The sequence below is a fragment of the Carettochelys insculpta genome, chromosome 6, assembly GCF_033958435.1.
Source record: "Carettochelys insculpta isolate YL-2023 chromosome 6, ASM3395843v1, whole genome shotgun sequence".
Taxonomy (NCBI): domain Eukaryota; kingdom Metazoa; phylum Chordata; order Testudines; family Carettochelyidae; genus Carettochelys; species Carettochelys insculpta.
Window position 1 is genome coordinate 119300116 of NC_134142.1, and position 69794 is coordinate 119369909.

At 51.7% G+C, this 69794-nt stretch overlaps 2 protein-coding genes and 3 non-coding genes across 6 annotated transcripts; 3 read left to right on the forward strand and 2 right to left on the reverse strand.

Moving 5' to 3' along the window:
• Positions 1 to 241: 241 nt before the first annotated feature.
• OSBP (oxysterol binding protein) lies at positions 242 to 24127 on the forward strand. 2 transcript variants are annotated; one of them, XM_074998056.1, is made up of 14 exons: positions 242 to 616; positions 11713 to 11921; positions 14711 to 14961; positions 15428 to 15626; positions 16586 to 16688; positions 16968 to 17022; positions 17438 to 17569; positions 17775 to 18020; positions 18216 to 18336; positions 20263 to 20366; positions 20684 to 20779; positions 21538 to 21710; positions 22204 to 22424; positions 22509 to 24127. In XM_074998056.1, the coding sequence occupies exons 1-14, from the start codon at positions 309 to 311 to the stop codon at positions 22649 to 22651; spliced, it is 2361 nt and encodes a 786-aa protein (XP_074854157.1). In that variant the 5' UTR covers positions 242 to 308; the 3' UTR covers positions 22652 to 24127. The 2 variants fall into 2 exon arrangements, with proteins under 2 accessions (XP_074854157.1, XP_074854156.1); XM_074998055.1 differs by having other exon boundaries at positions 22204 to 24127.
• Positions 24128 to 27073: 2946 nt separating this feature from the next.
• Positions 27074 to 27146, forward strand: TRNAV-UAC (transfer RNA valine (anticodon UAC)). Its single transcript has one exon. It is a non-coding gene; the product is annotated as a tRNA-Val (tRNA).
• A 1586-nt stretch (positions 27147 to 28732) lies between these two features.
• Positions 28733 to 28815, reverse strand: TRNAL-UAA (transfer RNA leucine (anticodon UAA)). The gene has a single exon. It is a non-coding gene; the product is annotated as a tRNA-Leu (tRNA).
• Positions 28816 to 40634: 11819 nt separating this feature from the next.
• LOC142014033 (mas-related G-protein coupled receptor member H-like) lies at positions 40635 to 41600 on the forward strand. Its single transcript, XM_074996036.1, has one exon. The coding sequence runs from the start codon at positions 40635 to 40637 to the stop codon at positions 41598 to 41600; it is 966 nt and encodes a 321-aa protein (XP_074852137.1).
• A 27996-nt stretch (positions 41601 to 69596) lies between these two features.
• Positions 69597 to 69669, reverse strand: TRNAV-UAC (transfer RNA valine (anticodon UAC)). Its single transcript has one exon. It is a non-coding gene; the product is annotated as a tRNA-Val (tRNA).
• Positions 69670 to 69794: the final 125 nt, after the last annotated feature.

The following is a 69794-nucleotide window of genomic DNA, read 5'->3' on the forward strand; positions in this document are numbered from 1 at the left end:
CTAGACAGTAACAAACGGTCAAACCAGCCAATGGGAAGACCTAAAAACTAGGCCAATGGAATGGCAAAGACGTCGGACTTTAGCCAATAGCCTGCCACAACCCGCCCAGCAGAGGCAGCTGAGTCAATAGCAGTGTATGGGCGGGGCGACGATGGGCGGGACTCCTGCCTCCGGAGAGGGGTGGTGCCGCCGCCAATGGGCAGCGCGCGGGGGGTGGGGCGGGTGACGGCGCCGCGCACGGAGGGAGGAGGGGGCAGGGCGCTTGGGCTCCAGGCGGCGGCACGACGAGCTCTCGGACGCGGCGCGAGATGTCGGAGTTGCGGGCGGCGGGGCCCGGGCCAGGCCCAGCGGCAGCGCCCGGACCTTCGGCCCCAGCCGCGGGTGGCGGCGGCTCCGGGCCCAACCCAGCTACTCCGCTCCCCTCGCCGGCGCCGAGTGGCGGTGGGCCCGGGTGCCCCGTCGGAGCGGGCCCGGGCGGGGTGACAGCTGCTTCCGGGTCAGGGAGCTCCACTTCCGGGTCGGCCCGTGAGGGCTGGCTCTTCAAATGGACCAATTATATTAAAGGCTACCAGCGGCGCTGGTTCGTGCTGAGCAACGGGCTGCTGAGCTACTACAGGTGAGACCCCGCCCCCTGCCCCCCGCCCCCCGAGCTACTGCAGGTGAGACCCCGCCCCCTGCCCCCTCCCCTCGAGCTACTACAGGTGAGACCCCGGCCCTGCCACCTGCCCCCCCCCGTGCTACTACAGGTGAGGTAAGTTTCACCTCCCTCCCCCCCCCCCCCCCGCTTCCCCTCATCTTAGCTACTATGGGGAGGCCCTGCCCCCCCCCCCCACTCCTCCTCTGCTGTGCTACTGCAGGGGAGCCCCTCTCAACTGCATCATCACAGGGGTGCTGTGGCCACTCTTCCTGTGGTGCTGCCCAGGTAAGGCCCTGCACCTGGGTGCCTACCTTGGGAGCCCTTCTGGCCTGGGGGGGCCCCCCTGCCCACTGAGACCTTGACCTATCCCCTCCCATAACAGTAGGGCCCTTAGCCACTCCAAGGGACTCTGGTTCCCACCTCTGAGCAAGAACTCCACTCCTCCCCAAAGCTGTGATCATGGCACCCACCCTGCCAGGGGCTGCTTCCCATGGGGACCCCAGCCTGCAGCTGTCAGAGATCCCAGTCCTGCTCTCATACTTACATTCCTCTGGGACTAGGATGTCCCAGCGAAGAGGTCTCTTTTCCCCACCCACAGCAATGGTCTTATTAGGTCCTGTCCCTCTTGCTCTCTAACCTCCTCTCTGTCTAGAGCTCATTGTTGGGAGGCATTCCCCTTCATAGTCTTCCAAAGCAGCACTGGGCTGCTAAGCTCCTGTCCTTACACCAATAATTGTATGTTAGCTCAGATGGTGATTACATCTTTATAGAGGGAAGCTCTCCTCTATGCCCCCTCCCCTGCCCGAACACCCCCAAGGAAGGATGTTCATGTAGCTAAAGGACTTTTGCCTGGGTCATTCAGTGCCTTGCCTCTGTGACCTTGAGGAAGCCAGGTGTTCTGGTCTTCATCTGTAAAGTGCATATTGTGTTACTCTGCCTCAAGAGACTGTTAAAATGGTTAATCAATTAAACAATAGTACTTAACCTGTTAACTTGTTTTAGTTAGGGCTTGCCAGCTGGCCCCGCCTTGGTAGTGGCATCCTGCTACCAGTTCCACCCGTCTTTCTGTGGTTGGAGCTGGTCTGGTCCAGTACGGCTGGCTGCCCCCATAATTCACCGGCAAGGGCTGGTTAAATGGTAGACATACCAGTATGCCTTATGCTTGCCAGAATGCTTAACAGTTAACCATTTAATATTCTTAGTGTGGTGAAGATGGGCCAGATAAGTACTTAGATCAACAGGTTCCTTCAGGTGGCAGAGTCTGTCTCCACAGGTAACAAAGATTTGAAACCTGTGGCCCCTAGGGAGGGAGAACAACACCCCCGCCCCCACCGAGTTGTGTCCTCCCCATTTTTGCAATGAATTTCTCAGTTACAGGTATTGGTGCCTTCCCGTACATAGAGAGTTTTCCAGGAGCAATGGGTTTTATGGTTGCTGTAAATACCGGGGATTTTTACAGAAAGATTTGTGTAGAGAACGATGATAGCAGAGTTAGTGGGAGTTCAGAGAAGGGTGATGAAAACAATCAAGAGCTTGGATAACTCTCTCAGGAAAGGAGATTGAAAAGTTTGGGGTCGTTACTTCAGAGCACAGCGGGCAAAAATAATGCAGCCCCCTGGGCTGAATCTAGCCTGCCAAACTGCTGGATCTGGCAGCCTGGCGGGAGCTTCAGGTAGGCTCTCTGCCTTCCATGCCCCTACGTGCCACTCAAAGCGGACGGCTGTGGGGACCATGTGCTCTGTGGGTTGCAAGCCCCTGGAGAAGGAGCTTCGCCTGCTGCCCTGGCCCCCAGCTTAATCTCACCGCTTCTTTTGGCCAGAAAACAGCCAATGGGAGCTGCCTGGGCCGTGCTCAGCACCTGTAGCTAGCTGCTTTGAGTGGCATGTAGAGGTGCAGAAAGCAGGGAGCCTAACCAAGGCTCTTGCTGAGCCATGGGATGGTGGCACTTAGGGAAGCGCCTCGTGGCCAGAGCCTGCACCTGGTACCTCAGCCCCTTGCTTCTCCCCCCAGCCCTCTGCGCCCACTTTTGCACCCCATCCCAGGTCACAACCCTCTCCCAGACTTTACACGCCTCTTCCAGATCAGGATCCTGTCCTACACCCACATCCCCTCCCAGACCCTGCACCACAGTACTTATCCCAAGCTCCCTTCTGTACCCAGCCTCCATCCCAGACCCTGCACCTCTCCGTTAATAGCAGGGAAGAGTGTGGTCCTTGACCACTTACCAAATTCTTGGAGTGTCCCCCGCCCCATCAAAAATTATTGCTCACTCCTGCTTCAGAGAGAAGAGGAACAAGAGGGGTCATGGTAAAAGTCTATAAAATAATGATTGGGAGCGTCTCTTCTTCCTTCCTCTTAGCGCTAGAGCAAGGGACATTCCAAGGTGAGACTTTGCACACGAGTTGGTGGTAGCCTGTGGAACTCACTGCCAAGTGAGGTTCAGAAGTTAACGAGTCACACAGGGACTAGGCAACCATATGGATTTTAAGAACATGCATATTAATGATGTTGGAAGATATATTAAATTCCAGCATTAATCTGTATTAGGAGAGATCTGTTATGCCTCTCCTGCCACTGCAGGGTTCTTGCATCTTCTTGTATACTGGCCACTGTGTGAGACAGAGTACTGAGCTAGGTGGGCCTTGGGCCTGAACCAGTATGGCAGTTTCTGTCCTTAGCCATCAGAGCAGGGGGCTTTTTTAGTTCTTCAGTTACTGGGGATTACATTATCTGGAGCCCCTTATCCTGTGTAAATGGAGCCTCATTCAGGAGAGACCATTCCATCCCTGTATCTTGGCAGCTAACACTGGCACTGGAAAACTTGACTGAGGGGGAGATCCTACTCCCATCCCCTTTTGTCCAAGGCAAAGCGCTTCTCGGTAATAGAGATGCCAGAACCCAGCTGCTGAGCATCTGTGACGGGAATCAACTGTCCAGACCAATGGGCCCATTAACTACTACAAGTACAGGAGTAAGAACGGTCCCAAGCAGAGCAGCAAACTCCTCACCAGCAATAGGTATCTGGGCTTGAGAACTACTAGCCTCTCCGAGAGGCAAACCCTTCCAGATCCCCACCCACCACACTGAGCTATTGGTCTGTTGAAGGTGGTGGGGGGCCACCAGGGCTCCTTATTCCCCTAGTCCCTTGAACTTCTATCTTCCCCCATCCACACCCATCACAACGGTCGCTGAACTATTCTAGCGGCAAGCAGAGTATTGTGGCCTACTAGTGAGAGCTCACGACTAGGACTTGGGAGATGTAAGTTCTCTTCCCAGGTCGGCGCATTTTTTTTTGGGTCACCTTGGGCAGGTCACTACCCCCATCTGTAAAACACAGGTAGTGATACTGACCAGTTCTGTAAAGCACTATGAAATCTACTGATGAAATGGCCAGATAAGAGCTAGGAACAATAACTGGCCCAGTCCTGTCCCAGGAGAAAACCCCCTAAAGATCAGTGGGCTTCTCGGCTGCTAATGGTACTGCAGCACAGACTGTCTGTCTTCTTGGCATTCCTAGGTACAGAGACCCCTGCCCAAACTCCTGCTGGAGAGGATTCTTCCATCCCCTTCAGGAGTCTGATCCTTTCCCCCACCCCCTTGCCTTCCCAGCCAAGGCCACTGAGATACTAGTAAAGATACAGAGCCTGCCCCACTCCTCACTCTGACCAGACTTGCTGGACAAAAGGTTCCTGAGTTACTACAGGGATTTGGGTTCCTCTTTGTTAAGAGTCATCCCAGCTTCTCACTGAGTTACTGTGCGGGGCCAGAATTTCCCTTCACTCAGTGGCTTACTCCAGCCTATCCCTTCATTGGAGCAATCCTGCTGTAGATGAGGGGTGAACCGTCAGCCACTTACCCATCTAAACTCCGCCCCCCATGCCGTAATAACCCTTAGGTACGGAGACCACCTCTTCCTGAGGTTACCTCTGAAGCCCAGCAGGGTGACCAGAGCCCCAAGAATTGAGCAGAGCAGTGGGATGGTGATTCTTTGTTCTTTGAGTTGGTGGCTGGTGCTGATCAGGAAGCTGCTGGAGCAGGCAGCCCACTCTGAGTGTGGGTGCTCACCCAGCTCCACTCTGCAGTTTGCCTGGGAGAGCAGTGAGAGCACACGGCATTGATGCTCCCTTGTTTAGTTGAGGTTTGGGGCATCCTGAGCTGCTAGAGGAAACCCCCCTGCTGCCAGCCCATAATTTCCCTTCCCCAAACTGGAAGATAGCACCTCATTTCATTACCTAAATTGGGTGTCTCACACAGTGAGCTCGTGACCTATAAGTAGCACTGGCAGCTGCTAACCCTAAGCCCCTTGCTGTCTGTTGTACCCTGGTCAACGTGTCCTAGGTTCACACCCTCATCAGAATCACAGGTTACGTGCAATCCGGCCTTGCAGGGTGGGCGTTCCATAAAACACCTGCTGGGTTCTTTCCCCCCTTCAGGGACCGATCGGCGCTTTTAAGCAAAAATGTTTCTTGTCCCAAGTATGTGAGTCGGTAAATGAGATGTAAACTCAGGGCATGTGTGATCACTGCAGCCCTGCAGTGCCTTGTGCTGAGACAGAAATCGAAAGCAACTTCTCTTCTGCCTAGTTTGGGTGAGGGGGGCCCCAGGAGCCTTGTCTGCACAGCCAGAGGGGCCATGTGCAGCGCCTGCCCTCCTCACTTTTGGATAGCACAGCTGTTTTGGGGCTCAGAGGCAGCTGCAGCCTGCGCCTGGTGTAACAATGTGCTATCAGGTATTAAGGTTGTAAAGGGCCAATGTGTTGTGGGCAGGGTCAGTGCTCCGGCCCCTCCAAGGCGCTGGGTGGGAATGAGGACTGCTCTTTCACCAGGGTGAGCAAGCTAGAGCCTTCTCTAAAAATCCACAGAACCATTTCTCCAGCCCATCTTCCCTGAAGGGTTTCAGAGGTGTTTAGCCTGCATTTAGGCATCTCTTCACCCAGCTCTCTGAGTTGGAAATAGCCAACATGCGCACGTTGGGGTGGAGAGTGTGATAAGATTTTAATCACCAGGGCCTTCGCCTACATTAGCACCTTGTGTGGCCTGGTATCCACCACCATATTGGGACAGTGAGTCACTGCCGTCTCCCAGGGCATTTCTTCCTGGATTGCACACACTGCTGCTTAGAGTGCCTCAGGGTTGGCTGGACGTCTCCCATACAACCTGGCTTTGCTTGCCTGGCTTTGGATAGCCAGGAAGTAGTTTTGTTGCCCCCCACATGCTAAATATCCGCAGGTAGAGCACAACCATTTGCATACCCCTCCCGTGGCTGACATCTGGGTCCCAGAGCCTGCACGAGGGTTATAAATTTTACCAGAGGCCTGGACTGAAGATTAGAGTGAGGGGATGGTTCCTCTTGTCAAGACCAGCTCCACCCCTTATGCTTTATGGGGGCCTCTTCATATCTGCCTCTGGCAAGTAGATGGGTCAGGCTTGAAGCCCCACCCGTTCCCTTCTGGTCACTAGTAAGGAGAAGGTTGTTTTTCTTCCATCATCTGGTGCCTGAGCTCTGTTTTCTGCCCCTACTTTGGCCACAGGTGTGGGTGAGGCTGTGGCTACGCTGCTATTGCTATGGCAGCTACCCTGCTGGTGGGTGGATGTGGGGTTGGAGGAGTGTTGCACCTGCAACTACCCGCTGGAGCATTGTACCAGTGTGTGGGTGGGTTCCTTTGAGGTAGGTAATTTGCATCCCCAAGAGGCGGCAGGTAGGTCGGTGGAAGAATTCGTCTGAGCTTAGCTGCATGTACCTTGGTGATTTGGTTGACCAAACTCCAGCACTTGCCATGAAACCTTTCACAGCCCTGAGCAACATGGCTAGATCAGTCTAGTTCTTAGGTGTAGACCAGCCTGCAGCTTTACTCCCATGTGCCTCCGGATCCTCCTGATCTTGCCACAAGATCTGCTTCTGCTCATAACTTTCCCCAGCGGCTGCATACGGGAGACGAGTAGTTCAACCTGACGCTCGAGATGCAGGTTCAAATTCTGACTCTGCCACAGCCTCCCTCTGTGACCGGGTGCAAGTCACTTAGTCTGTCTGTGTTCCCGTTTTACAGTGGGGGGGGACACAGTGGCACTGGTCAGCTTCTCTGGGGTTGGATGTTAAACTGAGGTGCACAGATGGTGATGTAAGTGATAGTAACCAAGAACCATTCCTGAGACCCTGGCTGTGGTCCAGAGGGCTCTGAATGGCATCTGTGAAACTGAACAGCATCTTGTTCATGTCTGTCTGATGCTGAGAAAAGCCAGGAGCAGAGAGACTGCACACCCAGGAAGACAGCCCCTGCATTTCATCACGTTGGGAGGATTTTATTCCCATTCTTAGGAGCTAGAAGTATTTAATACATAAATCACTGTCTCCTGCAGACAGAAGCTTTCATTTACCCTCCCCACCCTGGACACTAGGCCTGTGGCATGTCTGAAAAGTCACAGGCAGATGGCTCAGGAGTTATGTCTCATCCAAGCATTGTGAATCGGAACTGGCTCAAGTGACACGACAGAGGAAGGGCAGCCTGGCTGAGCCTGGGGAGGGGTGGCTGCTTGTTAGCTGGTCTCCTGTCGCTTGCCCTGTATTATTCATGGAGTAACTAGAACCTGGAGGGTAACAATAGCTTGCCACCCAAGCTTCGGTTACACAGCTCGGGCTGTGGGAGGGGAGAATGCCCAGTTCCTTCCCCCAGGCTCCTTCTCTAGTGCTCTTGAGAAAAGATTTCCCAAGCTTAGAGAATACTTGGGAAAAGTGACAGCCCCTGAGATAAAGCAGCTCACCCCCAAGTTGTACTCTTCCCTTCCCCCGGCAAGATGACCTGTGTTGGCGTCCTGGTGTGGGTGTGCACCAGCCCTTGGCTGCCTAGGTGTTGCTGGGCTGTACAGGCAGGGAGATGGTGCTGCATTGAGCCACTGTCCTACAGTAGGAACTTCGAACTCCTCCGGAGCTGGGGTGGGGGAGGGAAAGACTGACTGAATAGATAGATTGGCTGGTGACGAGCTCACGCGATCGTCAGGGCAGGGAGGCTGTGTACTTGCCAGAAGTGGATGTCCCTGTGCTGGCCCAGCTTAGCTGTGTGTGTGTTTGGCTGGGGGACGGGGGAGGGGGGAGGCCTTGACCAGACATGCTAATTCTGCCCTGGTAGTTTACAGGACTTTCTCTTCTAATCGCTGTTGCCCAGTCAGTGAGATCAAAGGACGGGATGTAAGCGGGACATGTCCCCTGGCCAGCTCTGGAATTTCCTGCTGGGTGTTCTGTGCGTACGCATGTGCTCCGCTCCGTGCATTACTGGGCATGCTGACAGCAGCGTGACGTGGCTCATCAGGGAATTCACTAGTCCCCTTGGTTAATATTTCCTCTGGGTTGGAAGGCTGTTGGCATGAGCTCTCTGAAGCCTGGTCCACATGGAGCTTAACACCCCCAAAAGCTTGCCAGTCTCTGGCCAAGCCTCAGTAGCGAGCACAAAATCCCCAGCCATCTGGCCTGCCTAGTGTGCAGCAGGCTGGCTGGACTCAATTACAGGCAGTACTATGAAGTTCAAGATGTTGCCCTATTAATAGAAATGCCGGTAGAGATCACATGAGCATAGAACAGCTTCCCCACACGGACCCTTAAAAGGGGATCGTCCTGACCCATTAATAGTACAAACTGGGAGCCACTGCCCCCTGCAGCATCGCACGTGGTAGTGAAAGCTGGCAGGGGAAAAACCTGACTTGCCCAGTCCTCTTGGCAAAGAGCTCAAATCAGAAAAAGACACCAGTATATGGAGACCAGGCACTCCACAGCCACCCCTCTGGGTGATTCTGGGGAGATGGTGCTAAGGTCTTAAAAGCCCCACCTCCTCCTCCTGGGCCAGAGATTTCTATAGGAAAGAGTATGGGGGTGCTGGGAGAACAGGTGGACTCTGATATGATGCCATGCTATGGGAACAGATATATTGGGGTCGCTGATCAGTGGTCCAGCTAGCCCTCTCTCCTGTCTGCCATCAATGGCTAGCACTGGATGCGTCAGATGGGATAAACTGAACGGGGCAGTTATCAAATGATCTGTTCTCTGTCATCCGGTCCCAGCTGTTAGCAATCGGAGGGTTTGGGCACTCAGCCCATAGGCTTGAATCCCTGGCTGTTTTGTTCAGTAGCCATTGATGGATCTACCCTCCAGGAATGTGTCTCATTTTTCTTTGAAGTGAGTTGTACTGTTAGCCTGTGCAGGATGTTGCCACGGGAGGTTGTGTAGATGGACTGAGCCTTTTGTGAAGTACTTCCTTAGGTCTGTTTTAAACCTGCTGCCTGTTAATTTCCTTGGTGGTTGTGTTATGTTGAGGTGATAAATGACACTTCCTTATTCTCTTTCTGTACACCAGTCATAATTTTATAGACCTCTATCATATCTCTAGTGCCTTTTCTAAACTGAGCAGCCCTGGTCTTTTCAGTCTCTCCTCATATTCAAACTCTTCTAGACTCTAATAAGTTTCGGTCGCCTTCTTGGTACTTTTTCCCAGTTGTACTATGCCTTTCTTCAGATGGGGTGATCAGAATTTTATGCAGTATTCAAGAATTGGCTGTAGCATGGATCTTTGTTGTGGCATTATATTTTCTGTCTTATTGTCTGCCCTTTCCTAACGACTCTTCATGATGTTCATTTGTGGTAGTGCACATTGAGCAGATGTTTTCACAGAACAGATTCCAGGATCTCTTTCTGAAGTGAACAGCGAATCTAGGTCCCATCATGTTTATATGCATAGTTGAGATTGTGTTCCAATGAACATTACTTTATGCTGACTAATAATGAATTTCATCTGCCATTTTGTGACCTGCTGTCTCAGTTTTGTGAGATCCCTTTACAACTCTTAGCAGTCAACTTTCCTATTTAGGCACCTTGAATAACTTATCCTTCTGCAAATTTCTGCCTTGTTGGTGTTCAACCCTTTGCCCCAGATCACTTTATGAATGTGTTGAACAGTACCGGTCCCTGTACAGATCCTTGAAAGAAGCTGCTGTTTACCCCTCTCCACTGTGAAAACTAACCATTTATTCCCTGTCTTGTACCTAGTTATTGATCGTGGAGGGACCTCCCCTCATATCCTGTAACAGCCCTCGTGGGAGAGATCTTGTCAATGGTTTTCTGAAAGCCAAAGAACTGTCTGTAGATCATCTTTATCCACATTTGTTGACCCCCTAACAAAGAATTGTAATAGACTGGTGGGGTGTGATTTTTCTCTACAGAAGCCATGTTGAGTCTTCCTCAATATACTGTGCACATCTATGTGTCTGAGAATTTTGTTCTTTATAGTTTAAACATATTTATCTGGCACTGGAGTTAGGCTTACTGACATGTCACTGCTAGCATCACCTCTGGAGCCTTTATAAAAATCAGTGTTCAGTTAGCTCTCCTCCAGTCATCTGGCACACAGGCTGATTTAAGTGATAGCTTACGTACCACAGTTAAATAGTTATAGAATTCCATATTCGAGCTCCTTCAGACCTTGTGTGAACCCCAGCCAGGTACTGGTGACTACTTATTTCTGTTTAGTTTACCAATTTGTTCCAAAACTGCTGTGTTAATAGAGGAAATCGGGAATGGTTCCTCCGATTTGTCGTTTAAAAAGAATTATTGGAGTGTAGAAATCTCCCTCACATACTGTGCAGTGAAGAGTGATACACAGAATTTGTTTAGCTTCTCTGCAACGGCCTTGTCATCTTAGAATGCTCCATTAGCATCTCAGTCATCCAGCAGTGCCACAGGTTGTTGGATGAGATTCCTGCTTCTGATGTACTTTTTTAAAAAAAAAAAAAAAAAAAGTTAGTGTTGGTTTTGGTGTCTCTTACCACTTGCTTTTCCAGTTCTTTGTTTAGGTGGCCTAATTCTACTTTTACACTGGCTAAGAGTTTTCTTTCTCTTCTCCTCAGTCTGATTTTACTTCCGGTTTTTAAAAAGATGTCTTTCTCTCTCTCTCAAACTACCTCTTGTACTATTTTTTTTTCTCCTCTTACTGTTTCTACTGTTGGGGTTATGTGTACAGTTTGAGCTTCTATTAGGGTGTTTTTAGTTTCCATGCAGCTTGCAGGTTTTCACTCTTGTAACTGTTCCTTTTAATTTCTGTTGAACTTCCTTATTCTCATGTTCTCCTTTTTTGAAGTTATCTGCTGCTGCAGGTTGTTTCTTTGGTGTTTTGCCCCTTATGAGGATGTTAAATTTAATACCCTGGTTGCTTTGCTGAGTGCTTTGGCTGTGTTCACCTCTGGAATCAACTCCCGTGCTCTGTTTAGGACTAAATCAAGAATTGCTTCTCCTGTTGTGGGTTCAAGAACTCCAAGAAGCAGTCCTTTGTGGCGTCTAGCTTTTTTATCTCTACCTTGCACCCTGAATTGACAGTAGCCCATCCAAATGGGAATAGTTCAACCCCCCCTTGTTGCTGGGGTTTCTATTTTTGCAGCTCCTTTAGCTTCCCTGAAGATTCCACAATCACCACTGCTATCCTGGTCACAAGGATCGGAAGTTTATTTTTACTGCTATGCCTGTATTAGCCAAGCAGGGAATTTCTATTCAGACAAATTCAGTGGTGCAGTTTGTTTCATTTAGCATGTTTACTAAAGGTTGAACCATTCTAATCCAGAACACTCATCTGGTAACATCTGTAATCCAGCATGATTTTAGCTAACCAGCTGACCATTACCATGCGTGTGGCCAAATTTCCCATGATCCTATACAGTTGGTTTCCTGCCACCCATCCTGGCTCTTGGTGTTCTGCGCTGTTATGTAGCTGTAATTTATCCCTAAATGACTTCTAAGAGCCCAGCAGGCAGTGGAAGTGTTGGTAATGCACTGCTAGGCGATACTGACCTCCCTTGACCCAGCAGATGTTCTCATCCAGCACCCGTCAGGTCCTGAAGGTGTTGGATAAGAGATTCAAGCTGCATACTTCAGCTTTCTTTCACACGTAGTGCCTCTCCCGCAGCAGCATGACCTATCAGCTTTCTACCAGCCCTTCATTTAAAAACTCCCCTGTGACCTGGTTCTGTGCTGCCCCTCTCAGCCTTGAGTCGCATTACCTATTCTTTGTGGCTGTTCCACAACCTTTTCCACCATCACTGCAGATCGAAAGCAGAGATGCGTCACACCTGTCGTGGGACAATTAACCTAGCCACAGCCAACATCACCGTGGAGGACTCCTGCAACTTCATCATCTCCAATGGCGGGGCACAGACCTACCATTTGAAGGCCAGCTCAGAGGTGGAGCGGCAGCGCTGGGTTACGGCTCTCGAGCTGGCCAAAGCCAAGGCTGTCAAGATGCTGGCTGAGTCGGGTAAGGGGGCCAGGCCCGGTTCCTCTGAGGGAGCTCCATGGAAGGAGGGGGAGGGGCCCAGTGGTGCAGTGCAGAGGATGTAAGGGTAACTCGGGATGAGTGAATAGGCAGATTGAATTCCTTTCCTCTGGAGGGAGGAGGTGCTCTCCTAGGTGGGGCTTGGGGTCCTGTGATGGAGCTGGGTGTCTTGCGGGGAGATCTAAGCCCTCTCCTGATTGTATCTCCCCACTTCTGGGGCTCCCTGCTCAGCACTCTCTTGGGAGCCGCAGGAGATGAGAACCTTGCATCGGAAAGGAGCACCAAGCACGTCAATCCCAGACACCAATCACCCTTCCATGCCAGGGACGTGGTGTTGGCCCTGGGGGTCAGTACAGTCGTACTCGTCTTCCAGTTGGGATTCTTGGTGCCCCGTCCTTGGGGCAAGGACCATGTGTTTCCAGCCTCCCCCAACACTGAGCCCTGATTCCCAGCCACTGCTCAGTGCCCGCTGAACCATATATTTGATGCCCCTTGGCAAGGAGGGGTCTGGGGGCTTGTTGCTTTCCAGCTCGCTTTTGCATAAGGGGCAGATGGACTCTGCTTTACCCAGGAGGCTGTCCCATCACTGGTAGAGCTGTAGCTCCAAAATTACACCCTGTCTCTCTGTATCATAGCTCTGCCTGGCTCCCTATCCCATGTCTAAGCTGCTGAGTTCAGCAACAAGAGGCTTTTAAGGCCATTTTCTTTTTCCTGTGGACTGATGTATTTAACACCAGTGAATTTTGTTTCCTATGGGGGAAAGGGGATCTGGCTGTGCCTCAGCCACTGCCTTGCTCTGCCCGGGGCTGTAGCATGAATGTGAAAAAAGATCTGCTTGTGCTTCACACAAGCTCTCTTTGCTCTCAGGCAGCTAGCTGCAGCTTGCAGTGCTCAGGAGGGTGCCAGGAGTGGGTGTCTGGCGGTCCCTGGAGACTGAACGTGGAGTTTGATGGTCTGAGTTCTTGGCCTCTCTGCTTAGAAATAGAAGTTAGTGGCAGGTTGTGGGTTTTCTAGCTTTACTGTAGGGAGTGATCTTGAGCTGTGTCTTTCAGCGAGCATTACTTCAGGTACAATGCGAATGTGTCTCCGTGGGCTCTGAAACTCTCTCACGGTGCCAGCTGTTATTGAATGCAAAAATGCCAGGTCCCCCCCACCGACTGCGACCGGATCAGCAGCTGTCACTTTTATACCATGTAATACAGAACAGCTGATGGGGGAGCTCTGGATAATGAAACAGCATTTACATGTTCAAGACAAGGGGGAAAATAGCTCATTTTTTCTAGGCCTTTTCCCGATTAGCTGCTGTGGGCCTGGCAGGTTGTTAGCTATACCTCGGTGGGTCAGTATGTGCAGTGGAGCGTTGCTCCTGAGGCGTGTCTTTGGGAGCAACCCTCAGCCGATTATTCACAGTAGCTCTGCCTTCGCCTGCTTGGGACTTCTGGATGTTTTTTTTTTTCAAGGCACTGTGACCCACTGAAAGCCTAGCACTCACAGCTTAGACTCTGACGATGTTAAGATGTGATGATGTCGCCACTATTTCTGAAGTGGGAATGCCAAGATTTGGGGCTCGGTATTCCTGAAACCTCTCTGCCCTCTGTGTTCTAATATATGCCCTAATGCTGGCTCGCTTGTTTTTGAACCCCTGCCATATATGGCAGGAATCCCAGCCTCATGGTCAGATCAGATCTTTCCCTGAAGGTCTCTTGGCTTGATTGATTCTGATAGTATCTTCATGTGGATGTCTCGGAGATGCTTATGCAGCAAACAGCCCTGCCCATTACTGTCCTCCTGGGTTTTGGATAATCATTTGAGTCTGTTTTGAAATAGAGGGAAGCAGGGAGTAAGAATACCCTCCCTTCTTGACTCCAGTCCATGCCCCTTCTCAGCTGCCTGGGAAGTAAGGTGAGCTTTACGCTAGGAGCTCTGGGCTAGCAAACGTGCACTTAGACCAAGGAAGACAGCTCCCCAGCCCTTGTCTGGTAAAGCTCCTCCCCTGACAGGGTGGGTGGGAAAGGCAGCGCTTTATCTGCTCCATGGGTAGAACTAGGAGCTGACACCCATCATGAGCACAGAGAAGCAGTGGGGTAATTGTTGCAAAGGGACTGGGCTGCTTCACTGAGCATTAACTGGAGTTGCACAGTGTGGCTTTTGCAGCTTGCATTGCAGGAATCCAGCCTTCAGCATGGGGTGCTAGCCATGGCTCTGTGTCCTGCGGTGACTCAGCCTGGCGTTCTGCGCCCACCAGTGGCGACCAGTGTTTTCTGTAAGCTGAGAAATGGGGGATTGCAGAGGGCCCACAGCTAGGTCTTGTGTTCCTGTGGGTGGTGTACATTTGCACATGCCCTGGTGCGCACACAAATTTATTCTGCACGTGGCTGGAGAAGATGAGAGAGAACATAGGTGGTGGCTGGCGCACAGATGGAGCCTTGGCTAACAGAGTTGGCTCTTAGCCCAGGCAGGGGAGGCTCAGGCCCCAGCGTCAGTCCCCATAGCCAAGCCCCCAACCAGGGACGCAGTGGTACAATTCCAACCCAAGCAGCCATTGGATGGCAGCTGCTGCTCATCATTACTCACCTCCTGCTGGATTGGATGGGATGAAGCATCATTTTCCCTGTGCTGTTCAGTCTGCTGATGTCACTCCCTACCCTGCATGGAGGGGATGAGGGGACACTAAGTGGGAAGCCCTGACCCATGGCTGGGGAGGGTTTGGTGACTCTCGCAGGTGCTCAGTGCTGGATGTGACGTGGCTGGTCCTTGCCCCCCCCCCGCAGATGAGTCGGGCGACGAAGAGTCCGTGTCACAGACGGACAAGACGGAGCTGCAGAACACGCTCCGCACCCTGTCCAGCAAAGTGGAGGACCTGAGCACATGCAATGACCTCATTGCCAAGCACGGCACAGCGCTGCAGCGCTCCCTCAGCGAGCTGGAGACTCTCAAGCTGCCAGCCGAGAGCAATGAGAAGATCAAGCAGGTCAACGAGCGCGCTACGCTCTTCCGCATCACCTCCAACGCCATGATCAACGTGAGTGTGGCCTGCAGTGGTGGCGGAGCTGCAGGGATGATCAGATTGCAGCATTGCATGCCCAGCGTAGGTTGTTCAGAGCTAGCACCTGTCATCTGTGAGCAGAGGTGGAAAAAGTACCCCAAAAGTTACCTGAGTAAAAGTACAGCTGCTTTGAGAGGAGCGTACTTCAGTACGAGTTGCCACCAGCCCTCTGGCACAAGGGCTCACGAGCAAGATGTTGCCTTGGCTGGCCAGAGACTTACAGCCTGGATGGCGGCTGGAGTGGGGCTGGGACACTGCCAGTGGCTTGAAAATTCCCATCGCTCTTATATGCCCATAAGAGGGCAGCATTGCCCCTAGTGGGAATAAGAGGCCTCTGGAGCCTAGGGACACGTGCTGAACAGCCCCTGCCGAGCCTCCTGTAACGCTGCTGGTGCTGGGTGGCGCAGAGAGCTGTGGCAGTGACCTGTGCTCTTCATCACAGGCCTGTCGAGACTTCCTGATGCTGGCGCAGACGCACAGCAAGAAGTGGCAGAAGTCCCTTCAGTACGAGCGAGACCAGCGCATCCGTCTGGAGGAGACCCTGGAGCAGCTGGCCAAGCAGCACAATCACCTGGAGAGAGCCTTCCGAGGGGCCACCGTGCTGCAAGCCAGCGCCCCCGGCAGCGGGGGCTCTGCGAAAGGTCAGGGGGCATGGCTCCTTTTCCGAGGCTGCGCTGCAGCAGTCTGCCCTTGGTTTTGCTGGGAGGTGCAGGAACTGAACAGACTGGGGGCGCTCCCTCTGCTTTCTCCCCCGGTGGGAAAAGCTGGTACTGGAGTACAGCGAACCCTCATTACGCAGGGATTGTGTTCCTGCAACCCCCGTGTAACTCCAATATTTGCGTAAGTCGAAGAGGGATGGGACCCAGGCTTTCCTGGCTCCCCTGGGCTTGCAGGAGCCGGGAAACTGATCAGCCCACTGGTTCCAGTCTCCCTGCCGCCTGCAGAACTGGGAAACTGACCAGCTCATGACCGGTCAGTTTCCTGGGTCCTGCCAGCGTAGGGGAGCCAAGAACCAGGCTGCCGCTTGGTTCCAAGCATCCCCACCCCTTGTGGAGAACTGGGAAGCTGACCATCCATGAGCTGGTCAGCGTCCCAGGTCCCACAAGCAGCGAGGAGAGGGGAGCCAGGCACCAGCCTCATCTGAGGCTGCTGCTGGGAGCTGGGTCCACCCCCGCCCCCACCTTGTATAAATGTGACACACACACATTTGAAACGTGCATATCTCGGGGAATTACGGTAGATGGGAGCTTCTGCCACAGCCAGTGGGGGCCCCGTCCCTGCTCCCTACAGTGCCCCCTGCTGGGTGGGGTTAGGGCTGAAGTACCAAGGAGCTCCCCACCACAAACAGTGCTGCTGCCCACTCCCCCCAGTGCCCCCTGCTGGGAGAGGCCAGGGTTGGAGTAGCCAGGAGCTCCGCACTGCAAACAGTGCTGGTGCCCCCTGCTGGATGAGGCTGAGCTGGAGTAGCTGGGAGCTCCCCCTGAAGCTAACGCTGCTGCCTCACTGCCCCTAGTGCCCCCTGCTGGGTTTAGCTGCAAACTCCAGGCAGATGGAAACCTGAGGACTCTGGTGTCTAGCTTGCCACCATTCCCTCTTTCAGGCGAGTGCTGCCCAGGGAAAGGCGACCTGAGCGATGAAGATGACGACAACGAGTTCTTCGATGCACCAGAGATCATCACCATGCCCGAGAGCATGGGCCACAAGTGAGTGAGTCTCGGGCGGAGTCCCAGGCACCGTTCTCCTGGCTCCTCTGCCTAGCAGGGAGAATGCCCCTTCCCTCCAGGGATGTCTGTGGCTGCGCATGTCGCTGCCGTGCCTCTTGAGCAGTGTGCTCTAAATTCCTGTGATGAAGAGGAGTAGCTATTGCGAGGCTCAGGCCATGTCACATCCTGTGCCGTTTCTCTGCTCTCCAGCACACGTCTGCTTGCTTGGGGCAGGGAGGGGTGGAACATGCTGATGTCTGTTGTCTGTACTTCCTGCAGACGCACTGGCAGTAACATCAGTGGCACCAGCAGCGACCTCAGCCTTGACGACCAGGTAGTTCTATACTGGGGACAGGCCCCCTCTTGTCGCTCTTGGAAGTCCCCAGGCAGAGAAACTTCCTTGGGGGCCATGGGCAGATGTCCCACGAACACTTCTTGGGCTCGGTGACGTGTGCAGCTCCATGAGCTTGTAGGGTGCTGTAGGCAAGTGTGAAGTCGGTTTGGCTCTGGGCTTCACCCTACACAGGCAGGGCTGCAGGCGTGGGAGTGCATCAAAGCTGAATGGGAGAAATAGGCCTTCTGGGAGGAGATCTGGAGGGCTGGGTTGGGGGTGGTGTCCCAGGCATAGGAAGCCGCGTGGAAGGAGGCTGGAGGTAGACAGAGACAAAGGGGTTGGTTAGCTGTAACGGTCAGTCAGGGTCACAAAAAACAGCTTTCCCTTGGTCGTCCCACCATGATCTTATCCACAGTACAAACATCAGCCAGAGGACACTAAAAAGGAGAAGAGAACTCGGATTCCCAACAAGCCGAACTACAGCCTCAACTTGTGGAGTATCATGAAGAATTGCATTGGGAAGGAGCTCTCCAAGATCCCCATGCCGGTGAGTCCCCTAGCCAGCGGGGGATGCTCTGGAGCTGGGCCCTTGTGAGTGGGAGGCGCCCAGTTTTGTGAGGAGCAGCTGAGACCGGCACTGCAGGAAGATGAGCCCCAGTTATTTGTGGTTGTTGGGTTCCTGATGTCAGGGCTCCCCGAGAAGCCAATGTCCTGGGTTTGTCTCCTGTCTGACTCTTCTTTCCTGTTCTCAGGTGAACTTCAACGAGCCCCTCTCCATGCTCCAGCGCCTCACCGAGGACCTAGAGTACCACGAGCTGCTGGACCGAGCAGCCAAGTGTGAGAGCTCCCTGGAGCAGCTGTGCTATGTGGCTGCCTTCACAGTCTCCTCCTATTCCACCACAGTCTTCCGCACCAGCAAGCCATTCAACCCTCTCCTGGGGGAGACCTTTGAGCTGGACCGGCTGGAGGAGAACGGCTACCGTTCCCTCTGTGAGCAGGTACCAACAGCCTTCGCCCTAGGGGGCAAGCCAAGCTGCAGTGCTGTCCACGGTGCAGCTCCGTAGAGCTCTCCTCCAGCAGTGTCCCTTAGCGCTCCATCCCTGTGTACCTTGCTCCAGGTCGCCATGGTTGTCTCCTCACAGGCAGACCCAGGCCCCCTTGGCAACTGTCTCATCCTCTCTTCTGTCTCCCAGGTAAGCCACCACCCACCCGCTGCTGCCCACCACGCTCATTCCAAGCACGGCTGGACGCTTCGCCAGGAGATCAAAATCACCAGCAAATTCCGTGGCAAATACCTCTCCATTATGCCCCTCGGTGAGTCCTTCCCACCAGCCCCCTGTTGCTAAGTACAAGGGAGAGTTCCGTAGGCCATGGCAGTGTCCCAGGCCCCTTGGGTTGGAGTTCCCATCTCCGGTCACCTAGCTGTGACCCTAACTGCTAGCTGGGGTCCCCAGCCCCCCGGTAGTGCTGTCAGCTGCCCAGGAAGGAGGTTGGGAGGCTGAAATGAGGATGCTGCCCTTGTCCTCTCGGAATAACGTGCTCCAGAGAGTTTATATTAAACCCTAGCTCTTACCTAGCCCTAGAGATCAGGGTTATCACCTTATTTGACAAGGCAGGGGGAGTGTGAGTCACAGAGAAGGGTTATAACTTGTCCAAGGTCACCCTGCAGCTGGGGCTCAGCTGGGAGCAGAATCCAGGTTTCCTGACTCAGCCTTATCCGCTGTGTCACACTGAGTTTCTTTGCCAGTGGAAAGGGAGGTGTGTCTCATGGGTCTGAGGGAGTTCTCACCAACTGGATGGGCTCTCCAGAGAGGCGTGGGATTGGCTGTATGGTGTGACAGCTGGAAATAGGCCACGTGGCCGCTCCTTGCATGCCACTTCCTGGAAACGGTTACACAGCACAAGCATCTCTCCAGAAAGCGTGGTAGCCACAACGGCAAAGAGACACGTCCAGCTTGGGACCCCTACAACACAGAGAAGTGCCACACTCTGTGAACCCTGGAAAAGCAGTGACCCTAGCAGTGTTACACCCTCACAGCCGCACCCCTGGCCCTGGGGAACGTGAACTCCAGATGAACTTGCATTTTGGTCTTCCTGGTCCCTATGGTCAGAACTCCCCCTGAACCCCATGGGCTCCCAAGCTCCCCATCCTCTGCCCTACTTCCTGTACCCAAACCCTTCCCCTGAGCCCCCTTCACCCACCATCCCTCTGCCTGAACTCCTGCTCTGAGCCACCCTCCCTTGCCATCTCTGGTTCCTCCTGTGCTCCTGACCCTTGCACCCGAGCGGGGAAACTGATCTGGGTGCACACAGTAGCTGGCATTGCTGCTTGCTTGCTCACTCCCCTGGGACTGCTCTGCCCTGCTCTCTAGGGGGCTGCAGGGGCTGAGGAGAGAGAGGGATGCCACCAGGGTTCCCTGCCTGCGCTGTGTAAGGAGAGGGCAGGAGAGCAGGAGCTCTCCTGGGGCTGCAGGGAATGACCTGGATGCAGGGAGCCCTGGAGTGTGCTGTGTGGGTGAGGCTATGAGCGAGGGAGGGAATGTGTGTGCAGAGCACGCTGTCTCTGAAGGCTTGTTCAGACACAAGCAACTGCAGGTGGACTCAGGCGGATTCCTCTGTCCCTTCACTCCAGTCGTGGGTCTGACGGTAGGGGCAAGGAGAGGGACGGGGGACACTCCTGGCTAAGAGTGGCCTGGGGAAGGAGCAGGCAGCTGGACGTGGCGATGGGGCACCAGTATGCTGGAAGAGGACCGGGCTCTGCTGGCCGCCCTGCCGTCCATGCAGCTTAGGTCCTTCCCAGCCCTCCAGATGCTGCTGCTCTGCCTGCCGCCTCTGGCTCTCAGCCCGTCACATGAGAATCGAGCACATCCTACACACGCCGCCCTCTTTGGTGGGCCGCCTTCTGGGAGAGGTCAGGACTGGAGCAGCTGGGAGCTCCCTGCACAGCCAGCTCTGTGCTTGCCGAGCATCTGGTGGGTGTGAGCCTGGGCTGTGCGGCTTGGGTTGCTGTTAACCGTTGGGTGGGGTGAAGTTAGGTGCAGGCTGTCCAGAGGGTAGCTGGCCTGGCAGGGGGCAGGTGTGTGCGCTCAGCAGCACGGTTGGGCAGCCAGGAGGTGATGGGAATGGCCAGATGACCTCCCTTTTTCAGTGCTCCTGCAGCCCGGCTGGGCACAGTTGGTGCTGGCCCAGCGCGAGGGAGCGTCTGCTAATGGCTCTTTCCACCTCCCTCCCCGTCTCTAGGCACCATCCACTGCATCTTCCACGCCTCCGGCAATCACTACACATGGAAGAAGGTGACCACCACGGTGCACAACATCATAGTGGGCAAGCTGTGGATAGACCAGGTGAGCCAGCGGGTCTTGGAACGAATTCCTGGGGTAACAGTGAGAGGCAGGTCTCCTGGGGTCTCTTCCCAGCCCTGCAGTGGCTCAAGGCAGAGTGGGTGGGACTGGGGGGCGGGGGGCAGGCAAGTCCCAGACTTCTCACACAGCCGCAGCAGCAATGAGCAGCAGGACCCCTGGATTCTGTTTCCTGGCGTGACTTGAGCCCAGCCACGGAGGACTGTGCCTCAGTTTCCTCATTGGGCTAATGGGAGTGGGGCTTGGACAGCACAGCGTGAGCGTGGCTGAGCCAGGTGAACCCGACCCTTTCTTCCCTGCAGTCCGGCGAGATCGAAATCATCAATCACAAGACGGGTGACAAGTGCAATCTCAAGTTTGTTCCTTACAGCTACTTCTCTCGGGATGTGGCCAGGAAGGTGAGGGGCGGGCTTGCGGCTTATTATTCCTCCTCCCCACCCCCCCACCCCGGCAGGGCACAGTGCTCATCTGGGGGCAGTGCAGAAGAGGAGCTTTGGGGGCCAGGGGAGAGACTGAAAGAATCAGGTGCTGTGGGGCAGAGAGGTGAAAACATGACTGGAAGGGACCTGTGTAAGCTGCTGTCCCCATAGCGGGTGAGGGGCAGAACACATGGCAGCAAGCTCTGGGGGAGCAGTGTTCCCTTTCTTATGTTCCTTCTGGGGCAGAATAAGTTTTATCTGCACTGAGGCATGTATGGATGTGCACCACCAAGAGAAGCACATGGTGCCGGCTGTGGGGAGCCCTGCTCAGCAGCTGGGCGGCGCCTGAATCTTTCCTAGGCAGCCGCCCACATGCTCTGCTTACAGGTAGGGACCTACACAGCCGGCCCCGTGTTCCTGGGGTTGGGGGTCAGCTGGGATCCCAGCTTGTCGTTGCTCTGGGATGGTGGAAGCTCTGGGAGAGCTGTCCCTGGACTGGGCAGGATGTGGGGAATTGGTGGCGGGAGCAATGGATGAGTGGGTCTGGGGCGAGCTCCTGAGCAGAGTGCTGAGCTCTGGCCGGGGAGGGATTATGGTGACTTGCTGGCTGCTTCCTCTGGCCCCTGCAAGCAGCACTAGAGGCTCTTGTGGGAGCTGCTCCATCTCTCTGCCCTCGTGCTGAGTGGCCGGCGTGGTGGCGACACCTGGAGCCCACCTGGTATTTTCCCTGCTGGCAGGTGACGGGGGAGGTGACGGACCCCTCGGGAAAAGTGCACTTTGTCCTGCTGGGCACCTGGGACGAGAAGATGGACTGTTTCAAGGTGCTGCCTGGCAGTGGGGAGAACGGCGCCGAGGGGCGGCAGAGAGCTGAGGAGAGCCAGGTCCTGCTGTGGAAAAGGAACCCCCTCCCGTGAGTGAGGCCCGCTGGGCATGGTGGGCAGCTGGGACACTGGTGAGGGACTAGATGCTTCCTCCTGGGCTGTGAGATGGCGGTACCTGCTCTGTCCCCCGGAGGGGCGATGGAGCGGCGTTCCCTGTACGCTGAGCGCTTGGGCAGCTGCCCAGGAGGGAGTCTGGTGCTGGCCAGCTGATTAGTAGAGCGCCCACAGCCCAGCAGCCTGTGTTCCTGCTGGTGGTGCACGTCTGCACCTGCCTTCGCGCACACAACAAAATTTATTTCTCCCATGATGGAGAAAATTAGAGGGAACATAGCTGTGGAGCTGCCCCTGCACTAGAGGCCACTTCTTTGCTAAGTAGGCTGACAAGGAGTGCAGAGAGGCTGGTCCCGTGGGCTGGGGAACCCCCTCCCCACTGGCAGAGCACCCAGGAGGGCTGGAGGGAGGCACCTGTGGTGTCAGGATCTCCTGGTGCCACGTCTCGCCCTGTCCCGTCCCTCGGCACAGGAAGAACGCTGAGAACATGTACTACTTCTCCGAGCTGGCTCTGACACTCAACGCCCCTGAGAGTGGCACCGCGCCTACTGACAGCCGGCTGCGGCCCGACCAGAGGCTGATGGAGAATGGGCGCTGGGATGAGGCCAACGCTGAGAAGCAGCGGCTGGAGGAGAAGCAGCGCATTTCCCGCAAGAAGCGCGAGGCCGAGGCCATGAAGGCCACGGAGGACGGTAAGGAGATCCTTGGCCCTCTCCTCAATCCTAGGGGCACTGGCATGTCTCACAGCCCTCCTACCAATCTTCCTTCCCCCGCAGGCACTCCCTGCGACCCCTACAAGGCTCTGTGGTTCGAGCGGAAGAAGGACCCTGTCACCAAGGAGTTGGCGCACGTATATCGGGGGGGCTACTGGGAGAGCAAAGAGAAGCAGGACTGGAGCTCGTGCCCGGACATTTTCTGAGCTGGCAGTGGCAGGATCCAGCAGCAGGAGAAGGAAAGAGGATGGAGGCTGAAGGGAAGCAGCCGATCATGTGACTTCCTTGCCTAGCGCTTTCCTCGAGTGTCTGTCTGTCTTAACCAATCGCTCGTTCCGAATCAGTCACCCCAAGTGAAGGCCGAGGCGGTGATTGGCTGGGTTGCCTTAGCTGTTGACACTGACAATGATCCCCAGGGCTGGGTGCTGCGTGTTCCCCCAGTTCCCTTACACGGCTGTCCGTCCAGCTCGGCCCAACCCTGCTGTGAGCTTGGGGGCAGAAAGAGTGCTGAAGCTGTTGGCAAAGGACACCCTTAAACAGGGCTGTGCACACGGGGGCATAGACACCTCCCCATTGTACTTCCCGGGTGGGGGGAGCCAGGGCTATCCTGTATGGAGGTGGGGAGGGGTGGGTCTCCCTTCGGCAGCAGTGACGAGTGCCCGAGCGGCTGGGGATGGAGGAACGTTGTGGGAGAGCTGTAGCCTTCTCCCACATCCTGGCGGGAGGTTGTGACTGCCTTTGTGCTCAGAGCCCTGCTTTCCAGGGCAGTGTCTCCTGGCCTTGGCTGACTTCAGAATACCCTACCTGCTCCACTGTCCCCTCCTCTCCCACCAAGGGCATGCCCTGTCTTTCCTTCCCCATGTGCACTCTGGAAGATGGGGAGCTGGGGGGTGGGGCAGAGCATCCCCCTGGCTGAGCGAGCACCTGTTATATAGCTGTATATTATATATATGTAGAGAGAGCTAATATTTTGTTTGATTTCTGCCCCCTTCTTCCCCCGGCGGGTGCCGTTTTTGTAACACCCCCCACACAGTGAATATCCGAGCTCCACAGAGCTCTGCCCAGCCCTCCAGGCACGGCGCTGGCCCGGGGGAGAAGGTGCTTTTACCTGGAGCTATGCTTGGTGTTGGGCTAGGGCCCCGCCCAATGAGGCGAGCACGGCCACTGCTCCCCTTGGCCCTGCCCCTCCATGTTAGTCACCTGCCCCTTTCAGCAGGGAGGCCAGAGGTACGGACAGCAGCCAGAGCTCAGGGCTGAGATTCGGAGGTGCTGCCTTGACGGGAGATGGATTAGGCCTGCCCCACAGGCAGAAGTGGCTCCGTGCAATCCCAGGCCCTGGCTGAGAATCACACACTGAGGTGCCTTCCTTGTATGTTTCGTTCTGGATTCTTTCCTGCCCCCCCACCGACTCCAGTGCCTCTGCCAATGGGGAGGGGGCAGCCTGGACCTGGCTGGGGTGGGTGCCCTCTCACCAGGCGAGGCGAGGCCCAGGCCAGGGCTAGCTGATCTCTGCTTCTGGGGGCTGGAGAAGGCCTGCGAGGGGCAGGGGCCCTGGATTCCTTGGGGAGGGACACTGATAGGTTTGAAAAAGATTAAATCCCTCCATTTATATTTTTGGGTTTTTTGCCTTATTGTTTTTTTCCAAGAAAACAACTAAATTAAAAAAAACCTGAAATCCCCAATGGTGTGCGGGTCATTGCTGGCCAGCCGTGTTGGGGGTAGGGGGGCAGCCGTTCCTGAGGGCTGCGCTCCTGGGGTGGGGAGGTCCTTGGTCCGACAATGCTGGTCTGACAATCCCCTGCACTGAGGGTAGGGCCAGCTGTGCCTGTGAAGCGAGAGGCCGTGGAATGAGTGAGGATATACTCTAGCCTTGCTCCCCTACTGGTAGGGGGTCTCTTTCCCCCTTCTCAATCCAGCCTGCAGCTAGCAGACCCACTGCCTGTGTGCACAGGCCTCCAGAGCTCGTTCCCAGCTGCTTTTGACCCATGGCCGGGCAGAGGGCCTTAACCTAGGGCAAGGCTGGGGGCAGGGTTTTCCAGTGGGGGTGTGGCCACACATGGAGGGCAGTGAAAACCTGACTGTGCTCTTCTTCACCCTGTGTCCCTCTGCCCCCTGTGCCTGGCTGCCGGTGGTCCCCAGGCTCTGTCCAGCTCTGCCCCCCCGCCCCCCAATAAAAAAAAATGGAGATACGCCTCAGAGCTGGAAGGGACTGTAGGAGGTCGTGGAGTCCACTTCTCTGCCTTCAGGGCAGGGCCAAGTCCCCTCCCTTTTTTAATCTATTTCCCCTGGATCCCTAAATGGCCTCCTGAAGGAGTGAACGTGCAACCCTGGGTTTAGTAGACCCATACCCGCCCGCCACTGACTTCTCTCCCTCCGCTAGCATGTACCTCTCGTGTTCCCCCGCACCAGGGGTGGACAGGCTGCAGGGGAGCAGGCTGTGATGCTGGCCTGGCACTGCTTTCCCAAGGGATTCCTTTCACAAATGCCCTGCGCCTGGCCCGCAGCTGCTCCCAAGAGGCGTATTCTGCTTCATTCCAGCCCTCTCGTCCCCCTCGTTGACGCTACCCCCCCAGGGCCAGAGCCATGCGCACAGCCCGGCTTGGAAGCTGCTCTTCACGCCCTGGCAGGATGGGTGGCTGGGCCCGAGACAGCCAGGGCTGGGGTGTTCGTTGCGGAACGGCCCCAGCGTAGGAGGGAAATACGTCCCCCTGGCTGAGATGGGGCAGGGTTCCGCTCCAGCCGTCCACGCTAGCCCAGGTCCCCCAAAGCCTCTTAAGCAGAGAGGGGCAGCGTTGGGGGCCCTGGAGCTGTGGAAATCTCCCTGGGCAGCAGCACCTGCTGGGCGCTGGGGGGAGGGGGGGCGGGGAGAACTCAGAGCGAGCTGCTTTGCAGCCTGAACTACCCCCAGCCCTTGGCTGGAAACCCCCGTGGTCGCTGCTTTTGCTCCCTGCCCTCCGACCTCTTTTAATTGTGCTGCGCCTGGGGATGCCCCCAGCATTGATTTCAGTCCGTGGAGTGAGGTGGGAGCAGCAGCAGTGCCAGGAGGGGATGGGCAAGGGCAAGCACCAGCATAAACTGACCCCGAGAGGGGGCAGGGCCAGGACTGCCCCCCCCCCCGCCTCTGGTGCATCACCAGCTGAGGGACGGATCCTTCCCGCCACACCAAGGGCCGGTGCAAGGTAAGAGCCCGCTTCCTCCTCCTGCAGCTCCTCCAGGCAGGATGCTGCAGCCTCCCCCGCCCTGAAAGGTGAGGGGCGAAGCTGCCTCCAGCCATAAGGCCGCCTGCTGGCCCCGGGGCGGGGCAGAGCAGAGCAGGGGGTTAGCCCTACTCTAGTGATGGGGAAACTGAGGCACGGCTGGGCCTTGCCCCAGGTCCCCCCCCCCGCCCGCTCCGCTGTGGCCGGAGCTGGGGGACAAAGGGCCCGTCGGTGCTTCTCTTCGGAAGGGCGAGGAGCCCTGGCCCCCGATGTGCGCTCCACGCCGGCAGGGACGGGGGCGACTCCCCTCCCCGCCGTGGCAGGGCGGAGCTCCGCGGGCTACCAGGGTGTTGGAGGCGGGGAAGGAGCCGCCCGCCTCCCCCTTTCCGCGGGCCCCCGCCGAGCAGGGCTACAGCCGAGCTCTCCCGCACCAGCTGCGGGGGCACGAGGGTCCCTCCAGCCCAGCGGCCCGGCTGCGGGACGTGGCCGCCGGCGGCTGCGCCGGGGCGCGCACAGAACAGGCCTCGCTGCACGGGCAGGGGAAGCCGGCGGGGACCTACGGGCCAGCGGGGCTCGCCTCCGGCGGCGCGGGGGAGGCGGGGTCGGCAGCGCTGGTTCCCGCTGGCGGGTCCCGGACCGGGCACGGCCGCCAGAGGCCGCTGCCGGGATCGCCCCGCCCCGCCCCGCCGTCGCAGGCCACGTGTAGGGCTCGGACAGGCGCCAGCCTCTGGACTTGTCCTCCGCACGGGCCGCCCCACCCGGCTTCTCAGCTCCCCGGCCCCCCACTTCCCTGGCAGGCCTCCCACGTGCACGCCCCCCTCTGCCGCCGCACCCCCAGCTAACGTCCCAGCCTACCAGCCGCCCCCGGTACCCCGCAGCCCTCACCCCGACTCCCTCCTTTGCCCAGCCCCGCAGCCAGACCCTGCGCCCCATCTACCCCCGGGTGCCCCCAGGCTCTGGGCAGCCAGGTGAGGGCGGGCGAGGACTATGGTGTCCCTGTAGCTCGGTCCCTTCTGTGACATGGAGGCCGTGGCCGGGCTGTCCTCTGCGTGAGAGGCCCCGGCCACGTGTGCTGGCGGGGGCGGCGATTAGCTCCCCGTTATTCAGCCATTAGGTCAATCTATAAGTGGCCCCACTTGCAGCCGCGCCCCAGGGGAGCGTTTCCCCGGACGTCCCTACACCAGAGCTCTAGGGTCCTTCCTGGCGCCTCTTTCTCGGCCCCACCCAGGCAGGGGCTTCGCATCCTTCTGGGGAGGCGCCCAGCAGATGAAGGGATCGGCATGGGGTAGCTGTGGCTTCCTGCAGCCAGGCTCCCTGAGCACTGGGCGAGGCAGCCTCCGAGCCCCTCTGCCCCTGCTTTGTGTTCCTTTCAGGCGGCGTTGTAACCCCTTGACTGCTGGAAGTTGGAGGAGGAGTTGCTTTTTGTCAGGTGGTTTCATAGTGTAGTGGTTATCACGTCTGCTTTACACGCAGAAGGTCCTGGGTTCGAGCCCCAGTGGAACCATTTGGGGCAGCTGCAATTTAAAGCTGATTTTACTTCACAGCAGTAGAAAAGCTGCCAGTGGCCCTTGTGCTGCTGTTTGTACTGCATTGAGCCCCCCATTTGTCTGATACAACAGGGCACAGGTCCTCTCCCTGAAGAGTTTGGGCAATACCTCTTCCCACAAGCCAGGCAGAAGGTATCAGCAGAATCCTCCTCCCCAGTTCCTGGGGGTGATCAGAGGGAGGAGACCGTTGTTGCCAGAGTTGGTGTCTTCCCTCACTGAGTGGAGGAGACCCTCTTTCCTGGAGGATGAGAGTAACTGCCTGGGGCAGGGGCCTGAGAGGAGTCTCCCTTCTGTACCAGGGGGCCAGAGTGGCTGGAGTAGGTGATTAAGGGTCACTTGGCCCTGGCCTTTTCCAGGAGCCACCTACTGTCTGCAGCTTCTGTACACCCAGGGAGATCAGTCCAGCACGCCAACCTCCACCATAGTCCCACAGGGTCCTCAGATGGGCCCTGTTCATGGGGTACACAAGGAAGGAGCTGTGCAGAGAAGATGCTTAACTCAGCTGTTACCCCAGCATCTGGCTGGTGCTTTCCCAATGACAGGGAGATAAGAGTCACTGGAGATGCTGGAATGGGATGGAGAGGGGTTTAGTACATTTGGGGATCAGGAGAGGGAAAAATGCATTTAATAACAGTAACCAAGCAGGGACTTGAACCCTATGCTGCAGCTGCGAAGTCTACCCACTGAGCCAGCCAGGGAGTCTCAGAGGTGTTTTCCCACAGGCATAGCTGATATATTTTATACCCATGTCTGCCTGTTCATTTCCCCCACAGCAGCAGTCCCAAACCTGGGGTGAAAACATACAAGACACAAAGTAAATTCTACCTAAAAGCTTTATGTATAACAGAAGCAGGTGTTTGAACCTAGCTGCTGCCCACAAATTCCTTTAGCTGTCCCAAGTCCTGTACGTATCCCACTAGCGTGCACTGTTCTGGTTTTTCCTTGAGCTCTCCAAAGGAGCATTCCTGTCCCCTCTAGGACCGTTATTTGATTCACGGTGCCAGCCACCCTGTGCTGCATGCTCCCCAGTTAAGTAGGTGACACCCTCTTTTAGGGGCAATTCAGAGGATGAGGCAATTAGCTACAAAGCAAATTAGTTTATAATCCAAAATTCTTTCTGGGTACCTGCTCTTAGCTGGCACGGGCAGCAGAGCCACTGACCCTGCGTTAAAATGCCTCATTCCCTTTGTGGAGCTTCCCTGCACACATCACTCAGGTTAAAATATTAGCTCTGTCCCCCATCAAAAGGAACCATGTAAGCCCCTCAGGACTAATGGGGCTCAGCCATATAGAGTTCACCCAGACACTAACCCCGGCACCTTGTGATGAAGGACTTTGGGTTCTTCATGTGCTGTGTGAGGTAACTTAGACCAGATCATGGGAGCTAGGGAGAGGCCTCAGTTAAAACACTTTCTTGTTGTTCAGTTCCACAGCTGAATGTCAAGTGCAGTCAGTCTTATTTTCATGAGGTAAAGCACTCTGGAAAGAAACTGGCTTTTATTCCTGTCATCAAATGGAGATTGTTGAGGGGAAAAATCAATCTTACCAGAAGTGGGGTTTGAACCCACGTGGGCATACGCCCATTGGATCTTAAGTCCAACGCCTTAACCACTCAGCCATTCTGGTGAGTAGCAAAAGGGTATTTATGCCCTAATGAGTTGGTTTCCAGAAGCATTTACATGACAAGGTTTTATGTTTTTAGCAGGTGCAGGTACTTCCTGTTCCCACCCTCATACCTTTTAGCTCCACGCCTGCCTCTCCGAGCACCATCTCCTTCTTCTTAGCTGTACTTTGCAGGGATCACAGATGCAAGGATCACTTTTACATAGAACCCTGAGGGCCTTTTCCCTATTAACTGCTTGCATAGTATAGCAGTATGCCCGGCTGCTTTATATACAGGCACTCTGTGTTCAAGGCCTACTCTAACAGAGGCCCATGGCTTGAATAGGACTATTCCTGGTCTCCTTTTAGCCAGACTCTTGAGTAGTAGCACTGAGAGATTTTGCTGTAGGCAGGGACAGCGCTCAAGCTCTCCCACCTCTGCAGCCACAGGGGCCTGCCGTGGGCTGTATTAGAAGGCTTGGCAGACAGTAGCCTGCTAATGGGCCATATCTTGCCAGCCCCTGCCCTACATATTGTTTCAAGTAGAATACTTCACAGGCCAGATATCTTTTTAGCCTGAGTCCTGCAGTTCTCCCCACCCCATCCCTCAGTGCCTTTCTTCTGAAGGTTTTCAAGTATCTCTTTGGGGGGCGGGGAAGGCCAGGTGACGCACACCGAAGACAATCATTGTTTTCCTTCCCCACCTTGGATAGGGTGTGTGGAAAGTGGGAACCCTTTGCTTGACTCCCCACTTCCAAAGAGAAAAGTTTAGAAGCCCAAGATGCCGGTTCGTATCAGGTGACCAACTCGCTTGAGTTCTGTGGTAGCTCCACATCTCTGAGTCAGTAGCAGCATGGAGTGTGTGCAAGCCAACCTTATTCACAGTTCATTGCAGTAGCCTTGTTTGGCTTTTCCATCGTATCCCCTGAAGTTTCGGAAGTAACCCAAAGCAGCAAATATGAAATAGAGATCCACAGATCAATATTCCAAACTTCAAATATAAAAACGACACATGCATACAAACAGAATAATCATAACCTCCCCAGTGACACCTTACATGAGGCATCTTCCCATGAAGTATCTCAGCTATGCCTTATGAATAACAAGCATATTTTCATAAAGAATATGGAATATAATATCACAACAGGGCCCCGAGCAAAGCTAGGAGAGACTTTTTATGCTACGTGCTGCTGCGAAAGAGGCAGGGACCTGTTAAGAAATGACACAGCCTCTCATTATTTGATTCCTACTGCATTCAGGGGAATGGGATTTTGTATATTCCTTGCAGCTGTAAAAGGTTGGTCAGCTTCCACCCACCTCCTCATGGCCAGAGGTAGCTCTATGACATTCAATCTCAGTTTCCCTTTTTCCTGGGCTCTTCAGACTTCACATAGGGGCTTCTTTCTGTGAAAACATCACTCCTTAGGGTCTGGATTTATTAATATTTAAATTTCAAACAAACCTCACAAATCCCACAATAAAATCCACAGTGGTTCTCTGCTTTGAGCCAGCCACTCCCAGACCTACTTGGCTGCAGCGTAGTCATCCCTGGGTCTCAAACTCTCCTTTCACCCTTTGCAACCTGCTAGAGTCTAGTTCTCTCCCTCTGCCCTGGCAACCCTTGGATTTTTATAGAGACCAGCTGCCCTCTCTCAGGTACCAGGGCAAAGAGGCTAATGAGGCACAGATGTGGGTCCATCATGTGTGGTTAACTGTGTGGTTAACTGTCCCCTGTAGAGTTACCTCAACCACTTCACAGAGAAAAAATAAGTGTCCTCTGGAGCCTAAGCTGGCAGCTCATGCTGCAGTGCTACCAGCACTGAGGTCCCAGGTTTAAGTCTTGCTTTGGGTAGTTATAAGGCCGCACACAGAAGACAAAACAGGCACCCTCTAGCACAGCAGAAAGGGGGACCCATTGTTCTGGGTGCCCTCTGTGCCTAGAGGAGGCCTTCCCAGTGCATCCAGGCAGCTTGTTTGTCAACAGACTCCCTCAACACCAGGGTTATGCTTCATGCTGAGAGGTGGAACGCTGCCTGCCCAAGTGCTGTTGGTAAGTCCTGTTCAAATTGCATTTTGTGTGTGGACGTTTCACTGGTTTCATGAACAAGGCGGGGATTTTATCAGCAAAACTCAGTAGTCCAACCATCCCCCCAGCGCCTGGAATCATGAGAGTCTTCCCTTTCCTTTGAGAACTGAAAAAGGGAGTTGTCAGTCTTTGGGGTTGTAGGAAGAAAAGCTGGAAAATGTGAACCCAAAAGGCTCCGAACCCAGAACACCCATAAAAGAACCCAATAGAAGCTTGGCAGTTTTTACTCTGGATTGAAAGCAATCCCAGGAGTTCTTGGGGCCCGACTTGCAATTTATGAATGTTTCGAGTTGGCGTTACCTCACCCTATTCAGACCCTGCCGGCGCAGTACAATATTCTGTAAAAGCCTAATGAGGAAGGAGCTGCGTTTTTGCCACCAGAGGCTAGAACTGCTTTCTGTTTCTAGCTCTGCTCAATGCTCTTAAAACCCACCTGGTTAATTGGATTTCCTTGAAACTTTACGGCTCACCAGGGAGCCAGGGGTGGGTGAATGCTCCCAATTTGAGGTGATTTGAATAAGGGGACCCTGAACTACAGCCCCTCCCCCCAAACAAGAGGTTTTCCTAAGATTTACAAAGCCTTCCAGTAATTTCCCCCTAGGCTTCAGCTCGTGGCCCCAATGGGCTCCTTTTCCCAGCACTTATTCCCACCGTTGTGCAGAGGAAGCAAAAGTGGTGGTGGGATTCAAGAAAGAATTTAGCACCCTAGTGGCAGGCCCCTGTCCTCCGCTTCTATGTGCACAGAGGCGCCTATGTGCTGCACCCCCAGCTCCCTTTGGCTGAGAACCTACACCCCTGCCCCAGCCCCCTCACGCAACCCAAAACCTCGCCTCAAAGCCTGGATGCCCAACCAGAGCCCTGACCACCCCCCCATGCTCTGACCCCCCTACCCCAACTCCAATACCCCCCTTCAAACCCAGCCCAGAGCCCCCTGCCGCACCCAAACCCCTCACCTCCAGACTGAGCCCACATCCCCAGTCAGAGCCCTCAGCCCCTCCCACACTTCAACCCCCTGCACCATCCCTGATCCCCTCCCACACCTTGAATCCCTCAGGTCTGCCACGCCCTGGAACCCAAACACCCAGCCCAGAGTCAGTGCCCCGCCCCCCAACTCCATGCCTCTGCCCCGAGCCACTTCCCGTACTCCAAACCCCTTGGCTCCACCTCCCAGCTGGGAGCCTCCTGCTGCACCCCAAACCCACCATTCCTGCTCTTAGCATAGACCATTAAGCCTGTCCCATAGGTAAGCCACTCACCGGAAACCTCTTTTTGGGCTATTCTTCCCACTGTACAGAGGGGGAAGAAACGGAGGCACTGAGCACTCAGGTGACTTTACCAAGGCCACACAGGGAGTCACTGGCAGAGCACCATGCAGAGCAATGGTAGGACAGCAGAACCCAGAAGCTCCTGCCCCACCTCAGAGCTTGCACCTGCGCCTGGATCAACCTGGATGCCTCTGATATCCCAACCCACCCCCCAGCCCAGACCCCCCTTCTGCACCCTGAACTCCTCACTTCTGGCTGCACCCCAGAGCTCTGACCTGCTCCCACTTCCCAGCAGCCTGAGTCAGCCAAGGAAAGTGAGTGAGGGTGGGGAGACTGAGGCACTGAGGGTGGCGGAATGGAGTGAGTGGGGGTGGAGCCTATGAAAAGGGGCAGGGCAGAGGGTGTGGCAAGAGTGTTTGGTTTTATGCCAGTGGAATGTTTGCCAACCCGACCAGACAATGCTACCAGGGCAGGGCCCTGTCCAGCCCTTCCTGCAGCATGGGCTGGCCAGTCAAGGTTGCTGCCACGGGGAACGGGTAAATGAAGGTTTCATTAACTCTTTTCTCGGTCTTCCCAGCCATAGAAACACCCTCATGGGTGTGGTGCTGCTCAGTGAGTAACAAAGTGATGAGGTGTCAGCAGACGACTGATGAACAGAGTCGAATCCCAAGCCACAGAGCCCCAGTCCCAGCGGTGTTAACGTCCTGGCAATGGGTAAAGTGGTGTGTCCTGGATGGAAGCTGGAGGCATGTAGGTAAGAGTATCAGTCAGTGGGTTTCCTGCATCGAGTGGTATTGATTTGTACTGTGGCGTCCAGGAAATGGATTGCTCCTGTGGAATGGCCAAGGCTGAGAATGGCGGTGGGGTGCAAATGGTTGAAATTCCTGTGGAAGTCTTCAAGCGTCTCCTTACCATGGGTCCAACTGATGAAAGTATCATCAATGTAGTGTAAGTAAAGGAGGCATAATAGGGGACAAGAGGCAGGGTGATTAAGATAACAAAAGGCTTGTCCATGAAGAAAGTGATGGACTTAGATCATCATGAAAACACTGTGGGGCACTCCCCTTTGAAGATAGGGGGAAAGGAGTAGGGACTAGTGGCGTGCTGCTAGGATTTGCATTTGGACCACAGCTGTTTAAATGTCTCATAAAAGTTCTTGAAATGGGGTATAGCGAGGCAGCAAAATTTGCAGGTGATACACAGTTACTAAAAATAGTTAAGTCCAAAGCTGACAGCAATGAGTGACACCAGAAGCTCACAAAACTGGTTGACTGGGGAACACAAGGGTGGGTGGAATACCAAGTTGATAAATGCAAAGTGATGCACCTGGAAAAACTATAATCCCAACCATACTTGCAAGATAATTGGGAGGCTAAAATAGCTCTTAGCACTCAAGAAAGAGACCTTGGAATCACAGTGGATAGTTACCTAAAAACCATCTGCTCATTGTGCGGTCACAATCCTAAAAGCTAACAGCTATTGAGAAGCATTAGGAAAGGAATAGATAATATGATGGAAAATATATTACCACTATATAAAGTCTTGACATACTGAATACTGAATGCAGATATGGTCATCCCATCTCAAAATAAAGATATATTAGATCTGGAGAAGGTGCAGAAAGGACAACAGAAATGATTAGGGGTATAGAACAGCTTCCATATGAGGAAAGATTAAAAAGGCTCACAGGAATAAGGGGACTTCGAAGTAGGTGGGGTCCTTTCGAAAAGGAGCCCCGTTGGGACGAGCCGCGCGGCAGTGAGCCGCGTCAATTTCGAAGTGCTGTAGCCGCCCGCATGCTAATGAGGCACTGAATATGTATTTCAGCACTTCATTAGTAAACTTCGAAATGGCCATTTACACGGCCGTTTCGAAGTTTGGGGCTAGTGTAGACGCAGCCTAACAGAATAATTTATTAGGTGATGAGCTTTCGTGGGTCCATCCCATGAAAGCTCATCACCTAATAAATTATTTTGTTAGTCTTTAACGTGTTCCATGACTGCTGGTTTGTTTTGTTACAATACAAGTAACTCACCCATGAAACTCACTCATGAAATTTATGGGCAGCAGACTTAAAACAAACCAAATGTTTCTTCACGGTGAACCTGTGGGACGCTGCCTGGGAATGGTGGAAAGGTCCAAACTAGAACATGATTCCACAAAGAACAAAATAAGCTCAAGACGAGTAGGTCCGTGAGTGGCTACTAGCCAGGATGGGTAGGGATGGTGTCCCTAGGCAACGCGCGTGTGGGTGTGTGGGTGTGATTTGACAGTTGCCTTTTCTGTTCATGCCTTCTCGAGCCCTTGGAAGACAGGATGCTGAGGTAGATGGACCTTTGGTCTGACCCAGTACACCTGTTCTGATGTTCTTATACAGAGCCCAAAGGTATCTGCCCCCTGCTGTAACCCACTGGACCAGAGGCCACCAGTGAGGGGATTCCAGGAGCTGACCTGCCCCCTCCCATCCCTGCCCAGCCCTTGCCCCACCCTTTCCCTTCCCTGCCCATGCCCCTCCCCTCCCACACTGCTCAGCCCAAGCTCCACCCCACCATGCCCCTGCCCACCCCAGCGCTGCTCCCACCCACCGTTTCACATGCAAATGCCACACCACTCCCACAACAGCGAGAAGTTCCGTGGCACCGTCTAGACTAACAGATATTTTGGAGCATCAGCTTTCGTGGGCGAGGACCCGCTTTGTCTGATGTACAGTCCCCTGTACACCCCCACATGTCTCCTTTGGACTAGACTCCACTCCCTTCCAGAGCTGAGGTAGAGTCCAGGAGCCCTGAATGTACACGCGTCTCTCTCTCTCTCTCTCTCTCCGCAGAATTCGCGACAGCGTCAGAATAACATGGGAACCCACCGGTGTCCCTGCAGCGACTGGCCACAAGGTGTCAGAACGTGTTAGGGTTAGAGCTCAGTGGAGCTGAAATTTCATTTTCTTCCTTTTACTGGGGAATGAGACACAGGGCTCCTGCCAGCTAATTGCTAAGTGACTTGCCAAAAACTAGAGTAGGCCCTGGAAAGAGGTGACTGCGGGGGACGAGGTCAGTGCCCCGCCTCCCTCGAGTTTCTGCTTGACTTGTATCAGAGAGGTAGCCAAGTTAGCCTGTGTTATCAAAAACAAGACGAAGTCCCGAGGCACCTTATAGACAAACGGGTATTTTGGAGCATCAGCTTTCGTGGGCAAAGACCCGCTTCGGCAGACTGCGTCTGCCGAAGCGGGTCTTTGCCCACGAAAACTGATGCTCCAAAATATCCATTCGTCTATGAGGCGCCATGGGACTTCTTGTCGCTTGACTTGTTCTGAGCCTGCTCAGTAACACCGCTTAAGCTGCTGTCTTCAGTGTGCACCCCTATGGTCTCATCTCCCCCCCCACTGCCCCATTATGGCACGCACCCCTCAGCAAAATCTGAAAGGGCGGCCCCCTGTGTGGAGCTGGCATGCAGGACAGGGCCAGCACATGGAACCTCCCACTGCCTGGCTGCCCCACGCCTACCCTACGTAATCCAGGCTGTGTTCACCTCCCCTACCAGGTTCTGGTCTCTCCCTGCCAGCCTCTCCCACATGCACCTGTTGGCAGAGAACCGGTGACTTGGTCATCCCCAGCACTGCATTTCACAGCTCATTCAGCCCCTGCCCAGCTGCATGGACTCATAGAACCATACAGTCAGTAGACAACGCAAGGGCCTAGTCGAACAGAGGGCTTTGGCCTGGAACGTATCCCAGTGAATGAGGGTGAGGACCACCCTGAGCTAATGCCCAGGAGGGTTGAGAGAGAGCCATGGACAAAGGCTGAGGAGTGGGGACCAGCCTGGACAGACACAGACAGAGAGACAGAGCCCCCAGGGCTGGAGCCAAATGTTCAAATGAATCTCTGGCTCTCTCAATCACTAACTCTGTGGAGTCTTTCTTCAGCTGTGCTGGTCTTAGGGGCTGGTAAGCCAGGCAGTCGCCTGGGCTGCCGCTCTCAAGGGGCCACCAAAAAGCGGGTCTGGCGTGTTGGGCTCGGCTGATGCCTCGGCAGCTAGCTTCCCCCTGCGCCGCGCGTTCCCAAGCAGGCACTCAGTTCTTGAGCCAGCCCCGCTGCGTTGCCTGTGCTCCTGGGCGGCCCACGCCACATCGCCCGTGCTCCCAGGTGGGCATTCCCCTCCAGGCCGGCCCCAGCTGTGCTCTGCTCCTAGGCACCCCCCCCACTGTGCGCCCCAGGACTGGGCCAGCTGCTGGGTGCAGAGCTGGAACAGAGCGCTGGGCTCGGGGCTCCTGTGGGGGCTGTTATTTTCAAGGGGCTGCTGAAATTTGCCCAGGGCCACCAATTGGCTAGGACCGGCCCTGTTTTCAGAGGAATTATTTGTTATCCAGATGCTGCCCAGTCCAACCCTCACTCCCCACTGGGTCTTGGCAGAGGGTTCTCTTTCCAAAGCTGGACTGAGCCAGAGTCGCAGTTCATAGCGTCACGCGGTCTCGTGAGCACTGGGTGGTTTGATAACATCAGGCAGTTAACGGGGCTCTGCTCATTGCTTCCGAGCCCCTGAACAGAAAGGAAATGGCTTCCCCAAGATTAGACCTAATGGGACAGATACCAAGCAACATTCGTCATGTAAGGGCTTCTGCTCTATGGAGGCTGTAACATCAATGCTAACGAGCATGGAAATTAGCACCTTCTTAATTACTCCATTTCCCTCTGATTTTTCCAGTTAACTTACTTCTGTGATGTTTCAATCAGGTGCCATCATACAGACTCCCACATAAATAACAAGCAGTCCTGTGACTCCTTAGAGACTAACACATTTATTAGCTCATGAGCTTTCATGGGGAAAAACCACTTCGTCAGATGGAAATGAATAGGAAAAACAGAATCCAGGGTTTATGTGGCTGGGGGGCGGGGAGGGGGAGTTACCACTCACTCGTAGGAACAGTTAATGAAGAAACTTAAGTAAGAACTGGGCTTGTTTAGTTTAGAAAGGAGAAAACTGAGAAGGCAACATGATAGTGGTTTGTAAGTACCTCAAAGAGGGTTACCAGGAGGAGGCAGAAAAATTATTATCCTTGGCCTCTGAGGATAGCACAAGAAGCAATGGCCTTAAACTGTGGCAAGAGAGGTTTAAGTTGGACATTAGGAAGAACTTCCTAATTGTCAGGGTGGTTAAACACTGGAATAAATTGCCTAGGAAGGTTGTGGAATCTCCATCACTGGAGATATTTAAGAGCAGATTAGATAGACACCTGCCAGGGATGGTCAGGGCTTGGTTCTTATTGCAGGGGACTGGGCTTGATGACCTCTCAAGGTCCCTTCCAGTCCTAGTGTTCTATGAGTCTACAAGTAGGATGTGTCTCGTTCCTGCAACTATCAGCACAATCAGAAGTTGGAACCATTAGCTACACTACACTGATCTCTGCCCCCTGAGATAACACCATAAACGCTAGCAGGAGTAGGTTGGCATGCCGTATGAGGACCATCAGTAGAAGAAAAGCTGTAGGAGCTGAAAGGGGAATGTGCAAATTGAGCTTTTTTTTTTTAAACAGCTCATAATTTGGCTATATGTAGGTGATTTTCACAGGACCACTGAAAGACACTTCCCTGACACCAGGGCAACCCATCTTCCAGGCCAGATTTCAAGTCTGTGCTTCAAAGCATAAGGGTGGTAGAACATTACCATGCAATGGTTTTAAGAACTTTTTTTGACATGGGCTAAATCGTGTCTTGTCCCCTCACCTCATTCTTAGAAAGGGCTGGACTGGTTTGCTCTGAAATTAAAAAAGAAATGTCTGAAAGCAAATGGAATGCCGTGGTGGATGCGTCTGCTTTCCATGCAGGAGGTCGTGGGGTTGAGTGACAACATTTATAAAATCCAGCAGCCTCACAATGGCAATTTTTAGGGGCTGGTTTTGTTTCACTGGAAGAGACTGTTCCCTCCCTTGGGATTTGGGAGTGTGACACAGACACTGACCACCCTTGTCAACTGATGTAGTAGCTCTGATCCAGGTTTAAAATGGCCATTGAAACATAACTCCAGGGGGCTCTAGTAGGGCTGGAACCCAGTAGGCTGATGATGTAAGGTAGATAGGTTAATCACCCCACCATGGAACCTCCTGGTGAAGGAAAGGCCTTTGGCGACTGAGCCTATGGCAGGGATGCCAGACTCGAGAGCCTCTCAGACAGGGGATCCTATGGCTACGTTTACACTGGAAGCATCTGTCTACAGAAGTCACTGTGAGAAGAGATGTTCCAACAAAGCTTCCATCGACGGATTCTGTCTACACATAAAAGCGGATTGATCTTTCGCTCCTCTCTGTCCACAAAAGGGCCCCCCGGAGCATCTACGCAGCGTTTTTGTCAGCAGTTTCTGTCGGCAAAATGCAGTTTGTGTGTAGACGCACTGCGAGTTTGTCTACAAAAATCCCAGTTTTGTCGACAAAACTCTCCAGTGTGGATGTAGCCCATGAGAGGAAATGGGGGAAGAAATGACATTGGAGGGGCTTGAGCTCTGCCAAAGAAATCAAGCAAGAAAATCTTCCTTAAAATGCCCTCTCCATATAATTCCCGAATCTGATGAAGTGGGTCTCACCCACGAAAGCTAATAAATAAAATTGTTTGTCCTTAAAGTGCTACAGAATCGTTGTTTATCCACCACAAGATTCCATCTCAGCCTTTTACTACAGAGATACGAAAATCGATCACAAATCACTGCTTATGGTTAATAGTTTGCAGTTTGGTCTTCAGTTTTGTCAGAACTCCAGCTTCCTTGCCCATCACTGAGGGGGTCCTGTCTGTGCCTGAACGGACAGTGCTTGTCCTGACCCCCTCCAGTGTGTTGAGCACTTCCACAAAGTTGCTGAAGAGGTAATTTGCTGTTACCGAGTCTCTCGTTGGCGTGAATTCTGAGATAATACAACAGAATCCGACACTAGAGCTGGTTAAAGTAGGAGGATTTTTCACCCAAGTGATTTGGTAAATCAATAATTGTTCTTGCTATTTTTTCCAGGGAACAATTCAAGCTTTATGTGGGGGAAAAAAAAAAAAAAGCCAAACCCAAACTATTTCAGTTCTGAAACTTCACCATCGTTGCTTGTGGGAGATATAGTTCAGGTGGCTTTCGTTCCCATTTTCCTCTAGAGCATGGGTGTCCAACCTTTTGGCTTGCCTGGGCCACATTGAGTGAAGATAGTCTTGGGCCACATACAAAATATATAATATAGTTAATGTATATAAACCACATAATAATGTAAAAAGTTTACGATCTTGTGGGGCCACATTACTAGCTGTCCAGGGCTGCATGTGGCCCGCAGGCTGCAGGTTGGACACACCTGCTCTAGAGCCTGGGCTGCCTGGGCAGAGTACATCTCCCATGCTGCACCACAGTCTGTCCTCTTGGTACAAGGAGGTAGGTAGCCATAGTATGGATGAAGTGAGAGATGTGGTTTGGCAGGAAAGCCTGGTCCAGAGAAAACGGCCACATAAGGTAGCTCAAACAACAACTCCTGTGAGGCACCACAGAGAAAAAAATAGCAGTTTATACCTCAAATATTTCCAGTAAGGGCATTAAGCTTCCTGACAAAAATCCCCAAATGCTACAAAACTGGACACTTTTTGACCAAAAAGAAAGACTGAAACAACTAATATCTCAACAAAAAACAAGTGACAGGAAATTTTTGACCCTGCCCATCCTGTACTTCTGTGCACCATAACGACATTCTTCATTATCAGTCTTCTCTGATTTAATCTCGGGCTGGCCATTTCCTCCACACTTAGGAGAGCAGGGCCAACGTGCAGAACGGATGTTATTAATCCACCCCATGCTAATAAGCCCTCTGGATGCTGTGGTTTCTACGTCCCACCCTCAAGTGTGGACCCAACACTCTCTTCCTACACTGATGCTGGTTGTCAGATGCACCACAGACCATGGCAGGGACAGTCTCCACACCTGGATAACTGATTATTGCTTGGAAAACTTTCCCAAGAAGATCCTATCTGGAGAATGGCAGTTAGCGACCATGAGACACAGATTCTGAAGTGGACCTGACCTAGCCTGGCTCCTGTAAACACCGGGCTCAAGCCCCAGGGAAGAGGGCAGGTAAGGGACTGCTGGATGGATTCAGTGTTCTTTGGCATCATTAGACGGGATTATTCCCTTTCACCATCCCCATCCCTGGTGCTGTTCCCCAGCCATACGTTGCCAGCCAACATCCCATCCCATTTCTGTGTCTCTGTCCTGGTCTGTCTGTCCAGCTCTCCCCGTGGGTTTAATTCTCTGCCCGCCCATTGGCCTCTCTCTGTGTCTCTCTGTCCCCAGCATCCCCTAAAGCCATCATCTCTCAGTAAATGTCTCAGTCCTCTCATTGGGAACTGGCTGCTCCAGGCCACGAGGCTGGGGAAGGGCCAGGATGATCAGCGAGACACAGCGCTGGCGAGGGGTCAGTCACTGATTCCCTGTCTGCTCTCTGCTAACAGGTGTGTGAGAGCCCAGCACCCTGCAGCAGCGCTCTCAGGATGGCCGAGCTGAGCACAGAGTCCCTGCCCCCAGCAGACTTCGGCTGGGATTACAGTGATGAGCATAATGACACTGGATGCATAGTTTTAGATGCACCTTCAGTGGCTATCTCCAGCATCACTCTGCTCCTCTGCCTGCTGGGGATGGTGGGGAACGGGACGGCGCTCTGGTTCCTCAGCTGCCGCATTAAGAGGAACCCCTTCACTGTCTACATCCTCAACCTGGCTGTCACGGACTTCATCTTCCTCCTCTGCTCAGCTGTCTACCTCACAGCTCATATGGTGAAATATGACTGGTGCATCCCTGTTGGTTTTCTTTTCCTTTTGTTTAGCGGTGCCATGCTGGATCTGCTGACGTACAGCACCAGCCTGTACCTCCTGACGGCCATCAGCACCGAGCGGTGCGTGTCCGTCCTCTACCCCTTCTGGCACCGATGCCGCCGCCCAAGGCACTTGTCTGCCATTATCTGCGCCCTGCTCTGGGCTCTCTCCTTCCTGCTCTGCTGCCCAGTGGGTGTTTTTTGCGTTGTTCTCTTGCACGAAAGCTGTGGCACATTCCTGCTGCCCATGTTCGTTGTGAACATCATGATATTCACCCCCATCATGGTTGTGTCCAGTCTGACCCTCACCATCAAGGTCCGATGCACCTCCCAGCGACACCAGCCAGGAAAGCTCTACATCATTATCCTGCTCACCGTCCTCTTCTTCTTCCTCTTCACTCTCCCTCATAGTGTCCAGCTCTTCCTCTTTTACTATAGAATATTCACTTATGAAGACATATTTCACCTGCTGGCCAGTGCCAGCAGCAGCGTTAACCCGTTTATTTACTTGCTAGTCGGGAGCTACAGGAAACGGCAAATCTGTGGCTCTGTCAAGGTCGCGCTCCAGAGGATTTTTGAAGAGAAGACCGATTGCAGAGAAAACGGAGATGCCCCCAGCACAGACCCGATGGAGACAGCCATTTAAATCCCTACAGCAGCCAGCCTGGGAGACCTTCTTCTGGGAATGGACCCCAAAGCCTGGAATCAAAGGACTTAGAAAGGGAAAGGCTGTGGGTGGGCCACTTGCTAATTCTCCCCCTCCCCTACTGGGAGCACACTTCTCTCAAGTGGATCCCCAGGATTCTGTGCAGTTGTGAAGAGCACCCAACCCTGCTCCTCCTGGAATCTGTTCAGAACATCCTAGTAGCTAGAGTGGGAACAGGAATGGGTCCCCCACTTGCCCTGTAAACAGGCTGTCTTAAGCTTTAGTGGCTAGGAGAAACGGTGGGTGTGTGGTGGGGAGGGGGAGTAATAGTAGCTCAAATGCAGGAATCCCCTTCTGTAACCTATACCCCAGCCCGATCCCTTATGCAGAGACTCTTCCATGAAAGGAAGAGGACTGTTCCACGTAGCTATGGGCTTCAGCTGATCCCAGCCGCTATTTGAATCATTTCCCTTTATTCCAGTGGCAATAGTATGACCCAACCATCGACAAGTCACATTTAAACTCACCTAATGAACACTGCCTGGTTGCAATCTGGTTTCAGACGTAAGCCAGCTCTGTATCTCTCCTCCAGCCACACAAAGAACTCACCCAGCAGATAGCTGCTTCCATTCAAAAAATCCCTCTTTTTCTTCCCATTGGCTCATCTGGCTGCTTGACAACACAGGACCATCTTTGGGTTTAACCATTTACAAGCAATTTGGTTAATTGAATACTGGGCTGCAAATGGATTTTCCTGCCCCTGGTTTCTTGCTCTAACCATGTAGAGTGTCTCTATGGGTACTTATAGCCTATAAGAATATGTTAGCCTGTATTAGATATCTTATTCTTGTAGCCCAAGCCTATATTATGTATTATTTGCTATTTCCTTCTACTGTGTTGCAAGAGGCCAACAGGGGTCATACTCTGACAAACATTAGCTCAGGCTAGGTAGGTGAGGGCATCTGGACAGTTCAAGACAGATGTAGATACGGCGTTCCTAGACTTTAGTTTTGTTAGTAAATGGCATTCTTTTTTGGTCTTATGTGGTGCCAAGATGTTATGGCCCCCATGGCCAACAGTGGTTCAGGGCTGGTCCATTCAGTTCTGTTCTTTTCCCCTTTCTACTAGTACTAGTCTTTCTATAGATCTCTAAGGTTCCCTCTGCTCTAATAACATCTTGCCTCTCACCACCAACGGAGTAAGACTGGGCCTTCAGGGCCTCAAGTCCATCAGGAGGTGGTGTAAGTATGGTGGTAGTCTAGGTGTATTCGTACTTGGATTTGGCTTTATGTACTAATGTAATAAATGGTGATACACATCTTACAGAACTAGATGGGACCTCCAGAGGTCAATGAGTCTAGTCCCCTGTTCTCTTGGCAGGACCAAGCACCATCCCCTTTTTTTAAAACCTATTTACTCCACATCCCTAAATGGTCCCCTTTGAGGATTGAGCTTGCAACCCAGGGCTTTGCTGGCTTATACTCAAGCCACTGAGCTATCCCTCCCCCTGACTGCTAAGAGGTAGGTGCAGCCTGAAGTAACCGCTTGAAATATTTAATTGTAAACTCCATGATTAAGTGTAATAAATTCTGTGCTACTATTACATCCTTTGCAGTGCTCATGCAGTTGCTGAAGGTCCTGTGACCTACTTGCAGCTAAAAGCTCTTATAGCTCCTCGTAGTTATGGTCAGTGGTGAAGGATGAACCTAAAGATTCTTAGATCAAATTGGCGATTCATTACCCAGAACAATCCTACACAAATTCCCATCCCCTGGTCAACATGATCTCGCAGCACCAGAGCAGCACCTTTATAAACGTGCTGCTCTAAGTGTTGCACTATAGATGTGGCCTAACGGTGCAGAGAAATTGTGTGGGGTTTGACCGTACTGTATGAGGAATGGCAAGCTTTTCTGCTATTGCAGGGTGTGCCATAGCGCAGACTCTCTGGCAGAGGGTGACACTGATCGACAATGGGACACATCTGGTGCCAGTGAGGTGGCAGGGCATGACAGCCTCCCACAAGCAGCCCCTGGGGAATGGGCAGGTTTGCTGGATTTTATAAACATTGTCACAAACACAAGGAGGTTCTGCTGAGGTGCACAGCCAGGACCGCCGTGCATGGACTGGGCTGAGATGTCGGACGACGGATCTTATCTTCTGAGATGCTGCTGGTGAGCAACTAAACCAATCCTATATCGGCAGAGCCCATTACAGACGCCACCTAAAAAAAACGCCAGCTGTGGACTTTGTACTTTTTTTTTGAATCCTACACTTTTCCTGCAGTGCCTGGATACGCTGACTCTCAAAGCAGTTAAGGGCCCATACAGTGGCCTGCTGCCAGGACAATCTGTCCTGAACTAGACTTTCTGGATCATTGGCAGATACGCCACATGACTTCACATTGGCCTTTCAGATGAGGTTATAGTGCTTATACTGTCCACTGATAGAGCGCTTTCCGAGAGCCAGCTGACCACAGAAAACCTTCTTCGGTATCCGTGTATCATCCATCCTCATAACACGACCAATCCAGCGGAACTGTCTCTTCCTAAGCATTGCTTCCATGCCCATGACACCACACAGCTGAAGAACCTCTGTGTTAAGCATTTTGTCCCACCAATTCACCTGGGCGATCTTCCTCAGATGGTGTATATGGAACTGATCGAGTTTCAAAATATGGCGGCGATATATTGTCCTTGACTCTGAGCCATACAGTAGGACATGCAGGACAACTGCCTGATAAACTGCTACCTTGGGGTGGAGTTTAACCCCCACGATCATTCCATAGTTGTTTACTTCCAGGAGTAAAGCAGAGGTGATAACCAGGGCGTTGCATATGAATTCCAGCAAAACCAGTCTGGCCGTTTCCGAGTCTGAGATCGGGGAAAATGCATTTGTTCTCTCCAGTTAAAAAAGTTCCCGGCTCCATTTTGTCACAACTCTCATGCCTGGGAGCAGAGACGTATGTTGCTGGCAGAGGCAGGGGAAGGGACGTTTCTCTGGTGTCAGGGATGTGCTTGGAGTGGTTCCGCAAAAAATCACCTGCATTTAGCTAGGTTATGAACAGGGTTCCCTGTAAGCTGAGCGCTGGGGTGGCTGCCCTGGAGCGATTCAGGTGCCGCTTGGCTGATTAGTAGAGTGCCCACAACCTCCCACAGTAGGCAGCCTGCCTTCCTATGGGTGGTGCACACTGCACGTGCTTTGGTGCATATAACAACATTTATTCTGCCCACAGGTGAAAAAAAAATTAGAGGGAAAACTGATTATGAACATATTAAAAATCTCAATTTGCAAATGTTCTGTCCCTGCCCATCTCCTGCAGGTAACTGGACTGCACAAGCCCCCAGCCTACACAGTGAATGGGCACACTCCATCCCGATACTGTCAGGGACCAACCAGGACCTTCCCTGTTCTTGTTCCTCCCAGCTGCTGCAGTACGGGGAGCAGGGAGACTGTCTCACTCTGCATCTGGCTAACTCAATGCTCCCAGCAGCCTGCAGGCAGCCAGGAGGAGGATAAAGGAGTCAGACTCAACCCAAGGGAATGAGGAGCTAAGCCTAGGACATGTGAGAGAAGGATGTACATTTAGACAGGGAGCCTGCAACCGGGTAGGTAAGGAAAATAAGACCAGGGTGAGGTGGAGAAATAACAGGAACAGGTGAGGCAAAAGTATAAGCGTAGAGGAGTTGCTCAGGTTGGGGGAGACTGAGATTAGTGGGAAGAGGAAAATGGTATGAAGAATCTAGGAGAGTAAGAAGCTGGTGGGGAGACCATGACCTAGGCAAGGCAGAGAGGACAGAGTCAGGTAAATCTGTGCCCTCTGGGGCACACTCCAGCCCGAGGCTTAAATGGAACAGCTCCATTCCTGAGTCTCACCAGTCCCCTCTGCTGGCCAACAGCACCGAAACACACTAGAGTGCCTGTTTCATCCCCCTCAGCTGCTGGGCCACAGAGAGGGCAATAACCTACTACTGGTAGCAGTCACTCCATTAATTGCAGTGGCTGAGGCCTGGAGGATGGGCCTAAAGGTTCCGGCCCTGCTGATGACTCATGGGAGAGTCACACGAAGGAGTCACAGAAATGACTTAATCTGTACCATCAATAAAGAGCTCCGTTCCATGCAGCTAACACAGTCAGGCCACAGCCTCCATGCACCAAGTCCAGTGTGCCCTGTAAGCTGAGCACTTGAGTGGCCATCGGGAGAGATTCAAGTGCCACCCAATCAATTAGCGGAGTGTCCACAGCCAGCAGAGTGGCCCCAGCCAGGCGCATGTTTTTCTACTGGTGGTGCGCATCCACGTATGCCATGGTGCACATAATAAAATTTATTCTGCCCATGAATGGGAAAATGTTAGCAGGAACAGTGACCGTGTCCCTTTAAATAATTAGGGTACACCTACACTTACCGGGTCGAAGGGTTGATCGCCCAGAGTTCAATTTTGCGCATATATTAAAGATGTGTGAAATCAGTCTCTTGGGGGGGGGTCCTGCAGTTGCCCCCCCAAATGCCTGCTCTCATGAGGAATAAGGGCGGTCCTCAGCAGAAATGCTCCCGTCCTCCTCCACCTGCCGTAGCGAGAATCACATGTCTGCAGTTGACTATAAGGTCTAGAACAGCCCAAGCCTAAATCTGGCTTTCTAAACTATCTATCCCATGAGGCTTTGTCTCTTCAGAAGCCATCTCCTTTACGTTTGGGAGGTCAGAAGCAATGCACCAAGCCCTGCTGTAGCATGATATTATCAAACCGCCCAGGGCTCATGAGCCCGCCTGATATGGCGATAGGCATGTCCCAGCCTGCCCAGCATGGGGAAGACATTTCTCTGATGGGTACTGCTGGAAGATGCTGCACGGGGGCTGGCGGGGGAACGCTCTGCAGCCGGTACCAGAATATTACTTGGAAATTTTTCCTATGATGATCATACGAGGCGACAGTGTAACAGTGCCGTGACCATCCGTCCTGTTTTTCCCAGGACAGCCCCATATTTAAACTGTCTCACTGGTGTCCCAAGTTTTTTAAGAAAATAGGCAAATTGTCCTGTATTTTGCGGGGCTCCTCTTCCTTGGGGCGGCCGCCTCTCCTTCCAGGGAGCTCCTCCACTGGGTAGCTGTCTGTTCCTGGAGGTCTGTGCCTTGTGGTAGTAACTCCTGCTGCAGGGGAACTCCTCTGTGGGCAGCTGCCCCATTCCCCACACTCCACGGTGGCAGCCCCAGTGTGATAGGATGGGGTTTCTGGGCACAGCTAGAGAAATCAATTCAGAGTACCTTTGCTTAAAATCCAGACTACTAACAGCCCCAGGCTGGGATTTCCCTCTCACAAAGGCAAATCCCACCAGCCACAACAGCACCTCTGTCAGCCTTTCTGGCCAGCCAGAATCCACACGAGCAAACCCACAGACTTCTCAGCGGCTGTACCAGCCCACACAGATTCTTCCAGGCCCTAAAGGGCCCAGCCCCAGTTCCTGGTCAATATATACTTGGATGTTACCCAAATCACCACGCAAAAGGGTTTATTAATGAAAAAGAAAGAACAGGGTTAGAGAGAAGAACTGTTATAGCAATACTGTACCATGCATCAGTCATAACTACAGATCAGGCCAGCAGTGTTGTTTTCTGATTCTTGAAAGTCTCTGAGCATTCATTTCCGGTTACATAGATTCAATTATTGGCGGAGATCCATCCTGCTGGGGCCCACATGCTGGAACACGGACCCTCAAAGACCACAAGACAAACGACCCAAGATGGGCACCGCCAAGTCCACAACATCCCTTTGAGGGATGGGCCCCAGTCCAGACAGGCTTAACTCATGAGGACTGAAGAACAAAGAAAGTACCTGCCAGGGCCCATCTTACAGTTTTTCATATGCAGAGGGAAAATTCCATTCTTCTGCCATAGGTCTCGGCTTACCACCTGAGCCAGTGGATCTCTGGGGTGAGTTTCCATTCGCTGCAGCCCCAGAAGGAAAAACCCACCACCACAAAATGGGTGTTGGTCCTCTGGGCCTTTGCTCAGTTAATTTTTCTGGCTGGGGTGGAGACCTACCTCCCATTGTGAACCTTAGCACTGAAACATTTCTAATCCAGCTGCAGAGCTAAAATCTATAACTTTACATACAAGCATTATACGGACATATAAGCAGCGTACACAGATTCAGGGCATCATTAGCTTTCCTTAGACACATCACACGGCCCCCCTTAGCACAATATTTGGGACCAATAACCACACTGGGCATTAAAATGGCTTCCAGACCCAATATAAAAATCCAGTCATGTGACACCCCACTGCCAGTGAACTCCACAATGGGGTGACTGCCTTGTTCCCTGGTGCCTACTCTTAGGGCAGGCAACTCCTGCTGCCAGGGAGCCCCTCCATGGGTCGGCTGCCTTGTTTCCCGGCCTCCCACACCTCAAGGAGGCAGCTCCTGCTTCATTCCTGGATCCCCAATCCCCTCTGGGAGGCGTTGGAACACCCTCCCTGCCACTGGGGGGTTCTGGAACCCCCATCCTCCACTCCCCTTCATCCCTGGTGCCTCCCCATCCCTGGAGCCCTCAGCCCTGCACTCCCCAAACCACAGCCACTTACTCTACACCTCACCCCCTGCTTCCTGGGCCCCACTGCAGAAAGTAGCTGCTTAAATTGCCTATGTCCACCAGCAGTGAAGAATGGTTTCTGGCAGCCAAATGAAGCTGTTGCAAGTTGGACTGTTAGTGATTTTAAAAAGTATCATCAGCACTTGGACCATATATAGAGGTCAAAAGGTCAAATTTAAGCACCTTTGCCTCCCCTGGGTCAGAAAGTTTATAAAAGAGGAGTCTGTTACTGACCCTTTTGGTGGGCAGAGAGTGGAAGGAACTGATTGCAGGGGAAGAAGAGAGACTCCCTGATTCAGAGAAAAAGCCATTTACACAAGGCAGTGTCTCAGAAGTCCCAAAGGATTCTGGTCTAAATCCAAAGCATCCTCCAGAGTGATGAGGAAATTGAGACCAGGAAATGGGCATAGGTGTGTTCTTGCTTTGTCTAGCTCTGTATATTTCTTGTGTTAGGTAAAGTAAGGAGTGATTGATTTGGAGAATCTTTTGCAAAATCTGCATGTTTGCTTCCACTTCTGCCTGTCCCTGAAGAAGTGAATTGTAACTCCAGAATGCTCATAAGGTTGGAGGTCTGGACAATATAAGCACATAGACCTAAAAGCTCTAAGCATTCTTCCTGGTTATGCTAAGGAACTGTTAGTATATTGTCTGGAATTCCATGAAGCTTTGTACAAAGTAATGCTGTGAAAGAGAATTTAGAGTTTCTAGCGGACAGAAGTTAAACCGCTTGTACAGTGGAACTATGCTTAAGAGCACGCATAAGCTATTTTATAGCTGCTTAAGGTTATTTCTGTGCTTTATGATTGGTTATGCCATGTGAATAACAAATCATAACATTATAAATGAAACTACAAGCTAGGGCATGGAGGATGGAATGGGTTAAGTGGAACACTATTTATCTTGCAGGTACCTGACTGCATATGACATTCATGTAAGATTGGGCCAAACCGGAAAGGACAAAATGAAATGATGGGTTACAGATTTGTTTAAAGTCAAGGTAAGATATGTTGTTAAGTAAATTAAAGATATTGGGTGCATCTACACTATCCGGCTACTTTGAAGTAGCTGGCACAAAGTCGAAATAGTATGCATCGCGTCTACACGCACCGTGAGCTATTTCAGCGTTGAAATCGACGCTAGGTAGTGAGACATCGAAATCGCTATTTCTATCCGAAGATGGGAATAACACCCTACATCAACATTTGATGTCGAAGTAGGGCATGTGTAGACGATCCGCGTCCCACTATGTTGAAATAGCAGAGTCCTCCATGGCAGCCATCAGCTGAGGGGTTGAGAGATGCTCTGTCCAGCCCCTGCGGGGCTCTATGGTCACTGTGTGCAGCAACCCTTAGCCCAGGGCTTCTGGCTGCTGCTGCAGCTGGGGGTCCATGCTGCGTGCACAGGGTCTGCAACGGGTTGTTGGCTCTGTGGATCCCGTGTTGGGCAGGCCGTGTGTGTCTGGGAGGGGCCCTTTAAGGGAGCAGCTTGGGGCTTTGCTGGCCCCTTATTTCGATGGGGAGTGCTTGTGTGTGTGGATGCTCCTCATTTCCTTCTGGGGCGGCTCCTTTCAATGTTCTCCGTTGCTACTTCAATGTTGAACGTCAATGGCACCAGCCCTGGAGGACGTGTAGATGATACGCGTTGAACTAGCCTATTTTGATGTTCTTACGTCGAAATAGGCTACTTCGACGTAGTGTTCTAGTGTAGATGTAGCCATTGTGATTGAAATAAAGGCATAATGGAACACAATATTTGATTATGAGTGGATGGTGTGCAGCTAAGCATAAAGTGGTGAAGAAAATACACCAGGGGGTGTTAAAGACCTTGAGACTGCAAATCAACTCAGGCCAAGGGGAGCTGGTGGGTGCCTAACAGTAGGGCTATGTCTAGATTAGAGTGATTTGTCAAGTTTTTGCTGGAAGGTATTTTCTGTCAAAACTTCTGTCAACAGAGCACATCCAGACACCAAAGTGAATTGCTCTTTTGCTCTGCTCTGTTGACAGAGAGTGGCTGGACTGCCAGCTGCTCTACCAGCAAAACGGCCAGCCAGTACCCTGTCAGACAGGGCTATAGGTCACCAGAGCCTTCTGGGGGCCTCAGCAAGATGCTCCCTTAAAGGGACTCCCCCCAGACTCTTGTTCCCTGCCTCTGCTGCAGGCGTGCCTACTTCCTCCAGGAACAGCACAGAGCTTTGACTCTTTATGGGAGACACAGCTCTGTCCAGGGAGCCATAGTACCAGAGCAGCCCCTGGAGAGCTTGCACTGGCCTCACACAGAGGTCCTTTCTTTGATAGGATAACGAGCCTTGTGGATAAGATAGAAGTGGTGGAAGTGGTATGCCTAGACTTTAGTAAGGCATTTTATACAGTCTCGCATGGTATTCTTATCAATAAACTAGGCAAATACAACTTAGATGGGGCTACTATAAGGTGGGTGCAAAACTGGCTGCATAACTGTACTCAGAGAGTAGTTATTGATGGTTCTCAATCCTGATGGAAAGGTGTAACAAGTGGGGTTCCATGGGGGTCTGTTTTGGGACTGGTTCTGTTCAGTGTCTTCATCAATGATTTAGATATTGGCATAGAGAGTACGCTTATTAAGTTTGCAGATGATACCAAGCGAGGAGGGGTTGCAACTGCTTTGGAGGATAGGGTCAAAATTCAAAATGATCTGGACAAATTGGAGAAATGGTCTGAGGTAAACAGGATGAAGTTTAATAAAGACAAATGCGAAATGCTCCACTTAGGAAGGAACAATCAGTTTCACACAAACAGAATGGGAAGTGACTGTCTAGGAAGAAGTATGGCAGAGAGGAATCTAGAAGTTATAGTGGACCACAAGCTGAATATGAGTCAACAGTGTGATGCTGTTGCAAGAAAACCAAACATGACTTTGGGATGCATTAACAGGTGTGTTGTGAGCAAGACATGAGAAGTCATTCGTCCGCTCTACTCTGTGCTGGTCAGGCCTCAGTTGGAGTATTGTGCCCAGTTCTGGGCACCGCATTTCAAAAAAGATGTGGAGAAATTGGAGAGGGTCTAGAAAAGAGCAACAAGAATGATTAAAGAATGTGACCTATGAAGAAAGGCTGAAAGAATTGGGCTTGTTTAGTTTGGAAAAAAGACGATTAACAGGGGTGACATGATAGCGGTTTTCAGGTATCTAAAAGGGTGTCATAAGAAGAAGGGAGAAAACTTGTTCTTCTTGGCCTCTGAGGATAGAACAAGGGGCAATGGGCTTAAGCTGCAGCAAGGGAGGTTGAGGTTGGACATTAGGAAAAACTTCTTAACTGTCAGGGTGGTCAAACACTGGAGTAAATTGCCTGGGGATGTTGTGGAATCTCCATCTCTGGAGATATTTAAGAACAGGTTAGATAAATGTGTATCAGGGATGGTCTAGACAGTACTTGGTTCTGCCATGAGGGCAGGGGGCTGGACTCAATGGCCTCTCGAGGTCTTTCCAGTCCTAGCGTTCTATGATTCTGGCCTAGTAAATCGGTTTGAGGTATTGATGTGATTGCTCTTATTTTGAGTAAGGTTTTCAAAATGGTCGTGTACGACGTTCCCATAAGCAAACTAGGGAAATGTGGTCTAGACAAAATTGTCATATAGCGGGTGCACAACTAGATGAAAGATTGTACTCAATGAGTAGTTCTCAATGGTTCACTCAAATTGAGAGGACACAGGGAAGGTTCCATATCTAGTGTCTTGGGTCCAATATTATTCTGTACTTTAATTAATGAATTGGGCAACAGAGTGGAGAGTAGGTGTCTAAAATCTGCAGATGATACTGTAACCCTTCTATTAATGCCAGGTGCCTGCCAGAAGGGCCGGGTTCAGCTCCTAGGGGTTTTCTGTCAAGGATACAAACAACCGGCTTGAGCCCCCACCCAGTGGCCTGGGACAATCTCACGCCACTTGCTGGGTGCCTGTAAGGCAGTTCTCCCCTCTACTCGCAAGCACAGAGTCTAAGGTAGAAACAGCTTATTTAATAACAATAACCTACCCCAAGTTTACAGTGACAGATGCAGTATATCTAAGCAAAGGAGAGACAAACCCCTTTACCAAGATACCATCCCCATACGCTATAGAACCAAGTCTCTTGCTGGGGCTCTTTGCTGTTCCCCGACACACAGTTACAGGGTGAGCCTCTCGCGGTGCAGTCCCGGACCCAGAGCCCACAGAAACATCACCAGGGCAGTACTAGCTGTCCACTTGTCTGCAGCATCCCGCTGACTGTCACCTGCTGGCTGCTGGCCGCTCCTCCTACCGGCTGCCTGCTGGTCACACTGCCTGCCACTCGCGTCGTCCGCCGCTGCTCCCTTACCAGCCGCCCACCGGTCGCCGTTGTCCGCCGCTGCTCCCTTACCGGCTGCCCGCCAGTCACCGTTATCCAGTCGTCCGCCGCTCCTCCTACCAGCCGCCCACCGTCATCCACTGGAGGATCACCCTGAGGCAGAACCCGGTGATTTCAGCACTGCATGGCCTGAGCTGCCCCTCTGTGATTTCATCTCTTAATATCTCCAGTGGGGAGTTTCATGAAAACTCTAGTATCCAGCTCTCTTTCAACAGGTGGGGAGGGCTAGTTAAACCAGGCTTCTAGTTATATGGCCAAGGCATAGGCAGGGCCAAAGCACTCAGCAAGCTGGCTCAACCAGTACCCCTCCCCTCCTGCTTTACAGTGCTTTAAACCAGGGAGCCCTGTGTAATCAATGTCTTAGTCCCCCACAACAATCCAGAGCATTGGTGAGATCCCACAACTCCCACACTGAGTGTCAGCATAAATTGTGATTTTACAACAATGTGTTTACAATAGACAAAATCTCATTGCTTACTTGCTACCCATCAGGCTTTGCATGAAAGTTATCACATATGCACACCTTTGCATTCTCATGCAAATGATCTCTGGGAGACACATTCCTCCCGCCCTTCAGCAGCATTGCATTCCTGCTGCCGCATTCCTTACAATACTAAAGTAGGACGGGTTAGAAGCACTTCAGAGAACAGACTGAGAATTCAAAATGACCTTGACAAAGTGCAGAATTAATCTGAAATCAGCAAGATGAAATTCAATAAAGAAAAGCGTAAAGTACTTCCAACAGAAGGAAAAACCAGAGGCATTACTACAGAATGAAGAATAACTTGCTACAGGTTGAACCTCTCTAATCCAGCACCCTCAGGACCTAACTGGTGCTGGATAAGAAAATTTGCTGGACCACGGAAGGTCAATATTGTCCCGCAGCATTACCAACACTTCCACTGCTGGCTGGGCTCTTTACAAGATATTTAGGGGGAAATTAGAGCTAAATAACAGCACAGACCAGTGAGAGCCAGGACTAAGCAAACTTTATGGGACCACAGAAAACTTGGCCACACCTGGGATATGCAGTCATCCAGCTAACTAAAATCATGCTGGATGAGGGATGTTGCCAGATGAGAGAGTTCCGGATTAGAGAGGTTCAACCTGTAGGTGACAGCTCTACTGCAGCCGTTCCCAACCTTTTTAAGAAGGGGACCCATTCTGACAATTCAGGAAGACCTTGTGACCCAAGGCAATTCAGCACCTGGGGTGGGGAAGAGGAGTTTTTCCCCGGGAAAAATGCATCTCTCTGCTGTCTGACTTAAACCCCTCTCAGCCCTAAAATGCCCGCCAGCCCACCAGTTTAAATCTCCCCCACCCCACTTGACTGCAGGCCTAAATCTCTCTCAACTAGGGTTGCCAGATTTTTGGAAGCCCCATGCAGCAAGGAAGCCCTACCCACAGGATCCCCAGCCAGGGCTGCCTGTCTTGCATAAGATTTCCAACACCTAGGGCAGGGACCCTGGCAGCCGGGAAGCAGAGCCCTGAGCAGCTCTGAGCCTCCTCCACGCTGCCCGTCCACAGGTTTAAACCTATTTTACTCCCTCCATCTACCTCACAGGGGAGCTCCAAGCTGCCACTGCTGACCCCCACTGCTCCTTCATTTGGCTGCTTCCTTCTCTGCCTGGCTCCCCCCAGCCCTCCTACTCCCTTCTCCCACCTGCAGCAGGGCAGTTCCTTGCCCTGCAGGCTTAAATGGGACTCAGCTGAAGTGGTTTTCAGGGCAGGATCCCTAATGCCAGCTCATAAACCAATTACACTGGGTTCCAGTTCAGCACCACAGGCCAGGGAGTGGGAGCCAAGGAGGAGTCAATGTGCTCCTTTAGAACCCCCTTTATGTGCTCCTTTAGCACCCCTTATGTAAGGCTGACAGATCCAGCTTGCTGGCACTAGGGATTGAACCTGTGATCATAGGGGCTAAAGCCCTGTGCTCTACCACACAAGCTAAAGGCCAGCTGGCTCTGAGCCACACCTGTAGAGCAGAGACTTCACTCATCTTAGTATGCGGTCTCGGTGCCTCTGGTTGCTACACTTAGAAAATCTAATTGCAACCCATGTTTGGATCCCGACCCATAAGTTGGGAATCTCGGTTCTGCTGGAAAAGCCTCTGCAGGTTATAGTAGATCAGACGTGAGCTAACAATGTGATGCAGTTGCAAAAAAGGCTAATCTCGTTCTGGGGCACATTAACAGAAGTGTTGTGGATAAGAAATGGGAGGTAGGTGTCCCACTTGGTACCGCTGAGCTCTCAGCTGGAGTGGTGTGTCCGGTTTGGCCACGCTTGAGGAAGGATGTGAACTGATGGACAAGACCCCAGAGAGCCACAAAAAGGATGAAGGGATTGGAAAACCTGCCTGAGAGGGAAATGACAAAAGGGGGTGGTTAGTTCTGAGAAAAGGAGACGGGAGGGGAACCTGATAAATCTTTAAATCTATTAAGGTTGTGTGTGTGATCAATTGTTCTCGGCCACTGAAAGCAGCACAAGAAGTAAGAGACTGAATCTGCTGCCTAGATGCTAGTACTTACATAGGGTGGGGGCAGGAAATTCAGGGCTAATAGGCTCCCCAGTCCCCTCCAACTCCGTTACTTATTCTACCCCCACATCCCCATCAGTTTGTCCAACTTCTCCCATCTTCTCTTCTCCCACTCCTCCCCTGTATCTCAGTCCCCACCTCCTCTTCCCTCCCCTGCCACTCATTGCCACTTTGCTCCCCATAAATCCCCATCCCTCTCTCCACACTCCGTCCCCACACCCTTATTCCCACCTCCTCTACCACCCCTCTCCTTCCAGCAAGCATTCACATGTGTCATTTATTTGCTTTTCAAGCCCAGCATAAGTGCCTTCTGAATCATTTCCTTCCCTCAGATTGCATTGCTCCAAAATAATACAATAAAATTGAAAAAATCCTTGGCAGAGATCGATTTTAGCCAAATGTTTACAGTCCCTTCTCAGATTTCGGCCCTGGGTGGGCTTCAGACTTCAAAGTTGCTAGAATCTGTGAACTTTAAGCACCATTATGTTTATATGTTTTGTGGTGAGGAAGTAGGGAAAGGAGGGGTATCTCAGGAACTCTTTACTTAAACTCCAAATTTGGCTCACTGAACCTACTCCACACCATTGTGAGGCACAGTGAATTTCAAGACAACCCAGAATCACAGAATCACAGGGTTGGAAGGGACCTCAGGAGGTCATCTAGTCCAGCCCTCTGCTTCAAGCAGGATCAACACCCACTAAGTCATCCCAGCCAGGACCTTGTCCAGCCGTGACTTAAAAACCTCAAGGGATGGAGAATCCACCACCTCTCTAGGCAACGCATTCCAGTGCTTCACCACCCTCCTGGTGAAGTAGTTTTTCGTAATATCTAACCTACACCTCTCCCTCTTCAACTTCAGACCATTACTCCTTGTTCTGCCATCTGACACCACTGAGAACAGTTTCTCACACTCCTTTTTAGAGCTCCCCTTCAGGAAGTTGAAGGCTGCTATTAAATCACCTCTAAGTCGTCTCTTCTGTAAACTAAACAAGCCCAAATCCCTCAGCCTATCCTCATAGGTCTTGTGCTCCAGCCCCCTCATCATTTTTGTTGCCCTTTACTGAACCTGCTCCATCAAATCCACATCCTTTTTATCCTGGGGGGCCCAAAACTGGACACAATATTCAAGATGTGGCCTCACCAGTGCAGAATAAAGAGGAATAACTACTTCTCTAGATCTGCTCGAATTGCTCCTCCTAATGCACCCTAGTATGCCATTAGCCTTCTTGGCTACAAGGGCACACTGTTTACTCATATCCAGCCTTTCATCCACCATAACCCCTAGGTCCCTTTCCATCGTACTGCTGCTGAGCCAGTTGGTCCCCAGCCTGTAACAATGTTTGGGACTGTTCTGCCCCAGGTGCAGGACTCTACACTTCTCCTTATTGAACCGCATCAGATTCCTTTTGGCCCAATCCTCCAATTTATCCAGGTCCCTCTGGATTCTCTCTCTACCCTCCAACGAATCTACCTCTCCCCCAAGTTTTGTGTCATCCGCAAACTTGCTGAGGGTGCAATGCAGCCCCTCATCCAGGTCATTAATAAAGATGTTGAATAACACTGGCCCCAGAACAGAGCCTTGCAGCACTCTGCTTGAAACAGACCGCCATCCAGATATTGAGCCATTGACCACTACCCGGTAGGCCCGACCATCAAGCCAGCTTTCTATCCATCTTATAGTCCAAGGATCCAATCCATATTTCCTTAACTTATGGACAAGAATGTTGTGCGAGACCATATCAAAAGCCTTGCTGAAGTCAAGGTATATCACATCCACTGACTTCCTCATGTCCACAGTGCTTGTTACCTCGTCATAGAAGCTAATCAGACTGGTCAGGCAGGACTTGCCCCTGGTGAATCCATGTTGGTTACTTTTGATCACTTTCCCCTCTTCCAAGTGCTCCAAAACAGATTCCTTGAGGATTCCCTATATTATTTTTCCCGGGATTGAGGTAAGGCTGATGGGTCTACAGTTCCCTGGATTGTCCTTCTTTCCTTTTTTAAAGATGGGCACTACGTTTGCCTTCTTCCAGTCATCCGGTATCTCCCCTAATCTCCAAGAGTCTTCAAGGATAATGGCCAAAGGTTCAGCAATGACCTCTGCCAATTCCCTCAGTACCCAATTCCCTCAGTACCCTTTGTCCATGAAAGCTTTTGCTCCAAAATATCTCTTAGCCTATAAGTTGCCACAGGACTTCTTGTGGTTTTCGAAGATACAGATTAATTCAGCTACCCCTCTGATACCAGTAATGCGATGGTTCTTAACCCTTTACTCCAGTCTGCACCCCTTTACTTCTCAAAATATGTTCTTGCACCCCTTATCAAAAATCAAAAATGGAGATAGGCGGGGCCTTTACACTTTTAAAGGCATATTAAATATATGTAAAATAGTTTTATGTTATTACTCACCATAAATAATAGCACGGCAGGCATACAAAAATACAAATGTACTACCCAGGGATGCTGTGGAATGTTGTATAATGTTAATAAATACATAGGTTGGGTGGAACAAGGGAGTTGTACTTACATGCCTGTGCTTAATTTGTGTTTTCAACAATTTACCTTTTTAGTGCCGGGTCAGCTGCGGGTACTCGGAAATGCCAGTGCTCCTCTGAAGTCCCTTTACGCCTCAAAATTTTGGTAGTTTGGGTCTAGAGCAGTAAATGGACTTCGAAGGAGTGCCTGCACTTTGAAGATTGAAGCCGTGGGGGAAAATTGGCCTAATGAAGTGCTGCGTATTCACCGTAGTAATCTCCCATGGCCCTGATTACCATGCTCCCTTCGAAGTTGGGGGCAAGCGTAGACACAGCCCAATGGTGTTAGAGCCAAGCAAATGATAGATTTTTCTCCGCTGAGGGCCAAACCAAAAAAATCAGGAGCAAGGCAATGGTTTGACCTGAACTGAAACTGATTTTTTTTCATCTGACGTTGGATGCTTTGGGATGTTGTCCCACGGCTCCTTGGGGGATATTGAGAATGAGGTAAATTTTTAAACAAACAGCCCTTCTGAAAGGTTTTATTTTGAAAGGAGTAAAGTAACCCCGCCCCCCCACCGACTGAAAAATTGTTGTCCCCTCTTTAAAAGAAAAGAATAGGGCAGCAGAAAGCTGTCAGCACCCGGGGTGCAGAGAAGACCTTGAAACTGTGCCCAAAAGGCTCAGAAAACAGAGGGCCAGACCAACCCCACCATTAAGAAACTCCTGAATTTCAAGCTCTTGACAGCCCTGCCCTGAGTTTTTCATAGCTCCAGCTTGAGCTGGACAGCCTGGCTTTATAGGTGGGGCTGAAACAGGACCCCAGCCCCTTGTTTCCCAGGCTCAGAGGTCTACACTGATGCACACAAATAGTGGGTCATATACTCGGCAAGTGACTACACCTTGGGGGAGGCTCCCACATGGAGTGCTGAGAGCAGCTGATCCCCAGGAAATGCTGGGCGTGGATGTTAACGTGGGTGTTTATTGCTAGATTTTTTTTAGGGAGCACTTTTCTTTTTGTGAGGGACTTACCTCTCTCCTCTAGACCCAAACTACCAAAATTTTTCTCTAGAGGTTCCACAGGAGCTGCTGCCAACACCTGGTTCTGTACCATGCTGGTTATTGTGCCTGCTTTACAGACAGCTAGGATGGAGTTTGCAACTCTCTAGAACCACCAGCTCCTCATAAAAGCCCAGAAATGAAGGACCCTGTGATACTTTCATTTGCTGCATTGAGCCAGGATCAAATAAAGAAGCTGGAGGTGAGTCAACCATGTGCCCTCGTTGCCAAGAAGGCTAAGGGCATATTGGGCTGTGTTGGTAGGAACATTGCCAGCAGACATAGGGAAGTGATTATTCCCCTTTATTCCACACTGGTGAGGCCACATCTGGAGTACTGCATCCAATTCTGTGGATGCATTGAAGAGGGTCCAACAGAGGGCAATGAAAATGATTAGGGAGATGGAGCACATGGCCTATGAGGAGACGCTGAGGGATTTGGGCTTATTTAGCCGGCAGAAGAGAAGAGTGAGGGGGGATTTGATAGCAGCCTTCAACTACCTGAAGTGGAGATCCAATGAGAATGGAGAGAGGCTGTTCTCCATAGTGACAGAAGAACAAGAAACAATGGTTTCAAGTTGCAGTGAGAGATATCTGGGTAGGTTACTAGGAAAAGCTATTTCCCTAGGAGGGTGGCGAAGCACTGGAAGGCACTACATACAGAGATGGTGGAATCTCCATCCCTAGAGGTTTTTAAGGCTTTAGTTGAGGTTGGCTCTGCAGTGAGGAGGAGGTTGGATTTTTGAGGACCTCCTGAGGTCTCTTCCAACCCTCATCTTGTCAGATTGTGGGATACACCTAGACCACTGCTGACATTTATCCAACCTGTTCTTAGGGCTCTTTTGCAGATGAAACTTCCACTGCCACCCTGGAAAGCCTCTTCCAGAGCTTAACAAGTCATGCAGTTAAAACATTTTTCCTGACATATAACGTAAAACATCCATGCTGCAGATGATGGCTGTTCCTGCCTGTCCTGCTTGAATTGGCCATTGAGAACAGTTGATCTCTCTTCTCTTTATAATAGCCTTAACCAATTTGAAGTCTGTCAACAAGTCCCTCCCTCAGAGTTCATCTCTCAAGACTAAGAATGCCCCTTTTTATCTTTTCCGCATAGGTCAGCTTTTCTAAACATTTTATCGCTTTTGTCAGTCTCCTCCAGACTCTCTCCAATTTATTTATTTCCTAAAGTGTGGGGGGTCTAGGACTGGACCAGAACTCCACCTGATGCCTCACCTAGAGGAAGACCATTACCTCCTGTATTTTACACACAAAACTCCTGTAAACATCTGCCAAGCTATTGTGCAAAATACTCCTTTATGTTGTAAACACACAGTCCAGAGAATTCAAGCAGGGATGTAGCAAAAGGGAAATGTCTCTGGTGTCTTTTATATCCTCTGCCATGTGCATGCAAATTTAGCACCCCAAGAAAAGCCCACAGCCCCTATATATAGGAAGTTACGAACAAAGATGGCGTCTAAGGTCATATGTCCCCGTCACATTCCCTTACATGTTTTGCTGAATCACAGGGCATAACTATTGGCCCCAGAACCAGATTTAAGGACAGGCAACCCAGGTGAACACCTGGCATGCTGGACTTGAGAGGCACCAGGCTTGGAGAGAGTAGAGGGACAGAAGGGCAGGGTGGGGAAGGGAGTCAAGAATTAGATAAAGCCAAGTATGCAGAAGAGCCACTATAACGATCTAGAAAATTCCCATCCCGGTTCAAACCACGTGTTAATGTGTCGAATTTGAATATAAAAGAGAGTTCAGCAGCCTCTACTCTCTGATTTGCTCACCTTGATAACATTTTTCTGATTTGTCAACCTTGATTACTATTTTTGGTTCTCTGTGCCTTAAATATTGAGTCTGTTCTGGTGTGGCTATGGTCTGAAGAAGTGGGTCTGTCCCACGAAAGCTCATCACCTAATAAACTATTTTGTTAGTCTTCAAAGTGCTACTGGACTGCTTTTTTGTTTTGTAAGTACGTTCCAGTAGTTCTTAAAATTATAAAGTTTCTGTAAGGTTATGGTCCCTCTGAACTAATACTGACTGTGTATGGAATTAAACCACTTTGGGAATTTTCATTATTGTACATAGACTCACAAAACACTAGAACTGGAAGGAACCTTGAGAGGTCATTAAGTCCAGTCCCGGGCACTCATGGCAGGACCAGCCTCCACAGATTATCTCTGATAGAGGTTTATCTTACTTGCTCTTAAATATCTCCAGTGATGGAGATTCCACAACCTCCCTAGGTAACTTATTCCAGTGTTTAACCACCCTGACAAGTCAGAAGTTTTTCCGAATGTCCAACCTAAACCTCTCTTGCTGCGGTTTAAGCCCATTGCTTCTTGTGCTATCCTCAGAGGCCAAAGAGAACAATTTTTCTTCCTCTGTCTTGTAACAGCCTTTTAAGTACTTAAAAACTGTGATCACGTCCCCTCTCAATCTTCTCTTTTCCAAACTAAACAAACCCAGTTCTTTCAGTCTTCCTTCTTAGGTCATCTTTTCTAGTCTTTTCATCATTCTTGTTGCTCTTTTCTGGACCCTCTCCAATTTCTCCACATCTTTCTTGAAATGTGGTGCCCAGAACTGGATGCAGAACTCCAGTTGAGGCCTAACCGGTGCAGGAACATATATCTTCCTATTGCCTGAGGTGTCCTAAAAATTTTACAAGCTTTTGTTTGTGAGCCAAACATTACACTTCTCTTTGCTAATAACATTGTTTCAGATTGCATAACAGGATATTGCTGTGTTTTAAAAAGATATTATCTGTAGTCTCAAACCGCCCACTATTCTCCCGGCAATAGACTAACATCTCATGCTGTTTCTCTGCACCCACAGATAGGTGTGTGCACAATCTTGTGATAGTGAGTGCTCACAACTGCCAGCCTCAAGAGTTCAGTGTTCTCTTGTAAGCCCCATGGCCTGAAGCTCTAGACAGGGGATCTTTGCTACTGAGTCCCACTGGTGAACAAGGAAAACAACCAGGATCGGCGTAAGAGTTTTGGATGCATAAAGACTCCATGAGCTATGGAATTCTATGCTACCATCAGTTGATGAGCATGGGGAAATGGATGTTTGGCTTCTCATCTGCATTTCATTCATGTGACTGTTAGGGATCCTTTGACTAAAGTATGGTTCGGTTTTGAGATTGGGGGCAATGAAATAACAACTACAATGGGCAACTACATTAGCTGTGATGGGGTATGGGGTCCTTTTGAACTGAAAGAGTTGAGCAAGGAACTGGCTGGGAAATGAGACAGGTCAGCAGAATATGTTTGTGAGAAAAAATAAATCCGCTAGGAGTCTTTATGCCACGTCCTCTTTGCTGGCGAGTCAGCACACAAGATAGTACCAAGTAGGTGAGTAGGTTTGAGGTTCCCTGTGGAGCTGAGTTGTGGTTTTGAGGCACCGGCTAGCAAGAAAGCTCTGAGGAAGTGAATGGAGTGAAAGTGAAGCAGAGTCTGTGATTTGAGCCCGTGGATTGAGCAGAAGCTGTGGGCAACAGATGCCTTTCTGAGGTTCCCCAGATGGGGTTTCTCTACCTGGCAATCAAAGCTCTAATCCCCCGGGCGGCAGAGCCTGTGGAGTGTGCCATGTCACAGTTCCTTCAACGCTGGAAAATGAGCGTTCAGAATTCTTGGACTCCCCTGGTCCTGCATAATGAACTGGGAATGAGAGAGCCGGGAAAGTGTTAAATGAGCTCATGGAGGAGATAGGTCCACCAATAACTATCGGACAAGATGGCTACACCCCTCACTGCCAGGTGCTGGGACTGGATGATGGGGGACTAGGATCCTAGTAAACTGCCCAGCCATGTGGATGCCTGTAGAGCACTTCGTAGTCACCCAGGGAACCTGCCCTGGGACCTGCTGCAGACTACGGAGGGTCGGCCCAGTCCAGCCTGCTCCTCCCCTCACCCAAATCTAGCTGTGACCAGGGCAGTCCAGCCCCAAAGCTGCCATGGCTAGGGCCATCCTACCCTGGCCTGAACCCAGCTGAAGCTGGGGCAGCCAGCCCTAGACCTGCTGGGAAGGCCCAGCCCAGAACCTGCAGTGGCCGGGGCTGCCTCAGCCTAGACCTTCCATGGTGTCCCAGCTCAGATGGGGCAGCCCAGCCATGAACCCAGCTGCGGCCGTGATGGCCTTCTCCCAGCTCCAACCCAGCTCCAGCTCAAACCTGCCGGCTCAGGGCGTGGGAGGTGCCTATCCTGCCACCCCTGCCCCATGGCTGCCTCTATGGGGAGAGGTGCCTTCCCCTGCCAAACCAGGTGCTGCAGCAAGGACAGAGAACTGGAAGGAGTCCTGTCTCCTTGCAGTAGCTCGAGAGCATCCTCCTTTACCCAGACCCCTCAACCCTGCTCTACCCTATAGACTACAGTCCCAGTCAGAGCCCTCATAACTCACCTCCCCAGCCTTCTGCAGCAGCCCCTGAGCTCCTGCTCCCTTACCCCCATGTGGTTTGTTTGCAGCTCTAGGCAGGCCGGGCAGCCCCTCACCTTCATGCTTGTTTGGCTCCACGATGGCCATTCCTCTTTCCCTGGCTGAGGAAAAGTGGGTGTAAATATTGTTCCAGGCCAGAGCTCCCTTTCCCACCCCCGCCCCCGTGCTGCTTTCACGCACACCCCTGCTGACCAGGGAGCCACTGTAGTTAGAGCAGAGGCAATTTGCAAGGTGCTGTCCCCTCAGGCTCAGGAATAGGCCATGCTGCAGAAGAGGCTGGCCTACCCAGAGGCACAGCCAGCAGCATGAGGACTGGGAGAAGGCGGGATGCTGGGACCTGCAGGTCAGTCCTGCCTGTCTATCTCTGTCTTCCTATCCCAGCTGGGTGCCCTTGTGGAAGATCAGAAATAATCAAACAGAAATTATTGACCTCAGTACCGGGCTGAGTGAGTCCATTTCTCTTCCCTCTGATATACAGGAGAGCAAGATAGTAATGTTGACGTAATGGCCCTGTCTGAGCTTGATGTAAGCAGGATGGGAAGGAAGGCTTCTGTTACCACTTGCTGGGATGGGAGAGAAACCCTGGGGCTGTGTCTCCACATGCTGCTTCTTCCGGAAGCGGCACCCTAATGAGCTAACTGAAAGATGCTAATGAGGTGCGGATGCAAATTCTCCATGCCTCATTAGTATATCGACATGTGGGTCAGAGTCTGGAAGAACCTCTTCCAGACTCCGAATTACATGTGCAGACAGGCGGCCCACGGGAGTCTTCCGTAAGGAAACCCTCCTTCTGGAAGCCCCTTCTTCCGGATGCTGAGCCACATGCCGATATGCTAATAAGGCACGGAAAATTTGCATCTGTGCCTCATTAGCATCTTCCACTTAGCTCATTAGCGTGCCACTTCCGGAAGAAGCAGCACGTGGAGACACAGCCTGGGTGTGTCTACACCAGTGCAGTTAAATGAATAAATAAATGGAGATATACATATCTCATAGAACTGGACAAGGCCTCAAGAGGTCATTGAGTCCAGTCCCCTGCCCATCTCGTGAAGCGGGTCTTTACCCACAAAAGCTGATGCTCCAAAATACCTGTTAGTCTATAAGGCACCACAGGACTTCTCGTTGGTTTTGCACGTACGGACTAACCCGGCGACCCCTCTGAGACTTGCAATCAGCAGGGCAGCTGGCAGAAGAAGCAGAGGCTCAATGAGCAGCAGGTGGGGAACAGTGTGCAGGTCGGTGGCAAAGGGTGAGTCCATCTGCCCATGTTTAACTCTAGCAAGATAGCTGGGGCTTGTCAGCCCCACCTCTGATAGGCTCTGGCCCACCCAACTGCCTCACAGTGAAGCTGTAATGCAACTCACCACCTGTGGAAGCCATTTTCAGACCAGCCCCTAGGCCCCTCTGCTTATCGAGAGGAACTCCCTGTCTCACACCTTTCCTGTCCTGGTTTTGCTGACAGATAAGATAGGGCTTGAGTTCCTTGAACTTCAAAAGCCCTGTAATTACTCAGGTAACCCTCAGGGTTGCTGGATAATGGCAGTGTCCCAAATATGGGGTGGAGTTAGGTAAATTTGATGCAATGCAGCAGTTCTACACTCAGCAGAATGGATGAGTGGTTCTGGCTTTGGACTTACAAGCTGATGGTTATACAGTCGCGTGGGTCTGAGCCCCACTTCTAGCAGCTGTGTTCTTTTCTCCCTTTCAAAGCCCCATGTCCCCTCTGTTTAACAGCACAGAGTATGCCAACAATGGAAATGGCCTCTCAAGCCAATGTTGCAGCTGATGAAGCAGGTCTTTGCCCACGAAAGCTGATGCTCCAAAATACCTGTTAGCCGATAAGGTGCCACAGGACCTCTTGTTATTCTCAAAGATACAGACTAACTCGGTGACCTCTCTGAGGTGAGTTTTTAATTGCAACCTCAACAGCCTCATGCACGCCGGGCTATCTGTGCCTGCCAGTGCCCTGGGCAAAGCTCTGGAATGATGGATAGAAACCATTTTCCTTTTCTCCAGTTCTGAAGGTAAGGGGTTAGCAATCGATCTACCTAGTTTTCAGTCTTCAGCTGAACAGGAGAGGGGCAAGTGGCTTGTTTTAGCCCCTGGTTTTCTCTAGCACTGCCATCAGACTAGTTCCTGGCAGTGAATTTCCCAGGGGCTGGCTGGGAAAGCTGAGATTTGAGGTCCTTGGATTAAACCAGCCACTGCAAATCCCACGTTGTCTCCTGTCCACTCCTTCCATGTCTCCCACCCTGGACTTCTAACCACCCATCATAGCCCATTCAGAGTCCCACACCTGGACTCCCGTGCTCTCTGGGAGGGACCCCTTTTTCCTCTCCTAGCTATGCTAACAACAAAGCTCAGGTTCCATAAAAGTCCTGGGATTACTCAGTTGACCCCCCACCAAGGGCTGCTGGGTATGTGTATTTTCCCTAAGTGAAGGGTGGAAGCAGCAGGGTCCAGGCAGATCTGAGTGGACTAGATAATGTGTTGGTCTTCTAAAGCAGAGCAGCAATTCAGAGGATGAGGGCTTGAGTTAAGTCTTGTTTTAAGTTTAAGGAATGTCCCAGCAGGAGCTGAATACTGCTGAAGGAGTTGGGGAATGTGTCCTGCAGAGATCGTTTGCAGGAAAATACAAAGGTGTGCATATGTAATACCTTGTAAACAAAGTCTGATGGGAACAGGAAAAGTAATGAGGTTTTGTGTATTGTGAACAACATGTTGTTGAAAAGTCACAATTTATGCTGTTACCCAGTGTGAGAATTGTGGAGTCTCACTGATGATTGAAGTTTTGTGGGTGTACAGGACAGTCATTGCTACTGCATAAGATATGGATTGCAGAGGGCTCCCCCTCCTCAAAACATTGTGAATTAAAAATGGGGGAGGCCTAGTGATTGAACTAGCTGGCTGGCAGCCTTTTGCTTATACAGCTGTAAAACTGGCTTGACTAGTTCTTCCCATACTGTTCACAGGCAGATCTAAAGATGGGTGTACAGTTATTCTGTGAGAATCCCCCTTGGTAGATACTGTGGTTAGGCACAGAGCTGAATGCCACTATGAACTGAAATTGCAGGGTTTTGCTGTAAGCAAAACCCACAAGACAGCAGGGGGTGGATGGCTGGTAGGAGGAGCAGCAGGCCTGACCAGCGGCCGGCGGGTGGGGCAGCTGGTAGGGAGCAAGCGGAATGTTGGACCAGTGTAAAGGCGGCGTTGCCCTGGGTGCAGCGAGGGAATGCATCAGGGTGATGTGTCGGGGCTTGCACGGACTGGACTGAGTTTTAAGTGGGGCATTTGACGGGGGGGTGCAAAGAAAGTTTGGGTGTGTGGATTGGCTGGTTACAGTATTGGACTGGTGAGCCTGAGAGGCAAAGGACACTGCTCAATCCATTTGAGCTGGGACAGTTACTTGAGGGTTGGTTATGAACTCTGGGTGTGGTATTTCCCCAAGCTTACACCATGTGACTTTTCTGCCTCTCTCATTACAAGTTTCTTTTCTACACTCAGCCTGTGTGCTTGCAAGTGGGGAAGCATTGCTTCGCCGAGGCGCCCAGGGGGTGGGGGCTCAAGCCAGTTCTGTGTGAGATGGATGAAAAGGAACCCCTAGATATTGAACCCAGCCTTGGTTGCTGCCAACACCTTCCAGCACAAAGGTTATATAAATTAATTTATTCTGGTAGCTGTGCTCCCAGATGTTCTTCCTAGGGCATGTCTGCACTCCAGAGTTATTCCGGAATAGCTTATCCAGAGTTATTATTCTAAAACAAGCTATTCTGGAATAACGCATCCACACTACAGAGAAGCCTCAAAATAAGCAAAACTTATTCCAAAGATAGTGCGTCCACACATAAGAGATCGTATTATGGATCAGAGCTCCTGGACGCACATAAAAGATAGGCACTTGCTCCCAGTGTCCTATGCCTACGCAGCAGCTCTATTTTGGAATAAGCTGTTTCGGAAGAGGGCGCTGCCGGAAGGAGGTTTCCTTCCGGGGGATCCCCGCAGGCAGTGCACCAACACAGCTATTTTGGAGTCTGAAAGAGCTTCTTCCGGACTCCGAATCCTGTGGCCATATGCTTATGAGGCATGGGAAATTTACATCCGTGCCTCATTAGCATTTTCTGGCCTGCTCATTACCGTGACCCTTCTCGAGGAAGGGACATGTGGCGCAGTGACCTCCCTGTCTAGACAGCCCCTATTCCGCCATATCTATTTCAGAACAGAGAGTATTCCTCCTAGGATGAGGTCTACAGAATTCGAAATAAGCCGTCCGCTATTTTGAATTTATTTCAAAATAGCAGTTTTGCTGTGTGGATGCTCACAAAGTTATTTTGGAATAGCGGCCGTCATTCCGAAGTAACTTTGCCTTGTGTCCCGGAGAAGAAGCAGACTCTGCATTAAAATAAACACTTGGTAGGCTTGGATCAATTCAGGTGATTCTAGCCCTTGTGCAGGGGTGCAAGGATGAGCAAGAAGCAGACTCCAGCTATTGTACCTCTCCAGGGGGACTGGCTGGCTCATGGTGTTATCTGCCTTAGGGTTTCAGTTTTCCCTTTTGGCTGGAACAACCTGACCTGAATTCCTGATTCATCTCGGTTGACCGAAATCTGCACTTGGTTGGTAAAATAACTGTTCTCGTGAGCCTATGTATTGAGCTCTACCCGGGACACATGCTGATCACTGCCTACACATCTCTACGGTTCTCCACCTGGGAGCCACAAGAGAAGCTCATCCACAGGCAAATTCAGGAGTAGACTTTTCTTTCTAGAATGCCCTGAAGGACCTCCTTCTTCTAACTCAGGCCTCCCCACCGGCCCTTGTCCATCCCCTCTCCAGTGAGGGACCCTCATGAGATTGGGAGAGCAGAAGCATCCGTTTCAGAAAGCCGACCAGATGAGTTCCTGTGTCTGGCATGGCAACAGCTGCTGATGGGGGTCAGACATTTTCGTTCCTTCCTTCCAGCAGCAAAGGGCAAAGCTCTGCACGAAGCCTTTGCCGAGAATGTCACCTCTGCACTGGTTCTGGGGCTCAGGGTATTACCATTGGCTGATCCTGGCTCCTGGACTGACACACAGCTTGGAAAGAATTGGGTAAAAAAATGAAGTTTATTTTCCATGAAAACTTCACAGGAAAAAAAATCTGCTTTTTTTCCCTGCCCCAATAAATGTTTGTAGAATCTGGGGAGGAATTTACAAAAAAAAAAAAAAAAGAAAAAAAAGGCGGGGAGTGAGATTTGAGTTTGTTTTTATAAAAAGAAATCAATGGAGGTCGGAAGTTTTCTCCCAAGAAGGGTAGAAATCATCTGACTCTTGCTTTCATTGGTTCAGTATTTTTTCTGTTGCTCGTTTCATTTCCAAAAGGTCTACCTTTCAGGGAACTTGAATCTCTAGCCTTAGATGTGTTTCCCTAAAGCTAATGCCCCATCTATTGTGCCACACCTAAATATTTGGACTCGTCACTCTTGAAACTTATGGGGTGAGGTGGTTGTAGAAAGCAAATATGGGATTCAGAGTAGCTTGTCCTTCTGAAATTGAGAGTTTTGGGACTGGTTGTTAAGGTCCCTGACTTTGCTTCTCATTGGGGCTTCAGCTAATCTGTCCTGGTTTTGCTGATGTCTGGAGATGTGGTCTAGACAGACTGCGGTGACCAATGTGGTGATTCTGAGGTGGGTGCCCGCCAGGTGCCCCCATGCCAGCCCCTTCCCGTCCCTCTTCCTGCAGAAGCACTGGGCTGCTTCTGGTGGGTGCAGGGCTAGTCCCCCAGTCCCAGGGAGAAGAAGCACTGGCTCTGGACTCAACGCAGCCATGGTGGCCCCCTGTGCACCTCCAGATGTCACCTATATAGATAGATGTTCCTTGACCAGTTGCTGGTATCCAACCCTTCAAGGTGCCCCATCAGCCACGCCTCGTTGACTGATTCCACAGTGTCACCCATTACCGGGGATCCATGCGCCCAGAGCTCTGATTATGAGTGCATGAATTGCATCTGATGAAGGGGGGGTCTTTGCCCACGAAAGCTTATGCTCCAAAATATTTGTTAGTCTATAAGGTGCCACAGGACTTCTTGTTGAGTTCGAACCTTGTAGCCCTTAGCAGTTCTCAAGGTGTCAGCCAGGAGGATATATTTCTCCAGCTTTCCAGATCAGACATAATGGAAGGCCAGGATCCTAATTTCAAAGGGATCTGTGCCATGATCATGTTCTGGTCCTCACCAGGGTGATGGTTTGTGGTCACAGCTGGTCACCCTTTGCAGAGCAGAGTGGCTTTCATCTGGTAATTCTGGAAGATGTTGTGGTGCAGCTGTCAGGCTATAGAATTACGCACACCATTTATTCACTAACAGCAACGAAGGGTCCTGTGGCACCTTATAGACTAACAGAAAAGTTTTGAGCATGAGCTTTCGTGCTCAAACAGACACGTGCTCACACTTAAAACTTTTCTGTTAGTCTGTAAGGTGCCACAGGACCCTTCGGTGCTGTTACAGATCCAGACTAAAATGGCTACCCCTCTGATATTTAGTTCACTGTTATTAAAACAGTCTGTGCCTGATTCCACTGGGGTTTGAACCCAGGACCTTCAGCGTGTAAAGCAGATGTGATAACCACTACACTATGGAATCTGCTGTGGGAAAAAAAAACTGTAACTGATACTATTTGTACATTGTTCTACTGCCTCTGCCCAGGATTCTAGAGGTGATTTCAGTTTCTTTAACATACATTGCAGGAGCCCATGATTTTAGCTCAG

What these genes read in the sequence shown, in the direction of transcription:
- OSBP (XM_074998055.1), top strand. Translation starts at nt 309, where the DNA reads ATGTCGGAGTTGCGGGCGGCGGGGCCCGGGCCAGGCCCAGCGGCAGCG. An exon ending in GGGCTGCTGAGCTACTACAG is followed by an intron (nt 617 to 11,712) that starts GTGAGACCCCGC and finishes CCATCACTGCAG; the next exon opens with ATCGAAAGCAGAGATGCGTC. An exon ending in TGGAAAAGGAACCCCCTCCC is followed by an intron (nt 21,711 to 22,203) that starts GTGAGTGAGGCC and finishes CCCTCGGCACAG; the next exon opens with GAAGAACGCTGAGAACATGT.
- LOC142014033 (XM_074996036.1), top strand. Translation starts at nt 40,635, where the DNA reads ATGGCCGAGCTGAGCACAGAGTCCCTGCCCCCAGCAGACTTCGGCTGG.